Below are 72,089 nucleotides of genomic sequence, written 5' to 3'. Positions count from 1 at the left end.
TAATGGCTGCGACAACACTGGGGGGGGATGTCTTGCACATGCCTCCGACCCCCCCACCCCCTCGTCCTCATCACCTGGTCCGGCCATAACAAATCTCAAGCGAGACGCCGTGGGGTGCACTGGGAGGGAGAGACGGTGCGAACAGGCCTCTCCCGCCTCCCCAGGTGGAGGCTTCCCAGCTGCACCCTCAGCGCTCCAGGCGCCCGGAAAAGGGTTCTTCCACTGTGGCCATGCTGCAACGTCTCGCCCGGCAGGGTGGAGCCCGTCCACTCATGTGACCCCGCGATCGCCGGTAGCTGCCGAACTCTCAAAATGGCGGTCGACCTGGCAAGAGCGGGCCCAGCATAAAGAAATGGCCCGGTCACTGGTTGACTCCACCACCGTAGTCCTCCACGACCTTGAAGATTCTAGAGGAGCCGCGGGAGTCTCCGACCCCCGATGGGGAATGACTGCCATGATCGCCCGTGGAGTGACGAAACTGTATCCGCGGGACGTCGGCGCTCCCATGCTGGCGCCAGCCTCACTTTGAATTACTAGAATCCTGCAGACCTCACTTCCGGTGAAAGCACAGTGTGACCCGGTAGGAAAAATTATTGCACTGATAGTTCAAACCACCGATCCTTTCCTTTGCCCTTTTAACGGAACTTTGGACTGCCTCCCCCTCTTTTACATTTTCTAGAGAAAACAAAACATTAACCACTACATTAGCATAGCAGTTGACACCAGAACTGTTTTCAAATTGAAAACCAACAACATCTTCAACAGAATCCTTTTTGTTTCTGCTGTGACCCTGCTACAGCACAGGCATTGTCCCCAGCAGTAATTCTGCAATGCCGGTAAGAATAGCTGTGGTGCCTACTGGACTCACTCACCCCCGCGGCGCCCCACGCCGTTTTTTGCTGGGCGGCAACTTACTAGACATCACTTTCGTGCCATCTAGATTTCAGCGCGTTCTGCTGCCTTGGAACTATTCGCACAACAGACCGCTACTGACAAGAATATTTCATTATTGGTGCTGTCAATTTCAATAAATCTATTGGATAATTCAAAAGAAATTGCCACGGTCTCTTCGTTGTTTAAATGTTTTTACTGTTTTTGTTTTCTTGTATATATTTATATGTTATTAAAGTTTTATATTCCTACTACTTTGTTGGAGTGCTATATATTTTTAATGTGACACATAATTGTAAAAACTTTGATGTACAAAGAGTCATTCCTGGAATCTTCCGCTTCAGGCTCGGTCCCCTCCCCAATCACAATACAGGATGGTTTTCAGATAGTAGGAACACGTGTGGTGTGACGGATCTCATCGGGTGTGGGCCTTGATCTACTATAACTCCTTTGAAGAGGGGTGATTCTTTACAGCTGGGGCCATAAACTACATCTGCAGGGCTAGCTGATAGCCTGGACAATCGGACACAGAGAAAGAGGAGTGTCAGAGGGTGCGGTAGTGAATAGGGCGAAAGGGAGGTGTCGGGCGGGCACAGAGTGTGATTCTCAGGGAAGAGCAGCGCAGATGGGGGGAGGTTTATTGCCCATGCATAAGACAGAGAGCGGTGGTGACCAGTGCCTAGGGAAGATGCTTGCGTGGGTGAGGAGCCATGCTACGAATCGACAGCGTGCAGAGAGTGGGTCTGGTCAAGACATCTAAAATGGCTGCCGTGCACGACAAAAGTGTGGCATTTCAAAAAAGGCAAGATGGCGCAGACAATGTTTTTCAACACTTCCTCATTTCCTTCTAATCGAACGTTAACAGACGTTGGGGCATATTACCAAAGTTAAGCGATATTTATCGCTAACGATGCTTACCAACCAATTTTTTACCACTAAGCATCGTCAGAAATTATCGAAGATAAACCTTGCTATTATCAAGGTTTATCGCAAATGCGATAATAAACGGCCGCAATGCATGAATATCGCTAAAAACTCAGCGATATTCATGCATTACTGAGCTAATGCTCTTAGCCATGTTATCCACCTCCCATTGGATAACATGGCTAAGAACTGCTCAGGGCAGGTGTTACTTTTTGGAGATATTCGCGCTTAGCACGAATATCTCCAAAAGTTGGTAATAGGAGATAGATATCTTGCATGTTGTAATGCAAGTTATTGTGGTATATGGAACTCATACCATAATCTCTCAGGAAAGCAGAAACTGATCCTTTTGGGACCGCCTAAAAAGGCCTAGGGGGTGAGGAGTACTCTACTTTGCCCCCTTTTCACGTTCCGAACTATTTTATTTTACTCTCTTCTGTAATTACACAAAATAGCAGCGATAAGATGCATCGGAGACACACAGTGAGAGAAAGGAGGCCGGAGATGAAGAAGAGATGTCAAATACACATTGGAGATAATATAGTGGCAGAAGGGAAGTAAATATGAGTAAACTTACCATGTAACATAAAAATGTTGCACTCTATACTATAAGTCTCATTTTATACTACAATCACTTCGCTACAACCTCATAAATTAAAAATAAAAATGAATAATGTCTCAAACAATTTTTGATTTCTAAATATAAATTTATTCCTCAGAATTTTCTAAATTTGAAAGAACTAGTAACATGTCCTCATCAGCAATGTCCTCATTAAAAGTCTCCAATGATGATTCTTGTAACTCTATGGTCTCCAAACACTCGATAAATTCGCCATCAAGAGATTGATCAAAAAAATCATTCAAGTCATCTCCTCCTTGTGACAATATTTCATTATTGGTGCTGTCAATTTCAATCAATGTAGTGGAATCATTCAAGTCATCTCCTCGTGACAATATTTCATTATTGGTGCTCTCAATTTCAATCAATGTAGTGGAATCATTCAAGTCATCTCCTCCTTGTGACAATATTTCATTATTGGTGCTGTCCATTTCAATCAATCTAATGGAATCATACAAGTCATCTCCTCCTTGTGACAATATTTCATTATTGGTGCTCTCAATTTCAATCAATGTAGTGGAATCATTCAAGTCATCTCCTTGTGACAATATTTCATTCTTGGTGCTGTCCATTTCAATCAATCTAATGGAATCATACAAGTCATGTCCTCCTTGTGACAATATTTCATTATTGGTGCTCTCAATTTCAATCAATGTACTGGACAATTCAAAAGAAATTGCCACGGTCTCTTCATTGTGAGCCATTTTATTTTGAAATTGCTTGCTGTAAATTGCAGAAAAAAATAATCACTTTCATTTATCGTTTTTAGTAATACATAATATAAAACTAACTTTATCAAGTATTTAGTATAACAGAAGGACTGCAAATAAATAACAGAAAACATTTTTCAAATTATCTTCAAGTGTACAACATAGTTCCCCTTACAAATTAACAACTCACCTTTTTAAAAGTAGCAGAAGTGTTAGTACTGTGTAAATCAAACACCAGAAATTCACCACCAAAAATTCCTCACAAATGTACCTCAGACAGTAGTATCACAAAATGGCTGTGGTTTCCTCTCATTTGACATATATACATAACCAATTAACTTTCATCACACACAAATACAAAACCAAAGTAACATTTTAATTGGTTCTAAATTTCAACACTTTCAAATGTGTTTTCCCCATGCAATTTTCCATAGGACATTTACATACGTCTACAGCCTGAATGGTTGAACGGAATTACACCAAACTTGGCAAAATGGTACATCAAACCTAAGAGGTCAGGAAGGATCTACTATGCCCCCTTATGGTCATTTCCCCCTTCGCTTTGGCCTCCTCTTGTCTCTCAATCCTACCGAGAGACAAGATGGCGGCCGCTACGGACTGTTTGGAATGTTGACAGACGCCGGAGAACCAATCAGCTTCGCAAAGCTCCGTAACGCGAAAAGTACGCGAAGCGGAGCGCTGTTACAGATATATATCTTTTTTTGAACGTTAATTTCTCAAAATCCACTGGAGCACATATATTGAGACCTAGCAAAGGCACATCGGGCTACCAGTCCCTAATATTTTGCCAAGTTTCGTGCAAATCCATTCAGCCGTTCGATTATTATTATTTTGTTTTTTTGTTGCCCCGCGGGGCCCTTTTAAAACCTCCACATCAAACCTAGGGGGTCAGCGAGGATCTACTATGCCCCCTTATAGTTATTTCCCCCTTTGTTTTGACCTCCTCTTGTCTCTCGATCCTACCGAGAGACAAGATGGCGGCCGCTACGGACTTTTTGGAATGTTGACAGACGCCGGAGAACCAATCAGCTTCGCTTCACAAAGCTACGTTGCGCGAAAAGTACGCGTCCTGGGACGCTGCCAGGTCCGCTGTTACAGATATATATCTTTTTTTAAACGTTAATTTCTCAAAATCCACTGGAGCACATATATTGAGACCTACAAAAGGCACATCGGGCTACCAGTCCCTACAATTTTGCCAAGTTTCATGCAAATCCATTCAGCCGTTCGGGCTAAAAGTGAGGCCAACCGCCCTATGGAAAACTCAATGTTAAAAACACGTTTTGGGACCCCCTTTTTTCTCGCCCCCCCCTTGACGAACCCCCCCCCAAATTTTCAAGGGCTGCTCAGAAACAAAATGTGCCATTTTCCTGAAAATTTCAGCCAATTCCGTCCACAAACGCCAAAGTTATTAGACATAGAATTTTCAAAAATCCCATAGAGAAAAAATCCTAACTATATATACCTACTGGCGACCGCCAGTAGGTAATATATATATATATATATATATATATATATATATATATATAAATATATATATATATATATATATATATATATTCACTGAAAAAACCATAGGTTATAGACCATATATAGTTAGGAATTAGCATTTAAAAAACCTTATTTTACTCACACAAAACCATTGAAATTCCATATATAGTTAGTTGCACTAACTATATATCGCGCACCCGCAATCCACTGCTGATCATGTCACATATTACATCATTCATGACATGGTCAGTGACATCACTGATGACATCTCAAATGACATCACTGATGACATCACTGATGACAACATCCAGTGACTGTATGTTTCTGTAAAGTTAAAATATGTCTTACATATTGAAGAATGAGTGGATGTATAAGTGTCTGGATGAAGGATTTAGTAGGTGCGTGACTGACTGTATGAGTGAGTGATTAAATGTGTCTCACTGAATGCATGGGTTAGTGACTAAACTGTCTTAATTTGTGCATCATTATGTCTGTTGTTCTGTAAACTGCTGCATGTGTTGATCATTAGCTATACGAGAGGCTATATGTGTTATTAATTGGTTGCCCAAGTATTTATATGGGAGATTGAGTTTGTGTGCGGGTGGCTGGAAGGTGTGTGACTCTATGCATAGATGTGTGAGCAGTTTATTCACTAGGTGTATGAGTTCAAGAGTGCATGTGGAAACAGCTACATAGGCAGTTGACTGTGTGCATGAGTGAATGGATATCTCAATGCTACATGTCATAGTAAGTACATATGTAAAACACAGTACATGTGAGAGTTGGCATATATAAATAACTGTGCATGAGAGCCACTGAATGAGTGAGTGGTTGTATCGATCATTGTGAACTTGTATCAGGGATTGTATAAGAGAGTAAATATGTGTTAGTATATGTTTCAATAAGTAAGGTGTGTTTAACTGTATAGTTGAAGAAATGGAGGTGAGATTGTTTCTTTGCATGACTGACTGGGTGTGTGAGTAACTCCATGGATGAGTGGCAGTGTGTGAGTGTCTGTATACACTGAGTGTATCTAAGGTTATATTAGAGTCTGAAGAGGTTTATCGTATTAGCACAAGAATGATGTCATTTGAGATGTCATCAGTGATGTCACTGACCATGTCATGAATGATGTAATATGTGACATGATCAGCAGTGGATTGCGGGTGCGCGATATATAGTTAGTGCAACTAACTATATATGGAATTTCAATGGTTTTGTGTGAGTAAAATAAGGTTTTTTAAATGCTAATTCCTAACTATATATGGTCTATAACCTATGGTTTTTTCAGTGAATTTTCAAGGTTTTGTAAATGCTAATTCCTAACTATATATGGTCTATAACCTATGTTTTTTTCAGTGAATTTCAATGTTTTTTTAATAGCAAATATCATAAGCTGTCGAATGTCAAGTACGTGGTAAGTGAAAATTTTTTCGCGTTTATGCACACTGATCTGCTTTGAATGGTGCCCCCCCCCCTCATTTCTATTAGGAGTACTCTCTCTTTGCAGATAGTGAAAGGTAGTTAACGCAGGCCTTTGCCCCCGTTGTAATCCGTCGTGCCTGCTTCTCTCTCCATTTGATTGATTGTTATCCAAGTATTTACTGTTTTAGAATTAGTTCTCTTTGGTTCATTCTCTATTTACAAACAAACACAGAGTCGCAATACTCTGTTTAGTCTTTGCAGATAACGAAAAATCGTGTAAAAAAAAAGAAAAGGAATCGAGCAAAATCAGTAGGCCACTAATGGGATCTCTTTTTGACCTCGCTAAAATAGAAACATTAGGAACAACCCCTCATGACAAATACAAAACTAGTGAGATGAACTGAACTCCACACAATGATGGCTGCAAAACAGCTCGGCTCCGCCACCCACCCCGCCCAAAATAACGATAAAGAACGGCTGCCATGATTGGTTGCGGAATGACCACGACGGAGCTACAAAATGGTGCTGCTCTCATGCTAACCCCAGCTTCAGTCTGAAACATCCAGAAACACTGTAGACTACCAATTCGATCAGTTCCGGTAGCGCCCCAATGTAACCCGGTAGAGAAGAACTAGCCCTCCCCTCTTTGACTGATGGTTCTTGTTGCCTGTCCCTTCTGTTGTCATTTAACAGAACTATTTAGCCTGCTGAAAGGGGTTGTGTTCCGACCGCTGGTTGGTGGAGACATTTTGACTATATTCTGTACCTGCGTTGTCGCGTAATGCGTCATATGACGCGCCGCGTTAGCGCATCCGGAAGTCATCCGGGGCGCGCAGCGCGTAACGTAAGCATAACAAGTCATGTGACTCGTTAATAAAACTTTTCATTGGTTCATTTTACTTTTCTTATTGTAATGATGAAAGGCTTGGTCATATGACCTAAAAATTACGCTTTTCATTACTTCCGAACATTATTTTTTCTTAAATATATGTTATAATGTTCCAGGCTAATGTACTTTCCCGGAAATTTTACAACTGTCCTGCAAGTAAAATATATTCTTTTTTCGAGAAAAAGAGCGTTTCTTCGTCCCATGACGGAGCCGTTGAGCAAAAGAGGGTCGACCTGCTGTCTTAGTCGCCGATACGCCTGAATATGAGATTCTTATCGATCACTTTATGTTGCAGGAATAGAAAACACAACAGCCCTTGACCATTTATCTTTACTGCGTTCCTTCGTATTATACCTTTTACCCTTCATGTAATTGGTCTGCTTTATTTCACTTGCCTTTTAATGATTCTAAAACAGTCACTATTATTAAAAACTTTACCAATGTATATACTACTACCATGTTTTCTTTTAAAAACCTTTATTGTGAAAATTTCATTATACAAATACTTGCCTATAACCACGTGGGCCTGCCACAGAGCAAACTGTAATCGTATATGATGAATAGACATTTACACTGTAGAGGAACGTAACGGGCGGGCCATTAGGTTGCAAGAACTAAGGTGTCTAACAGTTACGGAATCGGTGGACGTACATTTTATAATTAAAATACGACAGGGCCAGTTACAATAAAATTATCTAGATATACATTTGCGGGCAAGTACCATGGGTGACGTTAATTCGAACTTTCAACAGTACAGTAATCAATAACACATCAGAACTTAATATCAATAGGGATGTCGAAATATTCAATCAATTCTCGTCCCCGCCCGCCAAGTGCTTCAAAACTGCATACGTATCTCGTGATTTCAAGGTTCTGCAACCAGTACACAACAAGGAGTTACGAGTCCCATTTATTCCGGCGCCATTTTGGGCGAGGACGGGCAGGTCCAGGATATAGTCAAAATGTCTCTACCAACCATCGACTATGATGATGTTCATATGCTGTATTTATTAGAGTAACACTCATCTGTCCACATGAAATTAATTTGCCACAATCTAAACATGTCATTTTAATCTTTCCAAAGTTCTTCTAAATATTTGGGACCGTTTCCCTTGCCTCTGAAGCTCTCAGTGCCACTTCTTTGATGAATGTACTAGCAGGTCAGGGGTTCTCCTCCAAATCTCTCTTTTATGCAGCACTATAATTAATTGGTGCCACCTCTCCATATGACGATGCATGTTACAGTTACCACAACTATATTTTTTTTCGGTTCCTCTGGAGAGTTCATCGTGGCAGATGAAGCGTGTAACGTACCGGGCATTTACCTTTTTTTGCATGTACAGGAAAGGAAAAAAAAATCGAGCGTCCGAGTTCTAAGGTGTCCCAGGGCCATTTTAGTGGACCAGGCCGAAATCCAAAGAACAGGCCGCCATTTTGAGAGTCCTCTTGCAGCCGCCTGTCGCTGTAGCATCAAGAGCAGCCAAAACTCAGCTGAATGGCAACTGAAACGGTAAAGGGGCGCCCCACTACAGCAGATGAGCCTCCACCTAGGAAGGCCCATTCACGCCGGCTCCCTCCCCTTCGGGCACCCCACGCCGTTATTCGGAGCAGTATTGTAGGATGGCCACACCAGTGCGGCAACTTGCTAGACATCACCTCGGTGGTAACCGAATCTCAACGCCTTGTGGTGTCTTCTATTCAGAAAACATTGTTATGCTGCCTTCGACCTATTCTCCGCAAGTGCGCACACAACTCAACTGCATAGCTTGCTAGACACCACCTCGGTGCCATCCGGATCTTGGAATGTCAGCACCTTTTGGTGTCTTCTCTTCAGAAAATATTGTTGCGCTGCCTTTGGCCCCATTCGCACATCAGTCCGCTACTGACGCCATCTCACAGGCTAATGGGGCGCCCCACGCCGACTTTCAGCATTGTAGAATGACCACACCAGTACAGCAACTTACTAGACATCACCTCGGTGCCATCCGGATCTCGGCGCCCCACTGCAGATGAAGTGCCTCTCAACTATGAAACCACCACGGTGACATCCGGATCTTGGCGCGTTGTGCTGCCTTCGGCCTATTCGCACATCGGTCCGCTACTGACGCCATCTCACAGGCTAATGGGGCGACCCACGCCGAGTTTCAGCATTGTAGGATGACCACACCAGTACAGCAACTTGCTAGACATCACCTCGGTGCCATCCGAATCTTGGCATCTCAACGCCTAGTGGTATCTTCCATACAAAAAATATTGTTACGCTGCCTTTGGCCCCATTCGCACATCAGTCCGCAACTTAGACATCACCTCGGTGCCATCCGGATCTTGGCATCTCAGCGCCTTGTGGTGTCTTCTACTCCGAAAATATTGTAGAAAATATTGTTGCGCTGCCTTTGGCCCCATTCGCACATCAGTCCGCTACTGACACCATCTCACAGGCCAACAGGGCGCCCCACGCCGACTTTTACCATTGTAGGATGGCCACACCAGTGCCACAACTTGCTAGACACCACCTCGGTGCCATCCGGATCTTGGCATCTCAGCGCCTTGTGGTGTCAGTCAGAAAATATTGTTGCGCTGCCTTTGGCCCCATTCGCACATCGGTCCGCTACTGACGCCATCTCACAGGCCAACGGGGCGCCCCACGCCGACTTTCAACATTGTAGGATGGCCACACCAGTGCGGCAACTTACTAGACACCACCTCGGTGCCATCCGGATCTTGGCGCGTTGTGCTGCCTTCGGCCTATGCGCACATCGGTCCGCTACTGACGCAAACTCACAGGCCAACGGGGCGCCCCACGCCGACTTTCAGCATTGTAGGATGGCCACACCAGTGCTGCAACTTGCTGGACACCACCTCGGTGCCATCCGGATCTTGACGCGTTGTATTGCCTTCGGCCTATTCGCACATCGGTCTGCTACTGACGCCGCCTGACGTGCCAACGTATTTTCTCCGCATTTTATACCCTATGCCGCATAACAGGTCATGTGACTTGTTTATAAAACTTTTCATTGGTTCATTTTACTTTTGGTTTCCTAATGATGGAAGGCTTGATCATATGACCTAAAAACAACACTTTTCATTGGATGAAAACTTTTTTTTTTCCCCAAACGATGAAAGCCCCACCTTGTTTCTGGATGTTTCAGACTAAACTGGCGTCAGCATGAGAGCACCACCATCTCGTAGCTCCGTCGTGGTCATTCCGCGAGCAATCATGGCAGCCGCTCCCCACCAGAAGCCTGCAGGAGTCGGGGCCCCCAAAACTTTTGATGAATTCTCAAGGCGGAGGGGACGCTTTCGAGAATGGGGTCCAAGACCTAGCAGACAAGCGTCCGATTTCCAAGGTGTCCCAGGGCCATTTCAGTGCACCAGGCCCAAAAAGGAAAGAGCCTGCCGCCATTTTGAGAGTCCTGTGACAGCCGCCTATCGCTGCACCGCAAGAGTGGGCGCAACTCAGCTGAATTGCGGCTTTTGACACAGTGGACCAAAAATGGACGGAATGGCAACTGAAACGGTAAAGGGGCGCCCCACTACAACAGATGAGACTCCACCTGGAGAGGCCCGTTCACGCCGCCTCCCCCGGGGCGCCCCACGCCGTTATTCGGAGCAGCATTGTAGGATACCAAAACCAGTGCGGCAACTTACTGGACATCACCTTGGTGCCATCGTTCTGCTGCCTTGGAACTATTCGCACAACAGTTTGCTACTGATGACCCACCCCCCGCGACGCCCCACGCCGTTATTTGCTGGGTGGCAACTTACTAGACATCACTTTCGTGTCATCTAGATTTCGGCGCGTTCTGCTGCCTTGGAACTATTCGCACAACAGTTTGCTACTGATGACCCACCCCCCGCGACGCCCCACGCCGGAAATCTGGACGTTGTGCTGCGTTGGGACTATTCGCACAGCCGACCGCTACTTCGTTGTTTTTCCCTAAAAATGTTTATATGTTATTACTATTTTTGTTTTCTTGTATATATTTATAAATTATTAAAGTTTTATAATCTTACTACTTTGTCGGAGTGCTATATATTTTTAATGTGACACATAATTGTAAAAACTTTGATGTACAAAGAGTCATCCCTGGAATCTTCCGCTTCACGCTCGGTCCCCTCCCCAATCACAATACAGGATGGTTTTCAGATAATAGCAACGCTTCTGCTGTGACGGATCTCATTGAGTGTGGACCTTGATCTACTATAACTCCTTTGAAGAGGGGTGATTCTTTACAGCTGTGGCCATAAACTACATCTGCAGGGCTAGCTGATAGCCTAGGACCGGCCTGGACAATCGGACACAGAGGAAAAGGAGTGTCAGAGGGTGCGGTAGTGAATAGGGCGAAAGGGAGGTGTCGGGCGGGCACAGGGTGTGATTCTCAGGGAAGAGCAGCGCAGATGGGGGGAGGTTTATTACCCATGCATAACACAGACAGCGGGGGAGACCACTGCCTGGGTGAGATGCTTGCGAGGGTGGGGAGCCATGCTAAGGATCGACAGCGTGCACAGAGTGGGTCTGGTCAAGGCATCTAAAATGGCTGCCGTGCACGACAAAAGTGTGGCATTTGAAAAAAGACAAGATGGCGCAGACAATGTTTTTCAACACTTCCTGATTTCCTTCGAATCGAACGTTAACAGACGTTGGGGCATATTACCAAAGTTAAACGATATTTATCCCTAACGATGCATTGCAAAGATTTTTTTACCGTCAGAAATTATCGCAGATAAACCTTGCTATTATCAAGGTTTATCGCAAATACGATAAAAAACGACCGCAATGCATTAATATCGCTGAAAACTCCGCGATATTCATGCATTACCGAGCTAATGCTCTTAGCCATGTTATCCACCTCCCATTGGATAACATGGCTAAGAACTGCTCAGGGCAGCTGTTACTTTTTGGAGATATTCGCGCTTATCTCGAATATTTCCAAAAGTTGATAATAGGAGATAGCGATGTTAGCGACTGTTTCCAGTCGCTAACATCTTGGCATGCCCACTTTGCATGTCATTAGTGATAAACATCACTCACATGCAAAGTGGGGCCCAAGATGGTCGCTATCTCCTACTAGCCGTCGCTAACTGGTGTTAGCAACAGCTAGGTAATACAGATATAATTTTATCTCCGCGAAGCGGAGCGCTGTTACAGATATATATCTTGTTTTTGAACGTTAATTTCTCAAAATGCACTGAAGCACATATATTGAGACCTAGCAAAGGCACATCGGGCTACCAGTCCCTAATATTTTACCAAGTTTCGTGCAAATCCATTCAGCCGTTCGATTATTATTATTATTATTTTTTTTTGCCCCGCGGGGCCCTTTTAAAACCTCCACATCGAACTTAGGAGGTCAGCGAGGATCTACTATGCCCCCTTATGGTCATTTGCCCCTTCGCTTTGGCCTCCTCTTGTCTCTTGATCCTACCGAGAGACAAGATGGCGGCCGCTACGTACTGTTTGGAATGTTTACAGACACCGGAGAGCCAATCAGCTTCGCTTCGCAAAGCTCCGTAACGCGAAAAGTACGCGAAGCGGTGCGCTGTTACAGATATATATCTTTTTTTGAACGTTAATTTCTCAAAATCCACTGAAGCACATATATTGAGACCTAGCAAAGGCACATCGGGCTTCCAGTCCCTACAATTTTGCCAAGTTTCGTGCAAATCCATTCAGCCGTTCGATTATTATTATTATTTTTTTTTTTGCCCCGCGGGGCACTTTTAAAACCTCCACATCAAACCTACGGGGTCAGCGAGGATCTACTATTCCCCCTTATGGTCATTTGCCCCTTCGCTTTGGCCTCCTCTTGTCTCTCGATCCTACCGAAAGACAAGATGGCGGCCGCTACGGACTGTTTGGAATGTTGACAGACGCCGGAGAACCAATCAGCTTCGCTTCACAAAGCTCCGTTGCGCGAAAAGTACGCGTCCTGGAGCGCTGCCCGGTCCGCTGTTACAGATATATATCTTTTTTTAAACGTTAATTTCTCAAAATCCACTGTAGCACATATATTGAGACCTACAAAAGGCACATCGGGCTACCAGTCCCTACAATTTTGCCAAGTTTCATGCAAATCCATTCAGCCGTTCGGGCTAAAAGTTAGGCCAACCGCCCTATGGAAAACTCAATGTTAAAAACACGTTTTGGGACCCCCCTTTTTTCTCAGCCCCCCCTTGACGAACACCCCCCAAATTTTCAAGGGCTGCTCAGAAACAAAATGTTCCATTTTCCTGAAAATTTCAGCCAATTCCGTCCACAAACGCCAAAGTTATTAGACATAGAATTTTCAAAAATCCCATAGAGAAAAAATCCTAACTATATATACCTACTGGCGACCGCCAGTAGGTAATATATATATATATATATATATATATATATATATATATATATATATATATATATAGCGTGAAGGCTTGCTTTTCAAAATGTACAACTCAAATTCTGTTGCGAAATGTTAAAGCTCATGTACATGTTATGCTCCAATAATGCGCAAGCTAACACATTAATACTGTTTCACTAAAATGTGACAAAAAAAATTTCTCGCGAAGGAAACACAATTCCGCTCTTACAAACGAATCTCACAGCCTGTGTGACTAGTCAAATGACTCTGGGGCAGTATGTTTTCAAGATTGTTGCCCAAAGGCAATTGTATTTTGTTCCCAAACCCCACGAAAATTCCCCGTGGTGGGGAAAAATACGAGGAACTGGTTAGGGGCTTTTTAGGGTTCAGGAAAGAGAAGCATTACTGAGAATTAAGGGGTTGGGATTGTTTAGGGACTAGTACCATTATGGTCTAGATAAGGGATTTTAGGGTCCAGGGATATGTAGTGTTAAGGTGTAGTAAGGGTTTTTAGCGTTCAGGGAAGGGTTGCATTAAGAGATGGTTTGGGTTATTAGGGTTTTACAGAGGGTTGCGCAATAGGGTAGTAAAGTGTGTTTAGAGGGTAGTGTTAAGGGGTAGAAAAGGTTGTTGGGTTTCAGGGAAGCATATCTTTAAGGGAGTTTTGGCTTTTCCCCTGGAGTAGCAAGGGAGTACTCCCTGAACCTGCAAACCTTGTCCACTTTGTGATGCAGCAAGCTGAAGATTGGAGTCATCCCTAGCACCTGATGGAGCTGTGATATGGGGGCAGTTTACAGCTCTCCATGATATCGAGAGCAGAGACTGTAGATATGGTCAATGGTATAGAGTGGCCAGGACCCTTGCACTCTCCAGGGAGAGCAACCATTTCACCCATACCAGCTCCCTACTAATCTGGAGCAAGGCCACTAGCCTTTCCCTTAATCTGAGCACACCAGCTGACAGTGGGGACATTCAAGTGACTGTATCTGTCCTCCTAGAGCCGTGGCTGGGCTGGAAGCTTCAAATAAGCCCTCTTTTGGACTTCCAGGGCAGCACAGAATTCGGATCACTGTGTCATGCTTCGAAATGATGTGTTTTATTTGTTCAGTTGTGTTAAAAAAAATACAAATCATCCAGTGATGTTATGACAAGTTTATGCACCATACATTTTTTTCGTAATAAATTTTACAGAGGAGTAATTTTGCAATCCCCTAATAAAAAAGCTCAAACATTTGGTTATCTGATAAGATCACAAGTTAAATGCAGATTGGTGTTTCCTGGGCTATTGTGAACAGGGAATAGGACATAACACACACAAAAAACTTAACCTGTTCCTATTTCAAGCACGGTGAAGTAATCCTGGAGAAATCCCGTCATTCAAAAGACGATCCCATTAGAATCAATGTTGTGGAACAATTTGTGGGAAGTTTACTTGTAGGTTGAAATGTTTGAGGAGAAGGGCAAAGATGAATACCAGGAATGGATGGTTGAGTTCCAATGACTCTCACATGGATGCACCTGTTCTGGAGAGGAGGAGATATTAAAGTAAATCCATGTGTGTCCCCTGAGGTAGAAGAAAACACGGCCTACCTCCTGTAGCCTGAGAGCCCTCCAAGCCATGGCTCAGCTCGGTGTACCTTTCCTGAAGCTTGTGAGGCTCCCCTCTCAGTAGGACGATGTCCTGCTGCTCAGCACATCACACGCACTTGATCCAGTGGTGATGGTAGGTGAGTAGCCGCACTTTTAGTTTCCTCGCGGATTGTGGCAATATAAGGGACAAAGGTAGAGCAGACTTTTTTACCTACCAGCCGGATGAAACCAATCCATCCACCAATAGACAGATATAATGTGGATGAAACGAAAGACTAGATCAACAAAATATAATAATAGGAATAACAATGAATTATGTTATTTTAATTAAGACATAGAAGCTTTGTTGTCGCCTGTTGGGTAAATCTCTGTCTACATAGTGAACTGGGGATAAAGAATGAGGTATATCATCATAGTGTACTTAATTATAAACCATACACAACATAATTAGGGAACATCTAACAAGTTGGCAATAATGTAATTGGCAGTCCTGTGGATGCTATTACATGTGTATCTTATCAATCATAATGTGGTGTCTTACAGGAACAAATGTACAAATTGCCATCAACGTCTTGCCAGCCAAGACTGTAAACCTCTAGGCAAAATAACACACCTGGTTGCGAAACAAGTGAAAATGAGCACAAAATATTTGTCAGGGTTAATCCCCATGACTCTTTCTTTAAGCATTAGCTGAAGCAGGCTCACTCAAACTAACCAATGTATTGTGACCCAAATCCCCTCTCGATGTGTGTGTGTTTTTTCTTCGTGTTCATGATGGAATGTCTGGCTCTTACCAGACTCAAACGGCACAGTAACTCTACAAAGAGAGTAATGCCACATTGGAACGTGCCATAGCGTTGTTGAATCATTGTGATTTGTAGGTAGACTTTTCAAGGAAACACACACGTTCTCAAGCTCATGCTGTAATATCTCAGATCAGGAATTCAGTTCTGCTATTTTAAGATTGTTCTTCAACCAAAGCTTTTACATCTGGCATTAATTTAACCATTTCCATTTTAAATTAATCTCAAAAGCAGAGTGTGTACAGCTCAAACCTATTAACTATTGGCTTCATCTTGCAAAGCAGTCTCATTTATCTTTCAATCAATTGAAACTGCAAGGGCATCTGCACTCTGTCTCAATACATGCTGAGCAATAAAACAGTTACCACCACCCTCATTAGTCTTCTTATCTTGCAAATGTTCACTTATTCAGTGCTGGTTTTAGGGTGATACAACTAACTGATGCTTCCAACTGCATGCACTGCATTAAAAAATATGCAAAATGCATATTTTTTAATGCATTGCATGCACCTGCTGCAGAGATTCGGTGTACCCAGAAATCTTTAGGGAATAATTAAATTGGCAAGATAGCTGTGGTGATTAATTAAATTGTTGGTGAAATCTGTGTTTTGTCTAGTCACATTTTCGATTCATACTAACATAGCACAAAGGGTTACTGTGCCTGCTGCGAACAATGTAACAAGGATCTCACAGATTGCAATTTATGTAAATAGCTCAGTGGGTTACTGGTTACTGGTTACAGAGATCCTTTTGTTACCTGTATCTAATAAGTTACTATTCTTCTTATGTGGCACAGTGAGCTGTGAATAGGAATCAAATATATTTAGAACTTCATTGTTTTTTCTCATTCGTTCATTTTTTGAAGTTTTCTATAAATGGTTCCTTTGCATAGAAAGACATTTTTATTCATTCAAACAAGCCCATCCACTGCATTACGTTTTAAATCAGACCAAGCACTCTTAATATACAGTGCCTACCAGTATGGATGATTTCTGACACCTGCACCTTGAAGCCTTCGTTGTCTTATTTCTTATTCGTATACTTTGACCGTTGTCCATTGTCTTTGTATGATCCATTGTCTTTATTTGATAGTAATGTGTGCTCTAAGGCGTCTTGACACCATACTTTGGAATGAGTAGCACTATAAAAAAACGTGTGTGAGAGAGGGGCTGAAAAAAGAGGATAGGCACCTGTGAAGTTCCAAGGAACAGGATGTCTTGGGGTAAGGGTGCGGGGACCACAACGATTGTGACATTGGGTTAATCGAACAGTAAAGCCAGCTCTACACTTGTGAATTCTCTGTTCTGAACTGAACATTGAGTCCCATATTTGCTTCCTGTGACCTATTAAACCCTGTTTCTTTCTTATATAACACAACAAAACATGCCACAAAATAATGCTTCTCCATCTTTTTTCAGTTCTTTGCTTGTTGTTTTTCTTGGCATTGACACACTAGATTTGAAGTCATTTGAAAATAAGTTGTGCAGAGCCGACTTAATGGGTGTATTCTTCATTTACAGTTTTTGATATGTACCCGATTCTCTTGAATCGCTTACTTCTTTACTTTTGAATTATATTTTTCCCCGGTCACTAACCTTTCCCTCTCTCAGATTCATGCCTCATTAAGGTCCATTCAGGAACCAACCCGTCTTTTTGTTTGCACTTGTTAAATTGTTTTCTCACATTCAGTTTGATATAAATAGAAGCATGCTTTCTTTTGTGCCACGTACAGTGAACTGATATCTCAGGATTGAGTGAGCTACATAGGAATTCATGAGTAAATAGGAAAATAAATAAATATAAGAATAAGTAAATAAATAAATACTCAATATTTGAATATGAGGATATTATTTTGATCATGACTATTGGTTCTTCACCTTTGATGGGTAGTAAATCCACCATGTTGCTCACAAACCTTTCCAAAAGTGCCTATTTATTAGTAACAGTAAAAAACAGTATATTGATTGACAAACTTAAAGCATAGCAATATACAATTGAACATTTTAAGAACGTAAACAGACATCAACCAAAAAAAAGAACTACCCTCTATTGTTTGCAAAATAAACATTTAATAGTCTTGTCCTCACTATTCATGCTTTTCGGCTGGTACATAGGCCTGAGCAAAATTCAAATCACGCCGGCGTAATTTGTGTAATTTCAGAACTCGACAAATTATGTTGTTACACAACTTTGCGCAGTTATTTGCAATTTGGGGTAAAAAGAGATAGGGAACAGAATACATTTAACACAAACATGAGCAGATATACTACACGGTGCTTTGGGGGTTTTTTGAGCCATTTTGTAAGGGGGAAATGCATCCTTGCTTAAAAAGTTGATGCATGGACGAATTTCATGCAAAAATATAGCTCTAATAAATGGATTTGTATTTTGATGAACTACGTGCAATTTCGCATAATTTTGTTGAAATTTTGCATAATCACATAAAAGCAAATTATTTTATTTGTGCACACTCTTACCTTAAAGTAATACATCGGAGCTAAATGTGCTCCTGTTTTTTCCAGCTGAGCAGTCATTCTTTAAGAGGGCCTACTAAATATGCCACATATAATGATTTTATCCCAGTATAGAAGCATTTTAGAGTAGCTTTGATTGCCGAGCACCCAGAGACATATCAACAGTGTGCAAAGGTAGTTACATTCATATAAGAACGCATGATAGTTCCAGATAAGGTAAACAAAGTCTTCTCTCATATCACATAATCAAAACCTTGGTCAATCTGAGTTTGACCAGGATTCGATTTGTAGAAGCAAATAATACAAAACAATGAACAGTCCTGTTTCTAACAATAAAGCAGGGTGCCTAGCAACAACTATGAAACTCTAAGATTTCACAGGTCACACTAGAAATGTACTTGGGAGTCTAACTCTTTTACTCAACTGACTTAGAGTGATATATTTTATATATCACTGTGGACAAATTTGAGGAGCTGGCTACTTCTGGCATCTCATGAAGCACACATGAATCCTTTTTGGGGGTGCCTTTGTCCTTCTGGGTCACCACCAGTTAGAATCTACTCTCAAATGCTTCCAAATGCCTTCTAGGGTGCTTCCCCTCCTCTTCTAGTGAAGTAATTCAAGTAATCTTTTTGCACACTTGGTTCACCAACCAGTATTGCAGAAGTGCATATGGGAATCTTTGGCCATCTGTAGAACACATGCAGTGTTTACCAGATGTCACATTGAAGTGGTTCAGGCCTGCTCCACACCCACCCAGCATTCTCCTCCTGGCAGGGCCGGACTGGGAACCAAAACTGGCGCTGGCAAAGTGATCAGCCCCCCCCCCCCCCCCCACTCCCCCCCGGGCTCTTTGCCAGGGCCGGTTTTCTGCCGCTTTTTTTACAGGGACGATTTTGCAGCTATGCTGCGAAAACGGCCCTGTAACAAAAACGCCCCCCCAGGGGCCCAAAACCGGCCTCCACCCGTGCCCGCTAGGACCAGTCTGGCCCTGCCTCCTGGTGCTAGCAAAGTAGACAGATGCCTCCTCTCCTTCTGACTGCCATAAGCCCTCAAGCTACCAATTACAGGAATGAGACAGTAGATAGCACTCTCCATACCTGCAATACACAGGCAAGAGTATTCAGTCACTGGCAGTTTGCCTGTGTATTCATCTGCCACCAGAAAAACCTACTCATAGGTCAAACACAGCCAAAAGCAGTCAAAAAAAGTACAAGGTGTGTTCTTCCGTTGGGTCTCCAGTAATTACACCCTCTGCTAGCCCAGGAGCAGGGTGGGGAGCTAGTGCTACTGACTCTGCAGACAGAGTCAAAGAAAGGTCCAAGTCCCACATTTCCAAACTGTCCCTCCACTTCAGAAATTGTTCAGCCATTATTGTTCAACCATTACATGGGTACATGCTTCCTCTTTTGTTTCTTCTCTGCTTCTCAAAGGCAGGGATTTAAAAACATAGGTGGAGAGTTTCAGAAGGTGGGATTCCATATCCGGTACTGAGATGTCACCTCCCCTCTACATCCCAAACAGATAGCAACAGGACCCATGAACCCACTTCCCAACACTCCTGTATAGCCTCTTGGAAGACTCAAAATGGAAGCTTGGTGCAACATTAGAAAACATCCATCTCTGGGAGTCAAACTCCATACAATTAGATCTGGTTTCTCCTCTCCACACTTCAAAGAAACCCCCAGTGGTAACTTGTGTTTGTCCCGTGTCATCTTATCATTACTTCTATTTGCCTGATAGATATTTCATCCCCATTCCTCTCCTCTCCCAAGAGAAGGACAATCACACAGAATGATAACATTGTTTAAGGGGAGCTTTTATACTGCAGGTTTAGCAGCAGGGGACTCAATGCATTCCGGTATGGTATCTAAAAGCTTGAATTCTATTAAGGCTGGCTCAGGGAAATGAATCCTTGTTGGAAATTGGGTTACAGGTTGAGGGGGGTGAATCCCTGCTCAAGAAGCAGCCACACTCTTTGTCAGGTTGAAATACAAACACAAAATTAACCTGTGCTTAACCATCTAGCAGTTATAAAGTATTTATGCAGCACTTCAAACAGTAATAAAGTGAAAACACAACAAAAAACCCTGCACCAATTTAGAACAATAGAGTAAAAATGTAAAACATTATTTGAAATCAAAACAACAGAAGTCTAAGCAGTAGAACCAGAGATATGCAATTTCAAAGTTTCTAGTAAAACTAGTGCCTAGAATCACAAAGCAGCAACTGTGGTTTTGTGGTCATGCCAGATCGGGACAAAGTCAGAAGTTCAGGCAGAACGCGATGGAGGACAGACGGATACAAAGATACAAGAACTAAGTTATACTTGCTAAACAAAGTACATTAAATCGTGGTTTGCGTATCATTTGGAGATCCTGTGTCAAACGTGCATCATGCAGTGGTGGTTCTGAGGAGCTGCACTGTGAAGACCCGCTTTGTTATCGAGGAGGAACTTGAGATGCGAAGTCCTGTGCCAAAGATACTTAATGCACCAGTGATTCCGAAAAAGCTGCAGTGCTATGATACAAAGTCCTGCATCATCATTGAGGATGCTATCTATGAGGGGCTTGAGATGCGATGGCCTGCATTGAAAAAGTGTTGCGCAGCGGCAGTTCCAAGGAGACTTCAGGCTTCAATGAGAATTTTGCCATCAGGGATGCATCATGCTGTGTCAGTTACAAAACAGATCTGAGAAGATGATCACAATGCACCGGTGCTGCCCACAAGACCGCAGCTGGGCTGGCAAACACATTCATCCCCACTTCCAAGGGTCAGGGGCTGTGGTGGCACCACTTAGGGTGTCCAACACACAGCAGAGAGAGTCTAGGTGCTGGGTTCCGGATGGTTGGAGTCTTTTCTATTTCTGAGGCTTTGGGCAGGAGGCCAATAAACTAGTATTTGGAGTCACTCTGGTGGTCTTGGGTTCAGGATGCATGTCCAGTCTGCTTGCTCAGGTAGCAGGGCAGCATTCCGCAGGTTATCAGGGCAGCAGAGTAGAAGTCCTTCTTGCAGAGCAGTACAGCAGTCCTTCTGAGTCTTCCTCAGGTCCAGAAGCATACAGAAGAGTTGGATCTGAGGGTCCATTATTTATACCTGGTAACAACATTGAAGTAGGAGAAGGTTCTGGAGGTTCCTAGTCTACCCTTCCTTCCTCCCCTCAGAGTTGTGTGGAATTTTCTTCCAGCCAGCCCTGATCCCAGCTTGTCTGGGGGCACAAAAGACTGGTGTTAAACACTTTGTAAGTGTTGTCAGGCAGAGGCGTTATGTGTGATAGGTGACAGATTCTTCCCCCATCAAGTCAGAGAAGGGGCCCAGTCTGCCAACATCTCACCCTTTGTCTCACTGTCTGAGAGCAATACACAAAGGCCAACTGCCAGCTACATCTATTCATGTGACCCAGGATACAGACTGCGGGCAGGAAATGGTTGGGACATGACAATGCCAACTGTCTGAAAGTGACTTTTTGAGATTTGCGACTTAAAATCCACATTTTTCATTAAAGAGGGTTTTAAATTACAATTCTTTAGACACCAAACTCCAAGTTCCTACCTTCTCCTAATTGAAAGTTATCTCATATTAAATGCAAAAGAATAACCCAATGTTATCCTAAGGCAGAGGTAGGCCTTGCATTAGTGAAAAGAGAGTTTTTCACAACCAGGACATGTAAAACATAAACGTACATGTCCAACCTTTTCAATGGACAGAACCCTGCCCTCTGTGCTGTTTAAGGGCTACCCTAGGGGTGACCTATATGTATAAAAAGGGCATAGGTGTGGCAAAGGGTTTATTTTGCCAGGTTGAAATGGCAGTTTAAAACTGCATTCACAGGCTGCAACAGCAGGTCTGATACATGTTTGGCTTGCTACTTAAGTGAATGTCCCTCTGGGCCGGTCACCCCACGCACCGCACACACTCCCCGTGAGTGAGCCCAGGCTACCCCCGTTCCCGCCGAGTGCCGCCGCTGCCCGCAGCTGTGCTCCTGGTCCTTGAGCGTTTGTATTTGCCTCTGTTGAGTTTAAACTGTGTTTGCCTCTGTAGCGTTATTTGTATTTTGCCTCTGTTTCCCAGCGTTTGTATTTGCCTCTGTTGAGTTTAAATTGTCTTTGCCTCTGTAGCGTTATTTGTATTTTGCCTCTGTTTCCCAGCGTTTGTATTTGCCTCTGTTGAGTTTTTAATTTGTCTTTGCCTCTGTAGCGTTATTTGTATTTTGCCCCGTGTTCTCTCGTCAATTGCCTCTGTTTCCCAGCGCACTTCTGCCCCACTTGTTGTGCCCAGCCCCTGCCCCGTTTCCCGCCCTCTCCCCGCTCCCCGCCGCTGCTCCCCTGTGGCCCGCCCCTTTCCTTTCTGTATCCCTTCCCATTCGCCGCCCCGCTCCCACCTCCCTGCTGCTCCTCCCTCCCATTTGGCCATTTATGGCGGAGTGCACGCGTACGCGCATCGGTCACGCGCAGCGGGCGCGCCAAAGGCAAGCCCGTCTGCACCCGTCCGCGCCTGGCCCGTGCCCAGCGCCAGAACCTCTGGTCCCCGCAGTGGCCAGCCCACCCGCCGGACTTACGACGCCGCCACCCGCCACGCACTCAACACCGGCCGGATCCCCGGCTGCCACCGTGCCACCCCGAGACGCACCCACGGACCCTTCACCTGCCAAGCCTGCAAGTTCACCTGCCTCCGGACCTGCACCGCTCCCGCCAAGCCGAGCACCAACAACACTCACCTCAAGTGCATCCTGCTCAAAACACCTGCTCCGTCCACAGACACGCCGTGGAACTCTGGAACCTGCTCGACACCACATCTCCAGACGTCGCCTTCCTCACAGAAACCTTGATGAACGCCTCCTCAGCGCCCGACATCGCCATCGCCATCCCGGACGGATACAAGATCACCCGGAAGGACCGCACCAACCAGACTGGAGGAGGCATCGCCATCGTACATGAGAATACCATCCGCATCACAACCAACTCCGACGACACCCTCACAACCGCCGAACACCTGCACTTCCAGATACACACCGACCCCAAGACCACACTCAGAGGCACCCTCATCTACAGACCCCCGGGACCTCGCACACAATTCAGCGAAGACATCGCGGACTTCATCAGCCCGCACGCACTCCCCTCCGCTGACTACATCCTCCTAGGGGACCTCAACTTCCACCTGGAGAACAACAATGACAGCAACACCACCACCCTGCTGGACAACCTCGCCAACCTCGGACTCAAGCAACTGGTGAACACCCCCACCCACTACGCCGGACACACGCTTGACCCAGTCTTCTCCTCCAGCAAGTATAACTCCTTCAGCCACTGCACCGGACTTCACTGGACAGACCACAGCTGCGTCCACTTCAGCTTCAGAAGGACCACGACCCACCACCACCCACAACAGGTCCCCCGTAGGAGCTGGAGCAAGATCACCACCGACCAGCTTACCACATCCCTGAGCCAGAACCCTCCCGCCAGTTCAACGGACTCCTGCCAAGCAGCCAACAACCTCACACAATGGATCACCAACTGCGCCGACGACCTCGCACCACTGAAGACCCCTCCCAGCAGACCCGGCAGCCAGAAAGCCTCTTGGTTCACCGACGAACTCAAGAACTCCAAGAAGAACTGCCGTACCCTCGAGAAAGCTTGGCGGAAAGACCCGACTACAGACAACATGACTGCCCTCAAGCACGCCACCCGCAAACACCACCAGCTGATCCACACCACCAAGAAGACAGCATTCAAGGAATGACTAGACAACAACTCCCACAACAGCAAGGAACTCTTCAGCATCGTCTAAGAGCTCTCCAACCCCAGCGCCAGAAACAACGACATCACTCCCTCGCAAGACCTCTGCGACTCACTCGCCTCGTTCTTCCACAGCAAGATCGCAGACATACACAACAGCTTCGGCGCACAGACCACGCACCCTACCACCAAACCAACGCCCCCCACCACCATCCTCCGCGCCTGGACCCCGGTCAGCACCGAAGACACCATCCACACGATGAACACCATCCACTCCGGATCACCAACCGACCCATGCCCCCACCACGTCTTCAACAGGGCCAACGCTGTCATCACACCCCAACTCCGGGACATCATCAATTGCTCCTTCAACACCGCCACCTTCCCGGAGAGCTGGAAGCATGCCAAACTCAGCGCCCTCCTGAATAAACCATCAGCGGACCCCACCGACCTCAAGAACTACCGCCCCATCTTGCTCCTCCCTTTTCCTGCCAAAGTCATTGAGAAGACCGTCAACGGACAGCTTGCCGCATTCCTCGAGACGAACGGATCCCTCGACCACTCGCAGTCCGGCTTCCTAGCCAACCACAGTACCGGGACTGCCCTCATCGCAGTCACTGATGACATCCGAGCCTTGCTCGACAAGGGGGGAAACAGCGGCACTCATCCTCCTGGACCTCTCCGCAGCGTTCGACACCGTCTGCCACCGCACCCTAGTACAGCGCCTCAACAACATCGGAATCCAAGAGAAGGCACTCGACTGGATCATCTCCTTCCTCGCCAGAAGAACCCAGTAGTCCGCCTCCCCCGTTCAGATCCGAGGCCACCGAAGTCATCTGCGGCGTACTACAAGGATCATCTCTCAGCCCCACCCTCTTCAACATCTACATGAGCCCCCTCGCGGCCATCACACGCCAACACAACCTCAACATCATCTCCTACGCCGATGACACCCAGCTGATCCTCTCCCTCACCAAGACCTGGCTATTCGAGCAGTAGCGGCTCCCCCCCCAAGCGCCTTGAGACCCTCCGGGTGAGTAGCGTGCTATACAAATTTCTTGATTGATTGATTGATGACAAAATTAGTACTGCATTTCCACTAGTTTAATTTCATTTACAGGTCTTACGTACATGTACTACCACTTTACTAGGGACTTACAAGTAAATTAAATATGTCAATGGGTGTAAGCCAACTTCATGCAGTGTCCTAAAAAGCCAACAAAAACTGATTCAGAAAACCGGAAGGCGAAGACAGAAAGTTTGAGGATGACCCTGAAGAAAGGGCCAAGTCCACCAATCCAATTTTAAAATAGAAAAATAAATGCCTATAGAAAGAAGCTAGCTCTAGCTATGCTTTCTGGACACAAGTGTTTGGTGCTGAAAGACAAGTATCTTCTTATGTGATGCCATTCCAAAGTTAGGCTCTAGGCATACTTTATCTGAAGTGCAATTGCTAAAAGAATATAACCAACTCACTGTATGTCCCATCTGCCCCAGTGGTACCAGATGCCAGGCAAAGGGAGGCATCAGTCTTCCCCGCCCAGCATGCATATGCTTGCTCATTTGCAAAGAGAAGAAAGTAAACAATGGTTATTACAGATGTTAACAAGCAAGGTTTTTAAGTGAATATTCTGCTCAAACAGAACTTTCAATCAATCAGGGGCTTGTAAAGGAGGGCTACTTACCCGTGAGGGTCACAACATGCAGGGGGTGGTGAGGGGCTGCTGGTTGGACTGGGTGGTGGTTCATTGGAAGATCCTGGTCTTGAGGTCCTTCCTGTACTGGGTCAGTGACGCCGATTGCCTGAGGTGTAGTGGCAGGGAATTCAATGTCTTGGCTGTGAGGTAGGAGAATGATCTTCCTCTGGTTCTGGTCTTGTGGATCCTGGACAAAGGTGAGTTGGGGGGATTAGAGTTGTCTTGTGGGTATGTGGAATGTGAGGCAGTGGTTCAGGTATGCTGGCCCATTGTAGTGTAGGGCTTTGTAGGCTTTAGTGAGAAGCTTGAAAGTGACTCTGTTGTTGACTGGGAGCCAGGGGAATATGAGTTTTTTCATGATGTGGCTACAGTGGGGGATGTTGAGACCAGTCTGGTGGTGGCGTTTTGGACACACTGTAATTTATTGAGCTGTTTCTGTGTGATGCGGGTGTAGAGTGCATTGCCATAGTCGAGTGCGTGGGTTACCGTCTTTCTGGATTCTGTGGGAATCCATCTTTTGGAGCAGGCGAATCATGTGGAAGCAGGCCAAGGAAACTGAATTGATTTGGCAGTCCATCATGAGTGAAGAGTCCAATATGATGCGATGATTGTGTGCGTGGTCTGTTGAGGTGGGAGGGCACCCAAAGCGACTGGCCACCAGGAGTTGTCCCAGCCTGACACAGTGGATACCAGGATGAGAAGTTAGGTCTTGACCGAGTTGATCTTGAGGCAGCTGTCTTTCAACCATGTCATGGTGGAAGCTGGTTCTGGCATTTAAGAGCTCATTGGTGAGGGAGAAGACCATCAGAGTGTCGTCGGCACAAGAGACGATATTGAGTACGTGACTTCTGACAATGGCAGCAAGGTGGGCCATGTAGATGTTTAATAGGGTGGGGCTCAATGAGGAGCCCTGTGGGACTCCACAGCTGATGAAGTTGAAGTTAAAACATTTATAAAAAAGCTTGTATACCAAGCGGTTTCTTGGCGCTGAGGACGGACAGACTGGACAGGGCAGGGACTCCACAGCTGATCTCCAAGGGTTCTGGGAGGAATGGTGGTAGTCTGACTCGCTGGGTCCGGCCAGTGTGGAAGGAATGGTTCCAGTCCTGAGCTTTGTCGCGGATGCCGGCATAGTGGAGTCTGGTGATTAGGGTGCAGTGGGAGATGGTGTTGAAGGTGGCAGAGAGGTCTAGGAGGGTGGGGGCGGTTGAGGAGGAAGTGGATGTCTTCTGTGGTGGTGAAGAGTGCAGCCTCTGTGCTGTGGTTGCATCAGAAGCCTGATTGGGAGGTGTCCACATGGTTTGCTTCAATGAATGCAGTGAGTTAGGCGTTGATGGCTTTCTCTATGGCCTCGGCTGGGAAGGGGAGGAGGGAGATTGGTCTGAAGTTCTTGAGGTCTGTTGGGTTTAAGGATGGTTTCTTCAGCAGATGGTTGATCTTGGCGTATTTCCAGTTGTAGGTAACCCCGGATGGAGACCTCCGCTCCGCCTGCGGAGTGTGCAGAGATTTGCTTTCTCCGCGTTCTCCATGGAACATGGAGAAGGCAAATCTCTACACACCCCACAGTGGAGCGGAGTTTGCCAGCCCCCGCCTCCACCCCCTATTAAGAAATAAGTTAACCTTAATTAAAAAGACAGTTAAAATCACTTACTTGTGTACCGCGGCGTCCTCAGGCTGCCCTCCTCCTCTTCCTCGCCTGTTCCAGTAATGCTTGAGAAAACTACGTTTGAGCCCGGGGTTAGTCCTGGGGGAAGGTGGCAGTTTCAATGGAGCAGTTGATGGTGCGGCGGAGCTGCTGGGGAGCGATGGCCGCGGCTGCTCTGTGGAAAATGTGGTACGGGCATGGGTCCATCGAGGCCCCTGGGTGGATGCTCTTCATGGTCTTAAGTGTGTCCTCTGTAGTGAGTGGGGGTCCAGCAGAACACGGTCTGTTGAGGGGTAGGTTTGGTTGCCTGCGATGGAGGTGGGTCTAGTGGCCGGGTCTAGGGTGTTGAAGCTGTCATAGATCTTCCTGAACTTGTGGTGGAAGAAGTTGCTAAGTTGGTTGCAGAGGTCTTGGGAGTGTGGAATGTCTGTGGTCTTGCTGTTGAGCCTGGCGAACTCGTTGATGATGCTGAAGAGTTCTTTTCTGTTGTGTGCGTTGGCATTGATTCTGTCTTGGATGGTCGTTTTCTTCGTGGTTTTGAGGAGGAGGTGGTGTGTGTTGATGGCAGACTTGAAGGTGGTGTGAGTTTCCGGAGTTTGGTTGCTCTTCCATTTCTTCTCAAGAATTGTGAGGGTGCATTTGGACTTATGGAGGGTAGGGGTGGACCCAGCTGGTCACCCTGGATCATTGTTTGCATGATATTCTCTTGAGGGAGTTGACGAGGAGTTCTTCAGTGGCCTTGATCCAGCTGCAGCAGGGTGAGCGATGATGACAGTGGTGTGCGTGTCAAAGGCAAGGTGCATGCAGTGATTGTGGGTCCAGGAGAGTACATGCTGTGGTTGTAGCTGATGTTCCCGCTGGCAGAGAAGATGGGGTTGAGCATGTGTCCGGTGGTTTGTGGTGGTGACTAGCTGCTTGAGCCCAATGTTAGCAAGGTTCTCCAGGAGGGAGGCAGTGTTCTGGTTCCTGGGGTTGTCCAGGTGGAACTTGAACTTTGGAACTTTGATTACACCGGAGTAGTTGCAGTAGTTCAACTTTACCGATAATTACTTCTGCAATAAAGATTAATTTGGGGGGAAAAATCCTACTGCAAGAGCACATTTAGTGAGCATGAGAGGCCATTTGCTATTTATGTTCTGCTGCATTTAGCACTGTTTCAAGGAGGAAAATGCATTTTTATGCCCATGTTGGACACATGCTTAAGTTGCAATTAACAAGGAAATAATGATGAAAGTTAAATTGAGTAAAAGCAGGTGCAATTTTTTATGATAAACACAGTTTATAGAGTTGTTGAAAGGCAATGAGAGGCATTCTGTTTATGTATAGATTCAGTGCTGTAAATATTTTAATAATTGATGGTGATGTATTTATGGATTTTTTTATAGATACCCCTGACGAAGGGAAATCGTTTTTTCCCGAAATGCATTGGGCGATTTATGGATTTATTTGATACATACCCCTGGCGAAGGGAAATCGTTTTTTCCCGAAATGCATTGGGTGATTTTATTAAACATCTTGACATGTGGAACCAAGCAGTGTCCTTTACTTGTTTATGATTTACGTAAAGATATGTATAAAATGATTTGAACGAATAGTTAACAAATGGTTGAAGATAAGAGGATCAATATATGTATGAATGGTAGTAAAAATATGGCTGAATTTAATTCATTGGATTCATAGTAAGGAATGGCTATGCAGCTTGGTGGGACCAGGAATGGTTCCCCACTAAATTCATGTTGGACACAAGGGCACATTTTGAGCTAGGAAAACAGTGCTGAATGCTAATAGTAAGTTGGGGGAAAATCATACCCTGCGAGCACATTTAGCATGCATGAGTTGCGCTTACACTTGGTATTCATGGTCTGTTGCATTTAGCTATTTCCTAGTGCAAAATGCATCCTTGAGTCCATTATGGACACCAGGAGGCAGTTTTGACTAACAAATAGTGCTATATGCAGAATTTCTCTTCTCAGATAATTCAAGAGGAATTCGGAGAGATAGGTAACTCCACATGACTACGCTACATGGAATTTCGTGAGTTACTCCCACCCTTATTTAGGCAGGATGTTCTACAGGGCAAAGAGGCATAAACCTCCCAAGTGAACACTGCAATATCTTAGAGCTTGTAAAATTAAAAGAAGAATATTACCTAACACTTGAAGGTCATAATCTTGTCAATGTTTGGAGATAAACCTTTGCATCATTTTTTAAAATGATCAATCTACAGTTCAAAGTACTTTAAGTTGAAGACAGGTCCGAACGGGAAGCCAATGAAGAGCTTTCAAGTTGGAGTAGCATGGTTTAACCTAAGTACAGCCATAACCTTGATAACTTGATTTTGTATATTCTCTAAGAAGAAAATTAAGAACAACCCAAATGTAGGCTGTTTCAATAGTATAATTGAGATACAATGAGGCACATCCCTGTATCATGTTTACTTTACATAGAGAAGAAAGGAAGCAGATGGCAAATATTTACACTTAGGAAGTGCATGAAGATGCAACTACCACTACCTGGTAGTGCATGTGTAATTCAGAGCCTGTATTTACACCTCAGCATTTTACTCATTTGGATGGTATAGGGCCGGAACCAAAATCTATGGGCGAAGTAGCATGGTGCCGATAGCTTTGAGCCCCATCAGATTTCAAAACCATAGTTTTACCTGAGTTAAGCTTCAGCAAATAGAAATCCGTCCTGTTTTCTACAGTTGAAAGGAAGGTCTGGAGTTATTAGAGTGATTGTTCGGTCTATGGACTTGAATGTCATCTGCATAATATTGGTAGGGTGTGAAAAGTAGCCTCACATCTGGATCCATATTAAAAAGATAGGGTGAAATGCCTGAGGTACCTGTCTCCCCCAAAAAGTCTTTATTAAGAAGGGGGAGAAATGAGCTCAGTGCCATCTGCTGAATACTTTCGGATTTAATGGAAATGAACCAATCCAGCTTTTGCCACAAAATCCCATCCCATGAAATTGGTCAAAAAGGATCTTAAGGTCAACAGTGTAAAATGCCACGAAAGAGGTAACAAAATTAAAGCATTGACACTCCCAATATCTACTGCCATGCAGTGATTATCTCATACCAACAGGGTGGCAATTTCAGTGCTGCAATTGGATCAAAAACGACTTCAATAACATCCAATATCTCACTGGTTTCCAGAAAAGGGCATAGTTACTGGGATACAAATGATACAAGCAACTTAGATACTGATGGAAATATGGTGATGTGACAGTTATTTTAGATGATCAAACCAAGAGATTATTCTGCCATCTTTAAAAATGCCATCATGCTGTGCAAAGAGGTGAATCAGCCAGCGGGCTGCTCTGAGAATCTGTCGTTCAGGTGTGGAGGGAGGATGTGGCATCTCTGAATTGAAGAGAGATGCCCACCATCCTGAATAATCCATCTCCACATTTAAACCTCTGGATAAGCAAAAACCCATGAAGAGAAGAAGGAACTGCAAAAGAAGTATGGGCCCTGTGTGGACTACCAAGATCTGTAATGGAGGCACACAGGGGACGTGCACTTCTTTGGGCTCTGTTAGACTCTTGGTACTCAGGGAGGGGTTCTAGTCTGACTTGAAGGACCCAGGATGTTGCAGATGAGAAATCCCAAGCCTAATAGCCAGGAGCTGAGAGAAAGAGGACAGGTTCCTCTGCTTGTCTTCATTGGAGAAAAAAACAACCTAAATTAAAATCGGCACCAACCAGAATTTGTACATTTTAGATGCCAGAAGGCCTTTAATTAACACCCCTGGTGATTGTTAAGTGCAACAAATGCAAAAGTCAAATTTACCACTTCAATTTGACTTAATGGGGCCAGAGCAATCCTCTGTTGTTGCTTTACCATGTAGGGGAGCTGCCTCAACAGACTAAAAAAGTGCTGTACCACTTCATGTTGTTTATACATTTCAATTGCCAAGGAAGGGCCAGTACCCTGGTTGTCCAGTCCTTTAGCACACAAGTGCATTTCATCCATATTTATTCTCATGTGAGGAGGGCAAAGAGAATAGAACTGTGAGGAGCCCCTGTTTATGCCAAGGCACTAACGAAGACAGGAGGCTGCTTGGTACACCATCAGGCCCCAGCTCCCCTGCCAAGGAGGAGAAGAGCTGGAGGGTGATTGAAAACACACATCAGATCTGATTCCTATTAGTACTCGTGTGCGAGCAGGCTAATTGTTCGGCTAGCACAGACGAATCAAAGAGTGTGCCTAAAGGCATAGCATGCCAGATAAGTGTCTGAGAGCCTATTAAATGAGAGTTTGCTTTGATGGTGCCCAAAGAGGGACATGAAGGATCTGTTCTGTGTTTGGCGGACTGACAGGAGAGTGGCTGGACCCTCCACAATGATTCTCACATTGATTCCTAAATATGGAACAATATGGCTTCCAGGTTTTGGGAAGAGAGACCTGGGGAGTGTTCACTTGGAGAATTGAGGAATTGCGGAGTCTCTATATTATCACAGACGTGGTTCTTGAATAGTTTTTCGTGAGCCCTCTAGTTGTTTTGTACAGTTCTTATGGTGCATGTATGACTTTACTACATTGTTTTGAAAATTAAAAGCTTGTATAGTGATGGTTATTTACTGTATACATTCTTTTGTGTCAAGTAAAGGTAGTACCATCATGATTGATTTTTACTACTGATTGCGGCAGATGTTTTCTTTCTAAATGTTATGGTGCCACACTTAGTATACCTGTTTTATACCAATGCATTTCTTCATTGTGTGTTAGACACATGAGAAGGGTTTTAGAAGTGTGGGCTTGCAGATGCACAGATTGTTAGGATACATCACCACACGCGGTCCAGGAATCAGTTAGGCGATTACTGGAACTCCGTGCCTTTTCTTTTATGTGCACACCGGATGTGAGACCCTTTAGAGGAAGGCCCCATTGTTATTCTAAACAGCTATTTTGTGTGCAATGTTTAGTAGTGGGTGTGAAAAAAAGACTTTAAATATTTATAAGACAAAAAGCCTTCAATGTACAGCAGTTTTTAACAGTTTTTGGTTGTGTTGCAATGGTATGAATTTCTAACCCACACCCTTCCCAAGAGTATGTCATGAACTGCTCTACCTCATTACCTGAGAGTCAAGTGCTAGAAACTGGGAAAATGGGTACCTGGTGTGGATTCAGAGTACAGGGGTCCCAGGACACTTTTGGTGAAAGACCCCAGGTGTCACATTTCAGGCCAAGTGCCCCCTTTCTGCCTTCGGAGTTTCTGACTCTGATTTCATACAACTGTTTCTCTGTATTCTTTCTTCATTATATCACTGCACATCTTGAATTACATTCTAAACCCTTAGATTATTTTTGAAGTTAAATCACATGTCACTGAAACAAAGAGAACATTTGTGTTTACATTTAATTTGCCTGACAGAGATAGAGGCAGAGGTGTTTATTGTTAAGAATATGTGGATGCAATAGGATGATGTGAGTATAATTATTATTGTCAAAGGTTTTAGAGGCAGCTTCTAGTACAGGACCAACTTGTTCTGATGGGACCTTCCACCAGTCTCTCTAATGGATCTGCACAGCTACTTACTTATCCTAGGTATTGTGTGACAGGCTCTTTAAACTCGATTAGATGGTGATCTGACCAATGTGGCACAGGGATATTGACAGAAAAAGTAATTCAAATCAATCCTTCTTTAGCAATAACAAAGTCTGGAAGACATCAGGCTTAACAAGTAGCACGGTGAGCTACTTATATTAAAGAGCAAGGGCCTCATTTATGAGAAATGACGCATTGCTGCATGAAAGCAGCGATGCGTCACTTCTCAATGCGCACTCCTTGCGACATACCTGATGCGTCATATTTACTGTATGACGCATCATGCCGCAAGGAGTTACAAATACGTCAGTATTTCTGACGTATCTGTATGACGCATTGCTGGAGTGTGTCACAAAAGTGACGCGACTCCAGCAATGTGTCCATTCACATGGGGCAAGCCCGATGTGAAAGGGTTTGCGTCAGTCTTACGCCTGCTGTGTGGCAGGCGTAAGATTTTGACGCATTTGAGTCCTAGAAGTGGCGCAGTGAAATCTGGTAGATTTCACTGCATCACTTCTCTGACCCTTTCTTGCATGGGAACACCCCCCCTGCATACATTATACCTGGCGCAGGTATAATGTAGCGCAGGGGTTTACAAAGTGACGCATCTACCTAGATGCGTCACTTTGTAAATGTGGTGCAACAAGGACATTTTTTTACACTGCTGGTGCAAAAGTGACGCAAGGCCTCATAAATGAGCGCCCAGGTGCTCAATGTGTTAGTAGGACGAGACAAGATTAGAAACACTTGAATCATAGGTAATGGGATTCACTGGGAAATGCTAAAGTTGGTAACAGCCAGTAAAATGATTCAACACAGCCTGGGCTTTATCATACATAGAGAGAGATTTAGGTGAGCATAAAGAGATATATTTATTATTCTCTCTTGATAACTTTATTGCGGTCGTAGACCATAAAAGCACAAATAAAATATATACATACACAGGATAAAATATGTGTGTAGTTATAAAATACATAGTTAAAAAGTTATTAAACAGTAAGATATCAAGGTAATGGTATCAACATCCCAAATAATCACAAATTGTTGCAATTCATTAAAGTGAGCCTTCTACGCCACATACCATATAAAAAGCGGGATACCGCAAACACAATAGAGGGGGAGGTATCATATCGTAAAATTCTAGCAGCTTGAGCACATTGTCTTACACCAAGGTTTCTGCATAGCGGTGTCAACCAACATCTCCTTATTGTACTGTAGGCTGGGCAGAAAAATAAGACGTGGGCAATATCCTCTTTGGTGTTGTTACAGACTGGGCAGATTCCCTCTTCTCGTCCATTCCATTTACACGTAAATGCCCCAATAGGTAGACAACCATGTCTTAGTTGTGTGTAAAGTTTTCTTGCGAGGGGGGGCTGTATTATGTCCAAAAACTCCTCCCTCTTGGGCGCGAGTTTTACCTGCAAAAACTCAGCAGACAGGCTACCCAGCGTAGACGAGCTATACAAAAGGCTTAGGTTATAATGTCTCAAAGAGGCCAGTAGCTCCAGTCTCTTCACTCTCGGGCAACTCACCTCCGGGGTCTCCCATAATTGGGGCATACCAATTTGATATATAAGGGCCTTGATGTGGGCTAGCCAGGGAATATTCTTGGTCTTTAGATGGCCCCAGACTGCAGCAAACTCAGCTCTATAGTCCTCAAGTTCAGGCACTGTCCAGAGCCTTCTCCAATACAGAAGAGGACGGGTGGCTAACAATTCTGAGATGGGTTCTAGGCCTAGGTCGAGTCTCAGGGGTGTGAGCGGGGTGCTCTGGGGAAGGCCTATCAGTTCTGCATAAAGGCCTGTTCCACCTTTAGAAGGCTTTGTGAGTTCTTATGGCCCCAGAGTTCTGCACCATACATCACAGCTGGTCTAGCTTGCACCCCATAGATCTCAAGGGCAGGGGCAACTGGCTTAAACAAAGTTGCTCTATAGAATTTACCAACACCCCCTCCAATCTGCGTCAACCTCAAAGCAGATTTGGATATCTGAGGGCCCCAGCCGAAATCTTCAGTCAGGGTAACCCCCAAGTATACAAAAGTTCTCACCCTTTCCAGCGGGACACCATTTAGTACCGGGTTAGGGCGAGTTCGCTTCGGGGGATGGAAGATCATAAACTTCGTCTTTGCTAAGTTTATCTCTAATCCCCTTAGAGCGCAGAAAGAAACAAAACCATCCAGGACCCTCTGAATACCTGATGATGTTTGAGACAACAACAAAGTGTTGTCTGCAAACATCAGAGCAGGTACCCGGCCAGTGGCCAACCAGGGAGCATCACTGTCTCTGACCTTATCCAGTTCACCCACCAGGCCATTTATATAAAGACTAAAGAGCGTAGGAGCCAGGGCACAGCCCTGGCGTACGCCTCTAGTCACGGGGAAGCGGGCTGATAATTCCCCATTCTTCCCGCATCTCACCCTGGCGTAATTCCCTACGTGGAAGCGCATCAGGACATCTAGCAGATAGGGCAGGTGGTCTAGCTCTTTCAATACCCTCCACAGGCTTTCCCTGGGGACAAGATCGAAAGAAGCCCGCAGGTCTACGAAAACAAGGTAGAGGCTGCCACCCTCTACACTTGCTGTCTTCCAGAATAGGACCTGCAACCTAAAAATTTGGTCCAAGGTCGAAATTCCAGATCTGAAACCGGCCTGTAGGGTAGTCAGTATTTTTTTGTCCTCCATCCACCCCAACAGTCTATCCAGGACAACTCGACCCATTAGCTTCTGAGAAGTATCCAGGAGACTAATCGGCCGATAATTTGATGGCACTAAGGGGCAGCCCTTCTTGAAGATTGGCACAATCTCCGCTCCTGCCCAGGTATCCGGTATCTTGGCTCCCCAAAGGACAGCATTAAATAGAACAGCCAAGTACGGGGCCCAGATTTTTGGCTGGGAGCGGAAAAGATCTCCTGGTAGTCTATCGAGGCCTGGGGCTTTGTTAGGTAGTTGCCTGGTGATCACCGATTCCACCTCTTTGGCTGTGATGCTCACCTCCAACTCAGTCAGTGAGGAGTGGGATAATAGTGATGGCGGATCCTGAATTATTTATAAAAATAGCAACAAGGTGTTTTTCTTCAACCCTTTACAGTAGGACAATCATATAATTAGGAGGGGGAGGGTCCACTTATCCAGCCTAGTCCAAGGCTTAGACAAGTTTCTACCCCAAACAAGTCACACATGTTCACGTTTAACCTAGGCCGAGTTTCTTACACTAGCTGTGCAACAGAGGACCTTTGTTGGTAAGGCTTCAGAAGGGAGACTCACTCACAGGAGGCATTTACAAATACAACATGCAATAACAAATGATAACAGAACATTGACTAAAACCTGCATATGGACATGCAGTGACATAAACTGATAAACAATGCCATGACATATAGCAGTAGAGAATAACAAAATGCGCAATTACATGAGAATAACTCGATAAAATGCAATTATAAGATACACTAATATAAAATGTACTGATATCACATTATGTATATTAATGGGACAAGCAACAACAACGTGTACAATAAAATGTCATACACCATTATCCTGTCACATAATACCACAAAAAAACAATACACAGAATCGCAGCATACAATAAGACCCATTAACAGAGCCTCGCATAAATCAACGTAACATGGAATGAGACAACCTAAAATACAATACCAGAGCGTTTCATGCAGTAATAATGGTACTGTTAAAATATAATTCTGGCATTGTCACTAGGAGTGTAGTACTTCAAACATGGATATTTTTGAACATTTACTTTGAATATAGTCTGGAACATTTTATGAATTTTATTTTAGTAGGCATGAAAAAGCAGTGCAGCGTTAGATACATATGTTGTTTAAGTCCCAAGGGTTCTATACTAAATATGATCAAATAGGTCCCCTCCTTTTTATGTTGAAGGTCTCCAACATTCCCCATAAGTGTCTGTTGTATGTTTGCAATGGGCATGTGCGGACTGGATGATTCTAACATGTTTATTATCAGAAACGACCACAGAAAGAAATGACAAAAAAATAGAGATTTCTGATGAAGGCAAAGGTAGCATTAGTATAAACAGTATATTATGTGGAGACCATGTTTCCTACACAATAGTGGGATGAGAAGTATATGAGTCATATGTATTAAACAGTGATTGCATAATTCTGGTTGCAAATTAAGGTATTTTTCGACTACTAATAGATAATTTCACAGCAAAAAGTGTTGCAGTGGGTCGCAGTTCGACCAACCCAATGAGGTAGGTTGCAAATTGTGCTCTACTATGAATCACTGACATTAAAGGAATGCTGGCTTGCTGGGGTCAGCAGGCCACCATGTGTGATATTGCTTTTAATAAAGGAAACTTTTTTTTAAATAAATGCAGTCTGTTTTCCTTAAAGGAGAAAATACTGCATTTAAAATGAGACGTTTGTGTTTGTTTATGAGGAAGTGTTGGTCCATTGGACCACTGCTTCCTCTTAAACAAACTTTTTTTTCATTGTCAAAGGGGACGGGTTCCCTTTCTCTTTTCCGAATGGGTTAACACCGTCTTTGAGGTATTCAACTTTTGTCTGCAAAACATTGATACATTATTTAGAAGGGGCGCCGACAATATTCTCTTACCAAATACTGAATCTGTATCGATTTCTCAAAATATTTAGAGATTCAGAAACACTTTTCCAAATTCCCAAATGTATTTAGCATATATGAAAAAGGGTTATAGCTTCCACAAACCCCCTGATCAACTGATTCGGAAGGTTTGCAAATGCTAAAATCCTTAGTAAAGCTGGCCCTTAGTTCTTTACCCTAATCTAAGTAGTTCTGTCTATTAACCATCAGACTGGTAATAACTTCATGCATCTAAATACAATGTGAATCCCCACAGTCACTGGACTGAAACAATGTGATTGTCCATAATCTCTGGTTTAGTCACCATTATAACTTAGAACTATTTTTCCCTTTCACTTAAACATTGAACCCAGCAGTTGTGGAAGAATGGGTCTGCTTCCAGCGAGCACCTTTTCTGGATTTGATTGCAAAAACCCAGTAGTTTATGATTAGTTAATCAATTATTTTGATGCTGATGGCCACTGATTAAGCATGCAATATATGAGACCTGTTTAGAAAGAGGTCGTAGTATCAGTAGAAAATGATAGCATATAAAATAATAAATGTTAATTTCCTATTATTTAAAGCTAAGAAGGCAGTGTTTAATTACGATTCTCAATGTTGTTGATAGGTTATTCTTTGTTTCATTTTGTGGTACACATTGTGCTACAGTAAAATTTTCCCTTGATGATTATATCCTACACTGTCAAGCGATATCTATTTTCTTAAACATTATACTTGACGCCTTTCTGTTATCGTTTACTGCTATGTACGCATCTTACTGATGAAGTGTAGTTGTAAAGCAGCATTTCACTGAGAACAATGTTAAGACCTAACTAGTGTATGCTTAATATGTTGGTAAGGGTACCCTGCCACACAAACTATCAATGTACTTGCTTCACCAGTCACAAACAAGTAATTACTCTGAACACTGTATGTCATGTGTACTAATGCCAAACCAAACAAAACAGTAAGAGCCCAATTACGAGTCTGGCGGTCCACAGATCGCCAGACTCGTGAGGATGTGGCTGTGGCAGTTTCCCAGCGGCCCTATTATGAGTCAGGTGGTCTGACTGCCAGAGCCCCACTGCAGCCACAAGGGAATCACCATTTCTTCACTGTGTTGCGGTGGCAAGGAGGCCACAATATGCTTGGGGGGACTGCCGCAGTCCTGCCAAGTATAATACAAGCTTCCTCTCTGCCAACTGTGTAATGGAGAATCTTACTCCATGAACACCATGGGGAGAGGACACAAAGGGGGCCCTGCAGGGCCCCTAGTGCCTCCTCCACATGTGGATGCACACAGGGGGCCACAACATGTGCCCCACTGTGTGCAGTCTCACCAGTTCCTGCATGGCAAGGACGTTCGAGTCCATGCCATGCAGGAACTGTTTTTGGGGTCCCATTGTGTTGCCCATTTTATAAGGCATCACCATAGGAACAACAACAACCAGCCTGCAAGAAAGGAGGACATGTCTAATGTGTGTGGCGGTCTGACCCTAGCTTTGGCGGTGTAACGGCAGGGCAGACCCATCCCACACCTCCAAAGTTGTAATCGGGCCCTAAATTTAGTAGAAATAATATAGTGAATACAAACTCCATTTCAGAAGCATAGTACTGGTGGCTCAAACAGTGTTAAGCTAGCATTCCCACTTCTCACATTCCATCGTATCTCATTTTTCTTCTTTAGACTTCAGCATATATGAATTTTCCCTTTCAGCAGGCTGCAGGAACATACTTTTTATTGAACGCTCTTTTTCTCCTACAGCACACTCTTTTCTTTGATTTGGTTCTGTGGAATTAATGGTGGAAAATCTAAACAGACAATGCTAGTATAATGGTGAACTGTATCTGGCCCTTATCATTTATATAAGCTTATCAACATAATATTCCTTTTGTCATAAATGATTATTGACTGGTTATCTAACTGCAGAAATGTTATCTTGTTTTCTTCATCCTTTCCAAAAGAATGCTTGTGGAAAGAATGTAAGCAATTGAAGTGTCAATGTCCAACAAGTGCACATTTATTGAACTTGTGATCCAATTCTGTACACTGCCTAGTCCTGAAAATGAAATCCTCATTTTCTAGTACTTTGAAGTCCTGTGTCTTTATCCTGTCAGCTTGATGGGCATATCTGCTGAGCTCTACCATACAGCAGATCTTCAACTACTTCATGCAGTGCATATTTCCACTCTGATTTTCCCTGAGGAAAAACCTTTCTCCCAAAACATGCCAGTCTCCCACAATGGATTGAATACCTCCTAAATTACAAAACCTTTCAAGCCAGGGATTGTGAATGGCAGGGATGCATCAGACATTAGCATGGCCCCTGTTGCACTTGGGGTTGATATATTGGGATAGTATATAGAGAAAAAGTGAAGTGAGCGTCATTCTTTATGGGGTTTTTTCAACTCCTGATTTAAGAGTATGTTTCTGAAAAGCAAAAGGTTTTGTGGACATTCCACAAAACTGATCATGGTCATCCACCTAACATTTGGTACTTCCCGAAGAACTACCATGAAGGGGCGTCCTCTCAGGGTACAGAGATCACAGCTGGGCTGACAGTGATCTCTAAATTTGGTAGGTAATAGGCAATGAGGATGGTAAATGTAATGTCCACCACCCTGTTGGAAGGCCGGCCAACTATCAAACCCTAAGTAAGGTCCTTAGTCTTTTATATCAGCCAGTTCTGACAGCTACTGCTGCCTGGGTGTATGGGGCTCTTGAAGTCTGAAAGAGTAGTTAAAAAACACTCTCTTTTTGGTGGTGAACAAACCAAATACCATGACATTTCTCATGAAATTAACATTATAGACCAACACACTCTAACAATAAAAGAAGAACAAGAAGAAAGGTGTTTCATGTTGGATCTGGTTTCCTTTCTAAACAGAATGATCTAAAGAGTAGATAGGAACAGAGGAACTGATGAAACTGTGGTGCTTTAGGAAAACGCTCAGTGTGGAAGAAAAAGAATGAGAATGAATGAAAAAACAATCTATCCTTCTACTGTCCAACTCCGTCATGAAACTGGTTTGCCCTTCTCTAGAATACAGACATGGGTCATCCAAGAATGGACTATCTGTCCTAGACATGTGGTATTTTTATCATGCAAGTCTGGATTACCCTCCAGGATAGTCAATACTTCTGCATGCTTTTAATGATTTAAGAACATCAGGCTGCTTCATGGATCATTCATTTCAGTTATATTACAAAATACTTACTGTTAAAAAGGTTGAACCTGAAATATAAAGGGCATTGATGGCACTTCACACCAGGAGCAGTAAAAGAAGGAGAAACATCACTATCTATAATATGTTCTGTGGCCATGTGGAAAACATTTATTTCATTATTGTAGGCTTTCAAAACTTAACCAACATTGTACCTGGTTGAGGAGTCATAGTCCAGTAATTGAGTGGTAGACTCCTCCCTTTCTTTCTGCTCCAGTTACTGTTTTAAGAAATCTGTTCCCACTCCACAAAATCTCCATACCCAGGAGAGGAAGACCTTTATGATCCAAAGACCAGTCATCCAGAAGGAGTCTTTGATATTAGGAGAACAATCAATCAATCAAAAAGTTTATTGTTTCAGTTAATTAAAAACATAACAATGCATTTACTAAAACAGAAACTATGATTAAAAAAAGTTATTATTACCCTTAATTTCTTTTTTGTTTCCTAAAAGAATAAACCATATTAACAAGCATGATGTACAGTTTAGTCATTCTGGAGCATTAACTAGTCCCTGTACAGTGTACCTTCCAATGTTCTGGTGTTGTTCTACGTTGTGTTCGGGAGTGTGGTCTACTTCTCAGTTGGCCGTCTAATTTGCTTTTTGCGAGCAGGTCACCAGGTTACTTTTTAGTGCTTGTGCATGACCTAAGTGAAACTTTATTAGCTGACAGTTCAGCGAAGTGTCAGTTTGGTCCAGGGTCACCATGATAGCTGATCTGCATGTTCTTACGCTTCTAGTGTTCATGTTTTTTTAAGGAAAGTGACTCGTGCTTGGGATAAGTTAGGACAAATACAGACAAGGTGGACAAAGTCCTCTTTACTGCACCCGCATAGTATGCCGTCTTTGGGCCCGTCCTGGACCCATGCTGGCTGGTCCATGGTGGATGGAAGTTTACCCATACGCAGGGACAATAATTGTAGTTTTCTGTGGCCCGAGAATGTAATAGTTAAGTATAGATATTAGGAGAACAGAGGTGTGAGGCCAATTGTAAATTCACCAATGTCTTCAAGTAAAAGAGGCACTAGCACCTGACCTCCTCATCATAAATATGATCACTCTATAGAGCTGGTACCAGGTGGTAAGGTTCCATATGGCAGGCTACCTTTTGACTGTTACAGAAGACAAAGTATTACGCCAAAACACCCAGGAATATTTTTATTTGGCATTCAATATCACTAACAGAAGGCTGCACCATTTTCATTGTTCATATCAATTCTCATTTCAAAACTGAATTGGGAGGACAGCCAATGAATAGATTACTATGAGTTGAATGCTACAACCTTCAGCAGTCTCTATCCTCTCACTCTCATTCAGTACTCTAGGATAAAATAAAATGAGTCAAGATATTTTTTAAGCTTGATCAAAGAGGAGCCTACAACCTAGTGAGGATAAGAGAGGGGTATCAAAGAAAGACTACATTCAACATTTGGTATAGGCATTATGAATATTCTGTCATGTCCCTCAGTTTGTGTAATGCTTCTGTGTTATGTTATGTTATGTTATATTTATTTTTGTATAGCGCGCGGCTACTCAAAAAGAGTGTCCCGGCGCTTTGAGTAAGGAGGACTACAACACAATAACATAACACAATTAAAAGAGAGGGAGCAAAAAATAAAAGGGCAGATCCAAATTAATATAGCCTACTGGGTGAACAACCAGGTTTTAAGACCTTTTCTAAAAGCAAGTAGGCTGGTGGCTCCCCGAAGAGTGAGTGGCAGAGAGTTCCACAACTGTGGCGCCAGTAGTGCAAAGGAGCGACCTCCCAAGCGAGCTCTCTTCACTCGCGGGACCACCGCCAAGAACAGGGATTCCGATCTCAGAGAACGGGCCGGATGGTAGAATGCGAGTCTCTTTTGGAGGTACTTTGCTCCAACCGCATGGAGGGCCTTATAGGCCAAGGTCAGAGCCTTGAAGGCGATCCGTTTGCGGATTGGAAGCCAGTGCAAAGTCTGCAGCAAGCCTGCTGCACTGGCGCGTCTGTTCAAGCCGAAGATAGCTCTGGCAGCAGCGTTCTGCACCACTTGGAGCCGCTGCAGCAGATACTCATTTTGTGAATCACATTTTGGAGGTGTGTTTAACATGTTCATGTTAGTCTATCTCAATGACCTCATGATGATATATTCTGAAAATCTTCAGCAACATTAGGAGCATGTCAAAGAAGTCCTCAGCTGTTCAAGAAAATATTATTTGCATGCTAAAATGACAAAATGCCTGTATGAAGAAAGAGAAATCTCTTTAGTGGGCTTTCAAATATATTGCAATGGGTAATTCTAAGATAAAAGTTGCCTCAACGAAGGGCATCCAAAAAGTATGTGGGTTTTGCTAACTTCTATCACTTCTTCATTCAAAATGTACCCAACCTTCAGAACTGCCCCTTTATCCGGATAAATGTGTTCCTTTTATAGTGAGTCTGATGTTTACGTTTTGTTTAATAGGGGCAGTGCCAGACTGAAAAGGCAATTCTTCTTGCAAAAATTTCTACAAGTATTACAATCATGATAATTATTGCCAATTACCAGTTGTGTCATTAAAAATGAGGCACAGTATGCTGAATCAGTATTTAAAACACTAAATTCAACTTGTTTTACAGAATTAATCAGGGCAAAACTCAAAAGGCTTGATAATGATTACACAAATGGTCATTTTCTTAATTTAGCCCTGCACTTTTAATCAGGGCCTCCCTATCTATTTAATCTTAAGTGAAACTACATCATCTACAGTTATGAGTTGTTAGTCCTAAATGAGGCCTTTTCACACTGAAGACATTATTTAGTGGATGCTAATCATAAGATAGCAGTGTCTATTACCATAAAAACTCTGATACTTTACGGCAATGAAGTGAGCCAATGCTCGCTAAGATAGGTGTTCACTCTTCTTTTCCAGCTTCCACTTTAAGATAACATATTGTCCTGGCCATCAACATAGAAAAGAGCAAGTGCTTTATCCAGATATGTGGGAGAAGAAGAAGATACCCCACTACTTATGAGTTTGGTGATTACTCCAGGTAGCTTCCTGCACAAAATAATCCTAACTACATTGCAGGTACCCTTTCACCACAGTGTAAGAGTGCCTGCATTAGTGCTAGTTAGCAGTATGTATGCCAGTGCAAGCATAGATCAGGAATGTGGCGTATACTGTTAAATGAGGTGCATTCCTGCCCTCTCCCTTTCACCCAGACACATGCGGTACAGTAAGTTGGCATGCTACGTTGTATTGCATGAATATTTGATAAATATGCCTCTCTGTGTTAGGACTTGACAGTGCTTCATTTATAATAAAATTACGGCCAGAGCCCAAAGCTCTACTCAGGAAACCACAGAGGTGCTTTTAAATGTCGGGGCACAGAATACCAAGGCTACGTTGTCTTGAATCGACTTCATGGCTCTGCCATCCACTAGCAGATACTCCCAGCCATTTGATCGAAATCCTGATTTTTCTCTTTGTGATGTTTTCCCATCTTTCTCTTCCTACTTCTTCACACTTAGTGTATTTTCCCCTTTATTGCTCATGGTCAATGTCTGATGAGGAAAAATAAGTAGCTGTCCCAAAAAATGAGTGCTGTTGGGCCCTACCAGCAACCACTAGCTCAAACTAAGCACTGGGGTTTGACTATCTGTTGTTACACTGTTACACTGTGCTCTCCAATGCCTGGGTGACCAGGAGGGCATTTCCAGTATCCTGTTGATTCCTGTTCTCATCACCAAGGATTTGTGTAAACTTGCTGGTTTGCAAGTCTGTGGTCTTCTGCCAATACGATGTGGGGGGGGGGCCTTGCGGGCAAAAAATATTTATGAAAAAAGAAATGTACACTTACCCTTCACCGCACCTGGCCTGATCTTCTGCTCCCGTGCTGCAGTGCTCCTCTGCTCCAGATGCTGCAACCCTTATGAGTACAGGCTCCTAAACTCCCCATACACTCCCAGCGCTGCTCTCATGCTATTACTCTCAGCATGAGAGATGCACTGGGATTGGGCGGAGTGGCGCAGTGTCACACTCAAGCAGGGAGTGGGAGCCTGTGCCCCTGAGCACTCCTGATATCTACAGGGTACAACCTAGAGAAATCAAATTGTGCATGCTGGTTTGGCCATCCTAAGATTGCCGGCCAAACCAACATGTTAACTTTCAATGCCTACAACTCCTCCTCCCTTGATGTGTGATGCTGTGATATGGCCAGCCCCGCCCTCGACTCCACAACTGCAAGTGAAAAATAAAATGATAATCAAATAGTTTTATTGCCATTTCTCCAGTCTGCTGCCTTTCAGCAGTGGGGCTATGCTCCTCTGCCATAGCTGAGGAGCACCCCTTGCCTTGTTCACACTTATTCAGCTCACATGCAAGGGTAATGGTTGGCTTGCTTGTCACTTACATTTCAGTCCAAATGTTGCCATCACCAACATTTTATGGCAAGCGCTCCTGTGTTCTCTCTCTCACTTCCTCATTTTTCCCTTCGATTTTCTGTGACACATCGCATTACCAGAGTGTGTCAGGAAGAGAGGAGTTCTCTCACTGCATTCACAACATCAGCCTATGCCTGACATGTCCACAGCGGATCACTGAAGGAGTAAAATATCGACCTGCCAAAATATTGAGGCAAAAATATAGAATGCCAGTATATCGAATTCCTATCTACAAACAGGTAAGAACAAAAATATCGAATCCAAAATATTTTTATAAATGTTATAGTTTGTTAAAATATCACATTTTTTAATTGTCCTAAAGTAATGTAAAATTCATGAAATAATAAATGTAATTAACTAAAACATACTTAAAAATACTTAAATAACCTTAAAATTAATAAATAATTAATGTAAGTTAAAAATAAATAAACATGCCTTTTTATTTTTTAATACATATATATTAACTTAATATTATTAAAAACATTCTATATTTTTAGCGTAGGATAGCAGAAGGGTAAAATTTACTATTTCCACTCCAGTGAGTGCAACAGTAGGGAAAGTGTTGGATAGCATAGGGGTAACAATTACTACTACCACTCCAGTGAATGCAAAAGTAGGGAGAGTGTTGGATAGCACAGGGGTAAAAATTACTATTCCCACTCAAGAGAGTGCAACAGTAGGGAAAGTGTTGGATAGCGTAGGGGTAAAAATTACTATTCCCACTCCTGAGAGTGCAACAGTATGGAAAAGTTGGATAGCGTAGGGGTAAAAATTACTTTTCCCACTCCAGTGAGGGCAAAAATAGGGAAAGCGTTGGATAGTGTAGGGGTATCAATTACTATTCCCACTCCAGTGAGTACAACAGTAGGGAAAGCATTGGATAGCATAGGGGTAACAATTACTATTCCCACTCCAGTGAGTGCAACAGTAGGGAAAGTAATGATTTAATATTTAAATACAAATAAGTTAATTATCAATACCAATAAAAAATTAATTAAAATGAATTACCAATTACAAAATATGTAATAATGAATTACTTATAAATACCAATACATATTATTTATTAAAGATTATTTACCTATTAATAATTAATTAACATCCAAATAATTTGCAATACCAAAAATTAATAAGTATCACATTTTAACCAATTAATAAGTAATTAAAAGTAAATGTATTATCAATACACACAAATAATTTCAATAATTACTTACTTAAAATAACATTACTTCCCACCCTATTCCCCTATAAACCCACGACCGGTTAAAGAACTAAAACGCAAAATTAAATAAAACATATATAATAATTCCTAATAATTAATATGTAATTTACTATAATTAAATTACTTCTGAACCTATTTCCCTATAAACCCACAGCCCTCCATGGAATTAAATTACGCAAAAATTAAAGAACATGAAATTCATTACTTAAAACAAAATCAAACATACAAAAATAATACATACTTTTAACACATATACTAACAAGTAAAACTATAAAAAAATCACGATTTTTAACAACTATAATATGACTGTCGATATTACTAACTTCGCTATTATGGAAATCGATATTTCTTACCTGAATTTCGATATTTTGCACCACTATATTTTTGCAATTCGATATTCTGTCCATTCTTTATAAAAACTCGATATTCTGTCCAGGCAATTTTTTTTTCGATATCATGACTGTTCACCGTCCACGGCAAAGTCTCATCTTGTAGTCGATGGCTCAGGACCAGGTGGATGCACCTTGGTGGACAGAAAAGTCTCTGAGAATATTTTCGAATACCAACAAACTTATTAAACCTTTATGTTTTTATCATACTTATCCTCCAAAATGATCCCCTTTGCAAGCGGATTTTCCACAGCCGGATTTTTCAACTATAAAAAAACCTAGAATCTGCAAATCTTGAATTGTTCCAAACAACATACGTAAATTATGCAGAGAATAGAAACGTGAGTGTACCTAAGGTTTACTTGGGTGTGCAAAAAGCGTTGAGAAATAGTCCTCAATGATCATGGTAAATTCATATGTGTCAGTAGCCTCTTGCCCATGTTTACAGATGTTGTGGCATCCTCTGTAGTCAAGGGTAGACTCCCTCTGCACATCTTCCTTGGCCAAAATAATGAGATGTTCTTACATTACTTCCTGAACTTGATTTCTATGGTATGTAATGAAATGATGTGGATGGTCCTGTATGTTCTGCACGAATACGAAGCTACAACGCAAACAATTACACATGCCTTTACAATGTGGTTTTTATATTGCAGCTCCCTTTACACCGCATGATTTTACAATGCATGCCATTACAACGCATCTTTAGAAACTACCTTTAGAACGCATTCCATTACAACACATACCATTACAACGCATACCATTACATCGCATAAAACCTTTAGTGTAACAGTGGGGTAAGTTTTGGATAGTGTAGGGGTAAAATGACTATTCCCACTCCAGTGAGTGCAACAGTAGGGTAAATGTTGGATAGTGTAGGGGTAAAAATTACTATTCCCATGTACAGCTAAACCCACACCCATCCTAAAACAAAAAAAACTCCATGACTTACCTTATGGTGCGTTGTAATGGTATGCGTTGTAATGGCATGCGTTATGGTGACATGCGTTGTAATACCTGCGTTGTAATGGCATGCAATGTAAATGCAGTCATGTTGTAATGACTGTGTTGTAAAGGTAGTGCGTTGTAATGACTGCGTTGTAATGGTTGTTTCCCATTCTGCACCACCTCTACAAGAGGATTGCCACTTGTACTCTATAAATCCTCATTATGCTGCTATGACCGGATGAAAACACCCCCTCAATTCTAGTATAATTTCCCAGGAATAGCTGCTACCTCTTCACATCCCCCGCCATAAATGTAATAGGCTTTAAAAGAGCATGGGTCCATACCAACTCTGTTCGATGCTCAGGGTTGTTCTGTCCATATGCAGGAAACATTTTAAAGTGTGGTTTCTTCGAGTATGGTGCAAGGATTCTCAGCAGTCAGGGCAATTTAACGTTTTTACCATTTGAGTAAGGTAATTTGGTGCCACAATTCGCTCGAGCCTTTTGGCATCTTGTTTTTCTTACCTTTTAAAACACTTCCCCAGGATGTCTTTGGTAAAGTTGAGTTTGAATATTTGAGCTGTGTTTTAGAACTTTTGTATTCAAATTAATACTTATTAGCAGATTTCTTGTGACGTTCAGTTTTTGAAGATTGGAAGTTTTATTAAGGTTTGCACCGTTCTGTTTCTACATTTGAATCTATGCCAGAATGTTGCTGACTTTAAAGCATCATCCTTTTCCATCACCCAAAAAATTGTGTTTTCGCATTTCATTCTAGACATCTCTTTAAAAAAACTTATAATGTCTCTATACAGTGTCAGACAGTGTTCATTTTGGCAGCTTTAATGTTCCAGATGCCATTTATATTTACGGATTGCAGTAAAAACTAAAAAAGTGTCAAACAGCTTGTCATAATTTATGACATCTTCAACAAATTTTGAATCTCATCTATGAAACGTTTCATTTCTAAGACTTGTACTCAGCACTCCACCAGCAGGCACAGACAGTTTGTGACACAGCAGCCCCTTTCTATATTTATTTAAAATATATGCAGAGTTTTTTCCTCACAGCACCACATCAGAGAGAAAAAATTTAAATGTGGTTTGGAAGCATAACCTACTGCATGAAAAAGAAACATTACCACAACGTAGAGCATTGTCTCAATCCAATTAAAAGTGTTGTGTATATTTTTTAAATATGTAAGGATGGAGCGCAAATAACTATTTGTACTGTAAAACAGATAAACTTTAGCGTCTGATCTGTCAGTGGTATTAACATTGGTATATGAATATCATTTTATAAAAAATAAATAATTGTGATCCTCGTTTAGACCGTGGCAGAAATAGAGGCCCGCCTCTAAGAAGTATACGCCCATCTGCACCTGGTGACAAGTCATGGCAGATGGCATTCTTTTTCTTATAAAAAACAAACATTCAAAAAGCATTGGCAATGCCAATAGGTCGAGCTTTAAAGCAGTGTTGTATGGTAAAACAAAGCCTTGTATGTAAGTAGCATGTATGTATTTGTGTGGAGGTAACGAACTGTAGAATAATAATATTGGTGTAGGTGAAAAGGTCCAGTGACAGTTGCACTGTCAGGCCAGACCTAAAAATTCATGTAGGGTAAAGACTGTCCGACTCCCATATGTGCTGCAGCCAACCAACGTAACTGATGTGGATACCCGAGACACTTTAATATAATTCCAATATAATGTGTGTACTGCGGAGAGAGCAAGTCCTTCTTTATGGAAGTACACAACCCATGCCCAATCAAAACGTGTAGTCCTGGCTCCCAACATGTGGGAGGAGCGAACGCCTCTCTCTAGTGATGCTCACATAGTTGTCTGGCAACAGCAGAGATGTCAACTCTGACCATAATCAAAGGCGTTGGAACATCATTCTAATTTCCTGCCTGGGACCACCAGGCCTTGCATGGCAGTTCCTGGAAGGTTAAATATAAGCACTGGAAGTACAGCCATAAGTAGGCCAAGTTATGCAATGCCGAGAAACTGGGATTTCTCCGGCCGCTGGCCTGCTGGCAAGGTGTTTCTAATGTCAGAGCCACCTGAGGCTTGAAATGTAGTGGTTTCTTCAGCATTAAATGAAGCAGTGAAACATTAAGGTAGGCAGACAGATCATCTTCCAAAATTTGGTGGATGCCATAATCCTGCCCCACTCCAGTAAATAAGATAAACTGCATTCCAAATACGAGTCAATGCTTATTTGTTGTCTTACCACTGTCCTCTGCACAAGCCCTCGTGTGCCAAGGATACCTCTCTGCCGTCCATGCACCTGAGGAAGGAAATCTCTCCAGTGCGAACCTTTTATTTATTTTAGCCTCATGAGTTGAGAAGAGCTTCCCCAGCAGTCTAAGGCTTCTTTTTCAATGTAATAGCAAATGGCACGAATGGCACACTGACGTCATTACATTGAAAATGAAAGTGTAATGAGCCAATCAGCTCGTTTTATTTTCCCTGCATTGGTATTCGGGGGCATATCTCGGACAGTCACTGTGATCATGGGATTGGATAATGTGGGTGAAAGCTTAAAGTCCCCACATTATCCACTCTCATGAACACTGTCGCTAAAACGTCTTCTGTGTGATTATTACTAAACAAATCAATGATCTTTTGGTATACTTTGTTTGATTCTGGTAGTTCGGACTCTTGAGCACAGTATCGGATGTTACTTGGTGCACACTGTGCCTAAATATATTTATTTCCTATTTTTTCCTCATTCTGCATGAGATAGGAATAATATGCATTTTTTACATTTGACTTATTATTAATATCTGTATATGTTTGGACATTTTTATATCTTTAATTACAGCCGTGAGAAAGTCTTATTCAAGATGAAACTTGTATTGAAAATACCGGGATAACTATGTTCATGATTATGTGATGATGTTGCTACCCTGTATTTGGGATAGATCCATTTTTTATACTGTCTAGTGGATCATTATACATGTATCATCTATGTGTGTGTCCCATTGAATGCCAATGTACTACATATAGATTATGGAAACCTAATTTGTCAGGTTTTACAACTACAAAAATATTGACAATGAATCAGTCTTTCTTGCCGGGCAGGTGGGGAACCCATGGACTTCTTCTGGCTGGCTGGCACTAGCGAGTGCGGGATTCTTTTTGGGACAGCTAGGGGCTATGTGACCCACATCTCATTGCAGTGATAGCAGGTAGCTGGAGCCCGGTTGTCTTTGTTATCTCTCATGTCCCGCCTGCCCTTAGGGGGCCATGGGTGTCTAGACTTGGGGGGTTGGGATTCCTTACCCTGGGAACTATTTTGGGGCCCTTGTGAGAATTCCTTTTGGATACCCTTGTCCCCCCACTCTTCTGCTGGGGACCCTGCCCACCTTTGGCTGTGGTACCCACAATTCCTCTGTGGACTCTTGTACTGGTCCAGCGGTCCGCCTCCTTAGCAAGCTCAATGGGGTCTGTCAGCTTGCTGTCTAAAAGATCCTGGCGCAGCTCTGGAACTCAAAGACTACTCAAGTGCTCCCAACTGATTAAATGCAACAACCCCTTAAAATCAGTTACTTTACTGCCCTTCATCAAACCTTCCAGTGCACGTGAGTACAAATTCATACACTCCATCCAAGTCTCAGACTCTCTCTTCTTAGAGTTTCTAAACTGCAGTCTATACTGCTCTGGAGTAAGGCCGTACCTGAGACATAAGACCTCCTTCATATTGGAGTAGGTCATGGTACCTGCCATCTCTAAGGGCTCTAGAGCACTCCTCCCAGAAGCCTCAAAATGTTTCCACAGGCCCGCCCCCCAATGCTGTTCAGGCACGCCATTTATTCTCAATGCAATCTCATACGAAGTGAACCAGGCATAAATATCCTCACTCCTATGGTAATTCTGCACCAGGTCCTTGGGAATATATACTTTACCCCCATGCACTGGCTGCGCGCTGCCATCATTTGAACTGGCATCCACCTCCTTGGCGTTAAGATCCAGTTCTCTCATGCTCAACTCATGAGCCAAAAGCAATTTCTTTTCCTCCAAGGCGCGGGCCCTTTTGGTCTCCTCCACCGCCTTTCCTCTCTCTTTATCCATTTCCAATTGCTTCATTTTCATTTTCAGAACTTCCAACTCATATTCTCTTACTCTCTGATTTTCTTGTAACTCTTCTGGGGTGAGGCCCCTGCTGGAATGGTTGCTGCCAGCTCCTGAGCCTACTCTGCCCACTGGCAGATCTGTGACTTGAAATAATCATTTCCCTCTTGTGCCTCCCAATGGGCCTTCAAGATTCTCTGCAGCTCCTCCTTTCTGTAGGCGCTCTTTATGGGGCACTCAAACTCAAGGCAGAATTTCCTAAGTTACTCAACTTTGGATGAATACAAATCTCCAATGACAAACTCCAATTCTGCTTCTGCCCCCTCACTGAGTGCCTTTCCTTTCGCAGACATGATGCTTTGAAGAGTTACTCAAAAATAGAAAAAATCAAAAACCAGTAGTATGCTGTGGCGTAGTGGTCTACACTCACTAGGGATGTACACCAATTACTTTGGGTCTAGTACAAATACAAGTTCCATCCGCACCGCTGACCAACAATGTTAGAACTGGGGGTCTCTAGTTGGCAGGGGTAGGTACCACTGTCCAAATGGGGACCCTTGCTTCTAGTCAGGGTAAGGCGGAAACCCTGTGAGATAACCCCTGCTCACCCTCTAGGTAGCTTGGCATGAGCAGTCTAGGCGAACCAGAGGCAATGTGTAAAGTATTTGTACCAACACTCACAGTAACACAGTGAAAACAGCACAAACTGACTCCACAACAGTTTAGAAAAATAAAGGTATTTGATCTAAACTACACAAGACCAAAACGAAAAAAATCCAACATGCACAGTTCAAGAATATGGTTTCAAAAGAGTTCTTAAGGTTTGCAATAAAATAATCCACAGATGCGTGAAAAGGTCACAGTTGTGTCACGTTTACTCACAGTACCTTTTAGTTGCGACAAAGTTCCAAAAGCAGAAGCTGGTGTGGTGGAAAACAAGTGATGCGTTGCTCCTGAGACCCTGGGGAGGCGATGCGACTGCCCCGCTGCAGCAGCAGGCGTGTCGCGCTGAATCCGGTCTGTACGGGGAGGAAGGCCACTTGTATGGATTCCGGTGCGGAGGTTCCGTAGGAAGTTTGTTCTCGCAAAAGCACGATTTTTTTGCGATGATGCGTGGACCAGCGGTGATCTTCTCTCTCGCAGCTCCTCGACGCGATGGCTTCTGCGACGACACTCGCAGCGACGTGATGCGGTCCGCAAGCAAGCGGTGCGACGATCTCACCCAGCGACGACAGGCTCTGCGACGACACTCGCAGCAATGTTAGACTTTCCCGCACCGGTCTGGTGCGTCCCGCAAACGAAGGATGCGACGGCTCTGGCAGCGGCAACAGGCGCTGCGACGATCTCGGCCTTCGTAGCGGCGGGAATTTCCTCGCACTGTCGGGGATGCGCTCCGCAGCGAGCGATGCGATAACTTTTCAATAGCAAAAATCTCTCAAGCTTAGTTTTAAGCTTCCCAGCACAGGTACAACTTCCAGATGCCCCACAACTGGATCAAGCACTCTAGGAAGGACAGAACTCTCTCAGCAGAGTTCAGGGAAGCTGGGGGTAAAGTCCTTTTGTTCCTGGGACTTCAGAACAGGGAGCCAGCTCTTCTCAGGCCCTTGGAGATTCCTTCAAGACAGGGGACACAGTACACTAGCAAAGTCCTTCCCCACTCCTTGGCAGCAAAGCAACAGCAGGTCAGTCCAGCAGAGCAACAGCAGGACAGTCTTCCTTCTTCAGAGTCAGCTTTTTCCTTGGCAGAGGTTCCTTCTTGATTCCGGGATGATCTAATTTTCTGTTGTCAGGGGTCCTTTACTTATACCCCTAAAAGTATTTGTTCTCTTTGTGCAAGTGGGCCCTGAGCCCGGCCTGAACCAGTTCTGGGTGTTTCCTGAGTACTTTGTTTTCCTGGCTTCTCCTTTCCTTTCAGAGTGAGGGGCAGGGTCATCAGCTGCTCAGGAGGAGGTAGAGCCAGCATTGTGGAAGGCAGGCACAGCCCTATTCAGGCCCAGGTGCTAACTCCTTCCACCACTCCAGTTGCAAATGCAGTCATTCAGCCTAGGGCTGACTCAGCCAGCCTCCTGGGGAGTCCCCAGCCCCTGTCACTCTCAAACCAGACAGTCAATCCACAAACAGGCCAAGGCACACAGAAAGGTCAGACAAGAGAACAGCAACTTTCTAAAAGTGCTGTTCTTAAACACAGGATTTAAAAACAACCTTTCCTAAAGGATGTGTTATTAAATTCTGAGTTCAGGGATACTAGATACTTATGTCCTATCTTGTTCCTACGGGAAGAAATGCTGGAAGCCACTGTAGCCAGCATACCCCATGTTAATCTATGGAGCAATATAGCCTTACAATAGTGAAAAACGAAAATGGCTGCCATTCACTATCAAAGTATGTCACCTGCACTAGTACATGCTCTACCTTTTACATACACTGCACCCTGCCCCGGGGGGTACCTTGGGCCTTCCATAGGGGTGACTAATGTGCATGAAAATGGAAGGGTTAGGCCTGGTCAGTGGGGACACTGACCAGGAGGACATGGCAGTTTCTAAACCGCACACAGGCACTGCAGTGGCAGGCCTGAGACACCATTTTAGAGCTACTCCTGTGGGTGGCACAATCAGTGCTGCAGGCCCACTAGTAGCATTTGTCATCACCAGCCGTGGCACACCCACTGCACTTTACTAGGGACTTCATGGTGATACAAATATGCCAAACATGTATATCCAATCAGAATAACAATTTACATAGGGAGCACTTACACGCTGGCACTGATCAGCAGTGGCAGAGTGTCCAAAGCATCTAAACCAACAAAAACGAAATCCAGCACATCATCAAAAATACAGGAGGTAGAGGCAAAAAGATAGGGGAAAACCACGCCAAAGATGCCAGGTCTAACACTGCTTACCCTGTTTACCTCAGATATGGGCTAAATTGACCCGTGTTTGGTGACTGTCTGATACATACGGGGATACCTTTGGACCCCATGAAATCTTTGTTTCTTGTTTTCTAAATGTGTTGTATCTCTGTATTTTTTCTGAATGTTTGCTAGGGGGCTGGGTTTTAGAGGGAGAAGAAACTATACAGTGTCTACTTTTCCAACTGCTCTTGAGAGTTGCTGAGTTCATCTCTGTCCTCACAGTACTGGTCCAGTAATTAGAATGGTTCAGCTTATCTCACTGAATGCACAAAGTTTGAACACACTGAAAAAATAATGGAGTATATGACTGTTGTTAAGAGCTTACAACCCATACATCATCTGTTTGCAAGAAAAATACCTGCTGTGCTGATACCAGGGCAAAATGCAACACACGGCTTCCTCGTATCCTATCACTCGTCATCTAGGACTGAACAAAGGGGGGGGGGGGGTGACATACACAGGATGTAATAAATGCATGTTTATCTCTCATACTCACAGTGAAAAGGTACCTCATTCTGATAGAGGCGGTACATAGCCAACCGCTTACTGTCTCAAGAATCAATGCTCCAAACACTGGTCAGAACTTGTTTCTACTTGATTTTCTGGGGAGATAGGCTGAAGTGGCCAGAAGAGACATTGTGGAGACCTGGTGACAAGTCATGACAGATGGCATTCTTTTTCTTATAAAAAACAAACATTAGAAAAGCATTGGCAATGCCAATAGGTCTAGCTTTAAAGCAGTGTTGTATGGTAAAACAAAGCTTTGCATGTAAGTAGCATGTATGTATTTGTGTGGAGGCAACGAACTGTAGAATAATAATATTGGTGTAGGTGAAAAGGTCCAGTGACAGTTGCACTGTCAGGCCAGACCTAAAAATTCATGTAGGGTAAAGACTGTCCGACTCCCATATGTGCTGCAGCCAAAATTCATGTAGGGTAAAGACTGTCCAACTCCCATATGTGCTGCAGCCAACCAACATAACTGATGTGGATACCTGAGACACTTTAATATAATTCCAATATAATGTGAGTACTGCGTGGAGAGCAAGCCCTTCTTTATGGAAGTACACAACACATGCCCAATCAAAACGTGTAGTCCTGGCTCCCAACATGTGGGAGGAGCGAACGCCCCTCTCTAGTGATGCTCACATAGTTGTCTGGCAACAGCAGAGATGTCAACTCTGACCATAATCAAAGGCGTTGGAACATCATTCTAATTTCCTGCCTGGGACCACCAGGCCTTGCATGGCAGTTCCTGGAAGGTTAAATATAAGCACTGGAAGTACAGCCATAAGTAGGCCAAGTTATGCAATGCCGAGAAACTGGGATTTCTCCGGCCGCTGGCCTGCTGGCAAGGTGTTTCTAATGTCAGAGCCACCTGAGGCTTGAAATGTAGTGGTTTCCTCAGCATTAAATGAAGCAGTGAAACATTAAGGTAGGCAGACAGATCATCTTCCAAAATTTGGTGGATGCCATAATCCTGCCCCACTCCAGTAAATAAGATAAACTGCATTCCAAATACGAGTCAATGCTTATTTGTTGTCTTACCACAGTCCTCTGCACAAGCCCTCGTGTGCCAAGGATACCTCTCTGCCGTCCATGCACCTGAGGAAGGAAATCTCTCCAGTGCGAACCTTTTATTTATTTTAGCCTCATGAGTTGAGAAGAGCTTCCCCAGCAGTCTAAGGCTTCTTTTTCAAGGTAATAGCAAATGGCACGAATAGCACACTGACGTCTTTACATTGAAAATGAAAGTGTAATGAGCCAATAAGCTCGTTTTATTTTCCCTGCATTGGTATTCGGGGGCATATCTTGGACAGTCACTGTGATCATGGGATTGGATAATGTGGGTGAAAGCTTAAAGTCCCCACATAATCCACTCTCATGAACCTTCGCTAAAACTTCTTCTGTGTGATTATTACTAAACAAATCAATGATCTTTTGGTATACTTTGTTTGATTCTGGTAGTTCGGACTCTTGAGCACAGTATTGGGTGTTACTTGGTGCACACTGTGCCTAAATATATTTATTTCCTATTTTTTCCTCATTCTGCATGAGATAGGAATAATATGCATTTTTTACATTTGACTTATTATTAATATCTGTATATGTTTGGACATTTTTATATCTTTAATTACAGCCGTGAGAAAGTCTTATTCAAGATGAAACTTGTATTGAAAATACCGGGATAACTATGTTCATGATTATGTGATGATGTTGCTACCCTGTATTTGGGATAGATCCATTTTTTATACTGTCTAGTGGATCATTATACATGTATCATCTATGTGTGTGTCCCATTGAATGCCAATGTACTACATATAGATTATGGAAACCTAATTTGTCAGGTTTTACAACTACAAAAATATTGACAATGAATCAGTCTTTCTTGCCGGGCAGGTGGGGAACCCATGGACTTCTTCTGGCTGGCTGGCACTAGCGAGTGCGGGATTCTTTTTGGGACAGCTAGGGGCTATGTGACCCACATCTCATTGCAGTGATAGCAGGTAGCTGGAGCCCGGTTGTCTCTGTTATCTCTCATGTCCCGCCTGCCCTTAGGGGGCCATGGCTGTCTAGACTTTTGTACTGGTCCAGTAATTAGAATGGTTCAGCTTATCTCACTGAATGCACAAAGTTTGAACACACTGAAAAAATAGTGGAGTATATGACTGTTGTTAAGAGCTTACAACACATACATCATCTGTTTGCAAGAAAAATACCTGCTGTGCTGATACCAGGGCAAAATGCAACACACGGCTTCCTCGTATCCTATCACTCGTCATCTAGGACTGAACAAAGGGGGGGGGGCGACATACACAGGATGTAATAAATGCATGTTTATCTCTCATACTCACAGTGAAAAGGAAGGGAGGTACCTCATTCTGATAGAGGCGGTACATAGCCAACCGCTTACTGTCTCAAGAATCAATGCTCCAAACACTGGTCAGAACTTGTTTCTACTTGATTTTCTGGGGAGATAGGCTGAAGTGGCCAGAAGAGACATTGTGGTGACCTGGTGACAAGTCATGACAGATGGCATTCTTTTTCTTATAAAAAACAAACATTAGAAAAGCATTGGCAATGCCAATAGGTCTAGCTTTAAAGCAGTGTTGTATGGTAAAACAAAGCTTTGCATGTAAGTAGCATGTATGTATTTGTGTGGAGGCAACGAACTGTAGAATAATAATATTGGTGTAGGTGAAAAGGTCCAGTGACAGTTGCACTGTCAGGCCAGACCTAAAAATTCATGTAGGGTAAAGACTGTCCGACTCCCATATGTGCTGCAGCCAAAATTCATGTAGGGTAAAGACTGTCCAACTCCCATATGTGCTGCAGCCAACCAACATAACTGATGTGGATACCTGAGACACTTTAATATAATTCCAATATAATGTGAGTACTGCGTGGAGAGCAAGCCCTTCTTTATGGAAGTACACAACACATGCCCAATCAAAACGTGTAGTCCTGGCTCCCAACATGTGGGAGGAGCGAACGCCCCTCTCTAGTGATGCTCACATAGTTGTCTGGCAACAGCAGAGATGTCAACTCTGACCATAATCAAAGGCGTTGGAACATCATTCTAATTTCCTGCCTGGGACCACCAGGCCTTGCATGGCAGTTCCTGGAAGGTTAAATATAAGCACTGGAAGTACAGCCATAAGTAGGCCAAGTTATGCAATGCCGAGAAACTGGGATTTCTCCGGCCGCTGGCCTGCTGGCAAGGTGTTTCTAATGTCAGAGCCACCTGAGGCTTGAAATGTAGTGGTTTCCTCAGCATTAAATGAAGCAGTGAAACATTAAGGTAGGCAGACAGATCATCTTCCAAAATTTGGTGGATGCCATAATCCTGCCCCACTCCAGTAAATAAGATAAACTGCATTCCAAATACGAGTCAATGCTTATTTGTTGTCTTACCACAGTCCTCTGCACAAGCCCTCGTGTGCCAAGGATACCTCTCTGCCGTCCATGCACCTGAGGAAGGAAATCTCTCCAGTGCGAACCTTTTATTTATTTTAGCCTCATGAGTTGAGAAGAGCTTCCCCAGCAGTCTAAGGCTTCTTTTTCAAGGTAATAGCAAATGGCACGAATAGCACACTGACGTCTTTACATTGAAAATGAAAGTGTAATGAGCCAATAAGCTCGTTTTATTTTCCCTGCATTGGTATTCGGGGGCATATCTTGGACAGTCACTGTGATCATGGGATTGGATAATGTGGGTGAAAGCTTAAAGTCCCCACATAATCCACTCTCATGAACCTTCGCTAAAACTTCTTCTGTGTGATTATTACTAAACAAATCAATGATCTTTTGGTATACTTTGTTTGATTCTGGTAGTTCGGACTCTTGAGCACAGTATTGGGTGTTACTTGGTGCACACTGTGCCTAAATATATTTATTTCCTATTTTTTCCTCATTCTGCATGAGATAGGAATAATATGCATTTTTTACATTTGACTTATTATTAATATCTGTATATGTTTGGACATTTTTATATCTTTAATTACAGCCGTGAGAAAGTCTTATTCAAGATGAAACTTGTATTGAAAATACCGGGATAACTATGTTCATGATTATGTGATGATGTTGCTACCCTGTATTTGGGATAGATCCATTTTTTATACTGTCTAGTGGATCATTATACATGTATCATCTATGTGTGTGTCCCATTGAATGCCAATGTACTACATATAGATTATGGAAACCTAATTTGTCAGGTTTTACAACTACAAAAATATTGACAATGAATCAGTCTTTCTTGCCGGGCAGGTGGGGAACCCATGGACTTCTTCTGGCTGGCTGGCACTAGCGAGTGCGGGATTCTTTTTGGGACAGCTAGGGGCTATGTGACCCACATCTCATTGCAGTGATAGCAGGTAGCTGGAGCCCGGTTGTCTCTGTTATCTCTCATGTCCCGCCTGCCCTTAGGGGGCCATGGCTGTCTAGACTTTTGTACTGGTCCAGTAATTAGAATGGTTCAGCTTATCTCACTGAATGCACAAAGTTTGAACACACTGAAAAAATAGTGGAGTATATGACTGTTGTTAAGAGCTTACAACACATACATCATCTGTTTGCAAGAAAAATACCTGCTGTGCTGATACCAGGGCAAAATGCAACACACGGCTTCCTCGTATCCTATCACTCGTCATCTAGGACTGAACAAAGGGGGGGGGGGCGACATACACAGGATGTAATAAATGCATGTTTATCTCTCATACTCACAGTGAAAAGGAAGGGAGGTACCTCATTCTGATAGAGGCGGTACATAGCCAACCGCTTACTGTCTCAAGAATCTATGCTCCAAACACTGGTCAGAACTTGTTTCTACTTGATTTTCTGGGGAGATAGGCTGAAGTGGCCAGAAGAGACATTGTGGTGACCTGGTGACAAGTCATGACAGATGGCATTCTTTTTCTTATAAAAAACAAACATTAGAAAAGCATTGGCAATGCCAATAGGTCTAGCTTTAAAGCAGTGTTGTATGGTAAAACAAAGCTTTGCATGTAAGTAGCATGTATGTATTTGTGTGGAGGCAACGAACTGTAGAATAATAATATTGGTGTAGGTGAAAAGGTCCAGTGACAGTTGCACTGTCAGGCCAGACCTAAAAATTCATGTAGGGTAAAGACTGTCCGACTCCCATATGTGCTGCAGCCAAAATTCATGTAGGGTAAAGACTGTCCAACTCCCATATGTGCTGCAGCCAACCAACATAACTGATGTGGATACCTGAGACACTTTAATATAATTCCAATATAATGTGAGTACTGCGTGGAGAGCAAGCCCTTCTTTATGGAAGTACACAACCCATGCCCAATCAAAACGTGTAGTCCTGGCTCCCAACATGTGGGAGGAGCGAACGCCCCTCTCTAGTGATGCTCACATAGTTGTCTGGCAACAGCAGAGATGTCAACTCTGACAATAATCAAAGGCGTTGGAACATCATTCTAATTTCCTGCCTGGGACCACCAGGCCTTGCATGGCAGTTCCTGGAAGGTTAAATATAAGCACTGGAAGTACAGCCATAAGTAGGCCAAGTTATGCAATGCCGAGAAACTGGGATTTCTCCGGCCGCTGGCCTGCTGGCAAGGTGTTCCTAATGTCAGAGCCACCTGAGGCTTGAAATGTAGTGGTTTCCTCAGCATTAAATGAAGCAGTGAAACATTAAGGTAGGCAGACAGATCATCTTCCAAAATTTGGTGGATGCCATAATCCTGCCCCACTCCAGTAAATAAGATAAACTGCATTCCAAATACGAGTCAATGCTTATTTGTTGTCTTACCACTGTCCTCTGCACAAGCCCTCGTGTGCCAAGGATACCTCTCTGCCGTCCATGCACCTGAGGAAGGAAATCTCTCCAGTGCGAACCTTTTATTTATTTTAGCCTCATGAGTTGAGAAGAGCTTCCCCAGCAGTCTAAGGCTTCTTTTTCAATGTAATAGCAAATGGCACGAATGGCACACTGACGTCATTACATTGAAAATGAAAGTGTAATGAGCCAATCAGCTCGTTTTATTTTCCCTGCATTGGTATTCGGGGGCATATCTTGGACAGTCACTGTGATCATGGGATTGGATAATGTGGGTGAAAGCTTAAAGTCCCCACATTATCCACTCTCATGAACACTGTCGCTAAAACTTCTTCTGTGTGATTATTACTAAACAAATCAATGATCTTTTGGTATACTTTGTTTGATTCTGGTAGTTCGGACTCTTGAGCACAGTATCGGGTGTTACTTGGTACACACTGTGCCTAAATATATTTATTTCCTATTTTTTCCTCATTCTGCATGAGATAGGAATAATATGCATTTTTTACATTTCACTTATTATTAATATCTGTATATGTTTGGACATTTTTATATCTTTAATTACAGCCGTGAGAAAGTCTTATTCAAGATGAAACTTGTATTGAAAATACCGGGATAACTATTTTCATGATTATGTGATGATGTTTCTACCCTGTATTTGGGATAGATCCATTTTTTATACTGTCTAGTGGATCATTATACATGTATCATCTATGTGTGTGTCCCATTGAATGCCAATGTACTACATATAGATTATGCAAACCTAATTTGTCAGGTTTTACAACTACAAAAATATTGACAATGAATCAGTCTTTCTTGCCGGGCAGGTGGGGAACCCATGGACTTCTTCTGGCTGGCTGGCACTAGCGAGTGCGGGATTCTTTTTGGGACAGCTAGGTGCTATGTGACCCACATCTCATTGCAGTGATAGCAGGTAGCTGGAGCCCGGTTGTCTCTGGTATTTCTCATGTCCCGCCTGCCCTTAGGGGGCCATGGCTGTCTAGACTTGGGGGGCTGGGATTCCTTACCCTGGGAACTATTTTGGGGCCCTTGTGAGAACTCCTTATGGATACCCTTGTCCCCCCCACTCTTCTGCTGGGGACCCTGCCCACTTTTGGCTGTGGTACCCACAATTCCTCTGTGGACCCTTGTACTGGTCCAGCGGTCCGCCTCCTTAGCAAGCTCAATGGGGTCTGTCAGCTTGCTGTCTAAAAGATCCTGGCGCAGCTCTGGAACTCAAAGACTACTCAAGTGCTCCCAACTGATTAAATGCAACAACCCCTTAAAATCAGTTACTTTACTGCCCTTCATCCAACCTTCCAGTGCACGTGAGTACAAATTCATACACTCCATCCAAGTCTCAGACTCTCTCTTCTTAGAGTTTCTAAACTGCAGTCTATACTGCTCTGGAGTAAGGCCGTACCTGAGACATAAGGCCTCCTTCATATTGGAGTAGGTCATGGTACCTGCCATCTCTAAGGGCTCTAGAGCACTCCTCCCAGAAGCCTCAAAATGTTTCCACAGGCCCGCCCCCCAATGCTGTTCAGGCACGCCATTTATTCTCAATGCAATCTCATACGAAGTGAACCAGGCATAAATATCCTCACTCCTATGGTAATTCTGCACCAGGTCCATGGGAATATATACTTTACCCCCATGCACTGGCTGCGCGCTGCCACCATTTGAACTGGCATCCACCTCCTTGGCGTTAAGATCCAGTTCTCTCATGCTCAACTCATGAGCCAAAAGCAATTTCTTTTCCTCCAAGGCGCGGGCCCTTTTGGTCTCCTCCGCCGCCTTTTCTCTCTCTTTATCCATTTCCAATTGCTTCATTTTCATTTTCAGAACTTCCAACTCATATTCTCTTACTCTCTGATTTTCTTGTAACTCTTCTGGGGTGAGGCCCCTGCTGGAATGGTTGCTGCCAGCTCCTGAGCCTACTCTGCCCACTGGCAGATCTGTGACTTGAAATAATCATTTCCCTCTTGTGCCTCCCAATGGGCCTTCAAGATTCTCTGCAGCTCCTCCTTTCTGTAGGCGCTCTTTATGGGGCACTCAAACTCAAGGCAGAATTTCCTAAGTTACTCAACTTTGGATGAATACAAATCTCCAATGACAAACTCCAATTCTGCTTCTGCCCCCTCACTGAGTGCCTTTCCTTTCGCAGACATGATGCTTTGAAGAGTTACTCAAAAATAGAAAAAATCAAAAACCAGTAGTATGCTGTGGCGTAGTGGTCTACACTCACTAGGGATGTACATCAATTACTTTGGGTCTAGTACAAATACAAGTTCCATCCGCACCGCTGACCAACAATGTTAGAACTGGGGGTCTCTAGTTGGCAGGGGTAGGTACCACTGTCCAAATGGGGACCCTTGCTTCTAGTCAGGGTAAGGCGGAAACCCTGTGAGATAACCCCTGCTCACCCTCTAGGTAGCTTGGCATGAGCAGTCTAGGCTAACCAGAGGCAATGTGTAAAGTATTTGTACCAACACTCACAGTAACACAGTGAAAACAGCACAAACTGACTCCACAACAGTTTAGAAAAATAAAGGTATTTGATCTAAACTACACAAGACCAAAACGAAAAAAATCCAACATGCACAGTTCAAGAATATGGTTTCAAAAGAGTTCTTAAGGTTTGCAATAAAATAATCCACAGATGTGTGAAAAGGTCACAGTTGTGTCACGTTTACTCACAGTACCTTTTAGTTGCGACAAAGTTCCAAAAGCAGAAGCTGGTGTGGTGGAAAACAAGCGATGCGTTGCTCCTGAGACCCTGGGGAGGCGATGCGACAGCCCCGCTGCAGCAGCGGGCGTGTCGCGACGAATCCGGTCTGTACGGGGAGGAAGGCCACTTGTATGGATTCCGGTGCGGAGGTTCCGTAGGAAGTTTGTTCTCGCAAAAGCACGATTTTTTTGCGACGATGCGTGGACCAGCGGTGATCTTCTCTCTCGCAGCTCCTCGACGCGATGGCTTCTGCGACGACACTCGCAGCGACGTGATGCGGTCCGCAAGCAAGCGGTGCGACGATCTCACCCAGCGACGACAGGCTCTGCGACGACACTCGCAGCAATGTTAGACTTTCCCGCACCGGTCTGGTGCGTCCCGCAAACGAAGGATGCGACGGCTCTGGCAGCGGCAACAGGCGCTGCGACGATCTCGGCCTTCGTAGCGGCGGGAATTTCCTCGCACTGTCGAGGATGCGCTCCGCAGCGAGCGATGCGATAACTTTTCAATTGCAAAAATCTCTCAAGCTTAGTTTTAAGCTTCCCAGCACAGGTACAACTTCCAGAGGCCCCACAACTGGATCAAGCACTCTAGGAAGGACAGAACTCTCTCAGCAGAGTTCAGGGAAGCTGGGGGTAAAGTCCTTTTGTTCCTGGGACTTCAGAACAGGGAGCCAGCTCTTCTCAGGCCCTTGGAGATTCCTTCAAGACAGGGGACACAGTACACTAGCAAAGTCCTTCCCCACTCCTTGGCAGCAAAGCAACAGCAGGTCAGTCCAGCAGAGCAACAGCAGGACAGTCTTCCTTCTTCAGAGTCAGCTTTCTCCTTGGCAGAGGTTCCTTCTTGATTCCAGGATGATCTAATTTTCTGTTGTCAGGGGTCCTTTACTTATACCCCTAAAAGTCTTTGTTCTCTTTGTGCAAGTGGGCCCTGAGCCCGGCCTGAACCAGTTCTGGGTGTTTCCTGAGTACTTTGTTTTCCTGGCTTCTCCTTTCCTTTCAGAGTGAGGGGCAGGGTCATCAGCTGCTCAGGAGGAGCTGGAGCCAGCATTGTGGAAGGCAGGCACAGCCCTATTCAGGCCCAGGTGCTAACTCCTTCCACCACTCCAGTTGCAAATGCAGTCATTCAGCCTAGGGCTGACTCAGCCAGCCTCCTGGGGAATCCCCAGTCCCTGTCACTCTCAAACCAGACAGTCAATCCACAAACAGGCCAAGGCACACAGAAAGGTCAGACAAGAGAACAGCAACTTTCTAAACGTGCTGTTCTCAAACACAGGATTTAAAAACAACCTTTCCTAAAAGATGTGTTATTAAATTCTGAGTTCAGGGATACTAGATACTTATGCCCTATCTTGTTCCTATGGGAAGAAATGCTGGAAGCCACTGTAGCCAGCATACCCCATATTAATCTATGGAGCAATATAGCCTTACAATAGTGAAAAACGAAAATGGCTGCCATTCACTATCAAAGTATGTCACCTGCACTAGTACATGCTCTACCTTTTACATACACTGCACCCTGCCCAGGGGGGTACCTTGGGCCTTCCATAGGGGTGACTAATGTGCATGAAAATGGAAGGGTTAGGCCTGGTCAGTGGGGACACTGACCAGGAGGACATGGCAGTTTCTAAACCGCACACAGGCACTGCAGTGGCAGGCCTGAGACACCATTTTAGAGCTACTCCTGTGGGTGGCACAATCAGTGCTGCAGACACACTAGTAGCATTTGTCATCACCAGCCCTGGCACACCCAGTGCACTTTACTAGGGACGTCATGGTGATACAAATATGCCAAACATGTATATCCAATCAGAATAACAATTTACATAGGGAGCACTTACACGCTGGCACTGATCAGCAGTGGCAGAGTGTCCAAAGCATCTAAACCAACAAAAACGAAATCCAGCACATCATCAAAAATACAGGAGGTAGAGGCAAAAAGATAGGGGAAAACCACGCCAAAGATGCCAGGTCTAACACTGCTTACCCTGTTTACCTCAGATATGGGCTAAATTGACCCGTGGTTGGTGACTGTCTGATACATACGGGGATACCTTTGGACCCCATGACATCTTTGTTTCTTGTTTTCTAAATGTGTTGTATCTCTGTATTTTTTCTGAATGTTTGCTAGGGGGCTCGGTTTTTAGAGGGAGAAGAAACTATACAGTGTCTACTTTTCCAACTGCTCTTGAGAGTTGCTGAGTTCATCTCTGTCCTCACAGTACTGGTCCAGTAATTAGAATGGTTCAGCTTATCTCACTGAATGCACAAAGTTTGAACACACTGAAAAAATAGTGGAGTATATGACTGTTGTTAAGAGCTTACAACCCATACATCATCTGTTTGCAAGAAAAATACCTAATGTGCTGATACCAGGGCAAAATGCAACACACGGCTTCCTCGTATCCTATCACTCGTCATCTAGGACTGAACAAAGGGGGGGGCGACATACACAGGATGTAATAAATGCATGTTTATCTCTCATACTCACAGTGAAAAGGAAGGGAGGTACCTCATTCTGATAGAGGCGCTACATAGCCAACCGCTTACTGTCTCAAGAATCTATGCTCCAAACACTGGTCAGAACTTGTTTCTACTTGATTTTCTGGGGAGATAGGCTGAAGTGGCCAGAAGAGACATTGTTCTAACCGGTGATCTTGATTTGGTACGGGACCCACACATAGACAGAGAGGGGAGACATGACTCATCCATGCGGGCCTTTTCCAAGTTGTTGAAAAAGGCCATTGATTATCTTGACCTTCACGATCATTGTGCCCTGAAGGAGATGATAGCCCAGACAATGGGAGAGGCAGTAGTGATGATCCTCTCAAAACCCAATAAGGAACACTAAATTCTGCATGTCATATCACCCTGTAGCGCTGCTAAATATTGATGCCAAACTGTATATGAAAATTCTGATGACCTACCTAAAGACAGTACCCCCCATGTTAATACACCCTGACCAGTGTGGCTTCACTTAGGGATGAAAGACCCACGATAATATTCTAACTGCCATCCACTTAATAGAGAAGGCCTCTCTCAAGAACATACCAGCAATGTTGCTGTCGTTGAATGCAGAGAAGGCCTTCGACAAGGTGGAATGGACATCTAATGTATCACACCAAAAACAATTGGCATATGGCCCAGGTTCCTAAGGACGATTTTTGCCCAAATTGCCAAATGTTGTAAATTATTCTAAACCGGTTGCTAGAGTTACTCTGAATGGCTACCTTTCTAGACCCTTTTGCCTAACTAGAGGCACCCGACAGGGCTATCCTTACCACCACTCCTTTATGCTCTTTTCAAGGAAATTCTGGGATGCTTTATACAACAGGGATGCCAGATGATGTTCTTCTGTCCTTGGGTACTTTAGTTACACTCAGTCTGGCAGTGGTAGCATTGCTACAGGCTTTTGAGAACATTTTGGGCTGTGAGATTAATTACAAGTAGTCTACAATTCTTAATCTGACACTTACACATGAGGAAGTGGAAAATTTGACATTGTGTGTCCAATTACATGGGCTAAAGCCTTAAGGAGTCCATCTTACACAGTGGGTGAGATTACTTTTCCCAGCCAATTTCCCCCCATAGCTCACAGCCATCTCAAATGATCTTCATGTTTGGGGAAATTCGATGCTCTCTTGGTTTGGTCACATTATTGCAATCAAAATGAATATACTCCCACACCTTCTCCACCTTTTCTACGCTCTTTTGATTTGTAAAGACCCCACATTCTTGAACCACATTCAATGTGCACTAATGGCTTTTATATGGCAGGACAAAGCTACAAGACTACCACTGACACTGATGATCCAATTGAGGCCAAATGGTGAATTTGAAGTCCCCAGCATTTAACATTATTGTACTGTGGTGCAAATCAGATTAATGGACTAATCTACCATGCTCACTGATATATATATTCCACATATAACTGGAGGCAGATGGATCACAACATAGTTGTTTGAACTCTTTGGGACTTGGTGTAGTTGGAGAAACATCCCAGGCCCCTTAACGTCTTTCTTAGTACACCAGTAGCCAAGACCCTATGAGTATGGGATAAATATGTGAGGGCCCGAGGTTTGACATCTTATCCATCCCTATATACTCCCTTTCATTATAACCCAGCATTCTCAGCTAAAATAGATGGCCAGGCCTTTCAGCATTGGAGAGAGAGAGGGCGAATGAGGATATTTGAGACCCAGAAAACTAAAGACATCTCAACAGTGCAAAAGGGAATATACTCTTCATGAAACTAGGTGACTGCATTATGTCCATATCAGCCACTGGATAACCCATCCCCTCATCAACTCAAGAGCCACAAGAGTCAAAACCCAATTTGAATTACAATTCCCTAAACTAGCGGGCACACAAGTCATCTTCTCCACTCTATCCAAACGCCTACTGACACATGATGCCCCATAATCATGGAGACACAATCCAGATTTGGAATAGGCTTTGGGATAAAAAGTGATGCAACAGCAACAGCGACGGCGACACGCTTCTTCCTTGTTGCGAGACTCTTTTCACGATGCGGTGCAGTGTGACAACTCCAGAGGCGACACCCTTGTTCAGAAGTGCGATGGCAGACAGCAGCGACACGCTTTCTCTTTGTTGCGAGACAATTTTCTCGATGTGGTGCTGTGCGACAACTCCAGCGGCAACACGCTTGTTCAGAAGTGCGACGGCAGCAGCAGCGACGGCGACACGCTTCTTCTTCTTTGAGTCAGGCTTCCAGCTCCTCGTGACACACAGTTCCTCAGAAGGCCCAAAACAGCAGCAGGCACTTCCAAAAGAACTCTGGGGAGCTAGGGGTTGAAGCCTGTTGTCGCTGAGACTTCAGCAGGACGCAATCTCTTTTCCAAGCCCTTGGAGATCCTTCACAAGTTGAAAGCAAAGAACACACAGTTCCTTTCTCCTCTCTTTGGCAGTAAGGCAACCACTGCAGGCCAATCCCCTAAGCAGCACTTCAGCTTAGGAATAGTCTCTCTTCAGTTTCTTCAGGTTCCTCTCCTCAGCAGAGGTTTCTTCCTGTTTGTCCAAAAGTGATCTAATTTCTTGGGATCAGGGTCCCAATACTTATACTCTGAATTCCTTCATCCTCTGAGGGCAGAGGGGCCTTTGCCTAATCCAGACCAGTTCTGGAGCACTCTGTTTACATGACTCCTTCTTTCCTTTCACAGTGTAGGGCAGAAGCATCAGATGCCCCACAGGAGGTGGAGCCAGCATTGTGAAGGGAAAGCACAACCCTGGAGCACTTTGTTGACATGATTCCTTCTCTTCTTTTACTGTGCAGGGCAGAGACATCAGACGCACCACAGGGGGTGGAGCCAGCACTGTGGCGGGCGGGCACAGTCCTATTCAAGTCCCAGGTGAAACTCCTCCCTCCCATCTAGATGCAGATCTCTCTACTCACCGCTGGGGGGACTCACCCTGTCCCCTGGAATCCCCATCCCTGTTCCTCAAACTCAAGACAAGAAATACACAACCTAGCAGAGGCAGGCTTGGATAATTAAACAAGAAAATACCTACTTTCTATAAGTGGTATTTTCATACACTGAATGTTAAAACCAACTTCACTAAAAGATGTATTTTATCATTCTGAGTTCAGGCATACTAAACTCGAATTTCTTCCATGTTCCCTGAGTCAGTTAGGATTATAAAATGTAATAATCTAACCTCCCATTCTGGCCTAGGAGAACAGGTAGCCTTGCGATAGTGAAAAACGAAAATGGCTGTAATTCACTATTAGGACATGCCACACACACACCAGGGCATGTCCTACCTTATACTTAAAATGCACCCTGCCCTTGGGCCTACCATAGGGGTGTCTGATATGAAGAAAAGGGAAGGTTTAGGAACTGGCAAGTGGGTGCACTTGTCCAGTCAACATGGCAGTACAAGACTGAATGCAGGTTCTGCAGATCTGAGACACACTTTTACAGGCTGATTCTGTGGGTGGCACAACTAGTGCTGCAAGTCCACTAGCAGCATTTGGTTTACAAGCCCTGGGCACACAAAGTGCACTGTACTAAAGTCCGACAAGTAAACCAAATCAGCCAATCATGGAGTAACTAATCCATACATCAACTTACCACAGGGAGAGCATATGCACTTTAACACTGATCAGCAGTGGTAAAGAGCCCAGAGTCATAGAACCAACAAAACAGGTCAGATAGAATACAGGAGGAAGGCAAAAAGTTCAGGGATGACCTTGCAAAAAGGGCCAAGTCCAACATTAACACTCTGGTTGTTGATTAGAACACTGTCGGAAGCTGCAGATGATCATCAGGGAGTGAACTGACAGACTGCTTCTGGTATTGGAATTGTGTTTGACTATCAGCATCATTTACTGACATCGATGACAACGATATTTGAGAACTCATAGAATATGTGTCCTTATTTTTGATTTCTACAACACTAACCATGATTTCTATGATAAAACAAATCCACAAATTTTTTTCTTTCTAAAGGTAATGCTTTAAAATGGCATCACATGCGCCTAATTTTTGTCGGGATTATAACATTTTAGTACTCATTTTAGAGTTCATTAGAACACTGTTGGGGGCTGCAGTAGAACTCTGTGGACTCAACCGCTCTTGCTTTTGAAAATAAATTTTACTCAGAAAGTCTGACTTTATTCTCAAATGGCTGAGGAAGATAGCGTGAGTTTACAGAGAATGTGCTTCAATGTCAGCTTCTGAAGAACCTTCAATAACCTTTGTGAGTAAATCATGAGAGAAAACAGTTTTCTCTCTAACATGGTTGTCAAATACCAACAGAGGATCAGTGTTATTCAAAGGGTAAATTTAGCTTATAACACACCACAATTCCCAAACCTGGTATGGCACAACCAACAAACGATTTGGGTGACTAAAAACTGTTATCATGCTTTATATGAGCTACGTTTTGTGACCCTCAAAAACATGCCTTCACTGCAATGCATTTCAATGGGGACCATGTTCCTGAGTCCTTTAATGGCTGTCACACCATGTTGTTCATGGTGTCGCCAGCCAATCAAAGGTGAGGGTCCTTTTGGGAACCCCTCAAATGCCCCTGGCATGTATTTTATTATTCACTTTACTGATGCAAGGACCATGTTCAAGTGCTATAATTGCTGCCACAACATATTGTTTAGGTGGTTGCTATCCTATGAGGATTGGTTAGTCACCTCTTGTCAAACTCGTTTCTGCGATCTCCTCAGAAGCAGATGAACTAACCCCAAATCCCCACAACTGCTGTCATCGACAGGTAATCTAATCCTGTCACAAACTACAGTCTGGGGGAAAGGGGAATGGGAAGATAACAAGAGAAACTGCCTCAGGTACTGGCCCTCCTTCAATTACTCTTATTTGGGACCTGCAAAAAAGCACAAAACAATGATATCGTCCCTAACGCTAAGCTTAACTGTAAGATCTCTCTATGTATTTCTTTTTACCTGTTAACTCACTGAGGTGTAGCATCTCTCTATGTAAATGAATTATCTGATTGATTGGCAGAGCTGTCAGCATTTATAACGCATGCAAATCATTTTAATGAGGATGTGTATATGGAAATTAGTTGACAATGATCAGCAAACTCTGCTCCTTAATTTATTGTCTATTCGATAATGTTGCTTCAAAATTGATGTGAATATACTGCACAATTATTAACACTGCAGAGAATCTTTGTTGACGTGTATTTACACTGTGAGAAATTGCTTAGTACTTAGCGCGTTCAAAAAACTTGAAAATGAGGAAAAGTTCCCAAAAGCAGGAAATGCCTCTATGCAGATAAACTGTCTGCTGAGCTTAACACTAAGTAGCGCGATATATCTGCGCCGCAACAAGTCTTTATACTCTTACTTGAAAGCATGGAGAATGCTTCTCTTCAATAAAGCATCTTCCAACTCCGACTTCAGAACTCCTGCGACAAAGCATTTCCACTTGACTGAACTCTCTGAATAGCTCGGAGAGCTAAATGCGGCTCCTGAGAGGAAAACAAGAAATTAAATATTACTACGGCTAGTAAATAGACTTTGCCGCTTGCCCTGAACTTGCTTAATGCCTTTACGCCTATAACTGGACACAACTAGGAATTGTAAATCAGAACTCTGAGGTACAGCTCTCGAACGCTTTGTTCTCCCAGAGGAATTTCCGTTGAAGTGCACATCGCGTAGCTCACGCATGCACATTGTCACTGCTTGGAAATCTCGAGGTACAACAACTAGACCGAGAACCCACGCAGGAAACAACCACCAGCATGTCTTTTTTTTTGTTGCTGCAAGTGGATTTCAATTTGTATAATATTGATCATACAGAAGCCTTCCAACTTGGACTAAACCATTCCCAACGCAGATATTTTACAGTGCACGATCTTTTGTAATCAAGCACTGGTGCATGATAGGGGGTTATTTTGACACCTCTAAAGTTATCAATCAAAGCATAACTGGATAGCAGTCCATATCCAACAGTATCCACCAAAATTTTGAATCCTTTTATGATGAAGACAAAC

This window comes from Lissotriton helveticus, chromosome 2_1, assembly GCF_964261635.1.
Source record: "Lissotriton helveticus chromosome 2_1, aLisHel1.1, whole genome shotgun sequence".
NCBI lineage: Eukaryota > Metazoa > Chordata > Amphibia > Caudata > Salamandridae > Lissotriton > Lissotriton helveticus.
Note: the sequence above shows the minus strand (reverse complement) of the source record.